At 45.3% G+C, this 72,089-nt stretch overlaps 2 protein-coding genes and 1 pseudogene across 4 annotated transcripts; 2 read left to right on the forward strand and 1 right to left on the reverse strand.

The window, feature by feature from the left end:
• Positions 1-21,119: 21,119 nt before the first annotated feature.
• Positions 21,120-27,951, reverse strand: LOC118476154 (uncharacterized). Its single transcript, XM_035964298.1, has one exon. It carries the CDS (start codon positions 26,026-26,028, stop codon positions 24,598-24,600), a length of 1,431 nt encoding a protein of 476 aa, XP_035820191.1. The 5' UTR covers positions 26,029-27,951; the 3' UTR covers positions 21,120-24,597.
• Positions 21,646-22,262, forward strand: LOC100274764 (uncharacterized). Its single transcript, NM_001149052.1, has one exon. It carries the CDS (start codon positions 21,791-21,793, stop codon positions 22,136-22,138), a length of 348 nt encoding a protein of 115 aa, NP_001142524.1. The 5' UTR covers positions 21,646-21,790; the 3' UTR covers positions 22,139-22,262.
• On the forward strand, positions 26,320-50,919 carry LOC100194396 (uncharacterized; annotated as a pseudogene). 2 transcript variants are annotated; one of them, NR_157181.2, is made up of 5 exons: positions 26,465-26,744; positions 27,920-27,951; positions 29,413-29,467; positions 49,555-49,609; positions 50,640-50,919. The product of NR_157181.2 is annotated as an uncharacterized protein, transcript variant 2 (transcript). The 2 variants fall into 2 exon arrangements; NR_148481.2 differs by having other exon boundaries at positions 26,320-27,951; positions 50,640-50,906.
• Positions 50,920-72,089: the final 21,170 nt, after the last annotated feature.

The raw sequence follows: 72,089 nt of genomic DNA on the forward strand, positions 1-72,089 counted from the left end.
GACTGAATGCTATAGCTCTTGTATTGAATGTGAACTTCTAAAGAATTGGATGCCAATGAATGAGGTGGTTGGGGTATTTATAGCCCCCAACCACTTCCTAGCCGTTGGCAAAGGCTATTGGCGATGGACGCACCGGACAGTTTGGTGCGCCACCGGACAGGTACTGTTCACTGTCCGATGTGTGCCACGTCAGCGCGTCCGTTAGGGTTTGGAGCAGTTGACCGTTGGAGGAGTTTGTCTTTTTGCTGCACCGGATAGTCCGGTGCCACACCGGACTTCTGCGCTTTGACTTCTGTCGCGGCACTGTTCCGCAATGTAGCGTTTTGCAGTCGACCGTTGGCGCGCAGGGAGCCATCGCTCCGCTGGCTCACCTGACAGTCCGGTGGCACACCGGACAGTTCGGTGAATTATAGCGGAGGGCGCCTCTGAATTCTCGAGAGTGGCTTGTTCAAAGGGCGCCTGGTCTGGTGCGCCAAAAAATCAGCACACTCTAAGTCCTTTGCTCCATTTTCGATTGTGTCCCTAACTGATTTTCTTTCTAGGTTTGTGTTGAACCTTATGCACCTGTGATAAATGATATCTAGACAAACTAGTTAGTCCACGTGGTTTGTGTTGTACATCAACCACCAAAATCAATTTATAGGAAATGATTTGGTCCATTTCCCTTTCACTTTGGCTATCGGCCAAGCTTCAACCTATGCCATGACGAAGCAGCCTGTGAAGGGGTACAAATGGGACATGGATGAGACACTTATTTTGCTCAAGTCACTTCTTGTTGGCTCATATGCTAGGGATTTTGAAGGCCTCAAGGATCGTGAGAAAAGTACTCAAACAAGGAAGCGATGGGAGAACCTCATTCTAGAACTCTGTGATGAGTACTTCTTTTATGAGGAGGTTAGTTAGTGCCTAAACTCAGAACTCAAATACTGTTGCTAGATGTTCCTTGTTTGATTTGCTGGTTTTTTCAATTCTGATTTCGCAACGGAGTGCCAGTCCAAGAGGGATTCACCAAGCCTTTTTAGTCATGCCAGGAGCATCATGTACGCCCTCAAGGAGAAGGGGATCGACATGGTGATTGCTTCTCGCTCCCCACCTCGGACATAGCCAAGGTGTTCCAAGACAAGTTGGAGCTCCAGCCCATGTTTGTCGCCCAAGTAAGAATCCTTCCTCAGCCGGTCGTAATCTTCGTGTATGTTGTTGTTTCCCTTTCTGCATATAAGAATTCCTTGATACGCCATAGTTCAAGCAAATTATTCTTAGAAAACAGGGCCATCGATAGCATATGAAACTGAAAATGGCCCTTTATGTGGCTATATCGCTATATGCAAGCAAAGAGCGATGCGATGCGAACAGACAATGTGTCGTGCAGTTTTTTAAGGGTTGATAAGGGTTACTGTTAATTTCATCGAGCACATTGGTAGTGGACACTTTATATTAAAATATTTTTTTGTTATTTGGTCACAAAGAAATAAAATCTCAGCCCAAATTAAAGAATTTGCAAATCTCAGTTCGTTCTAGCTTAGTACTACTATACCACAGTACTATCTTCCTCAAAAAAGTACACATATTGCCTTAATATACTATAAGATAGTGGCGTTAGGTACATTAATTCGGTTATGTAACCATCAAACAATTCCATGCCTAATAATATGTTCATTTAATGATCCTGCACACCCACAGACTTTAGTGTTCCTTTGCTTTGTTGGTTATTATGATCCATGGAGGATTCATCATAACAAAGGTCGAGCCTCTCTATTTTCTTATTGAAACAGTTCAAGATTATATGTACCTGATGTTCCAAGGATAACTAACAGAAAGCATACCAGCCTGGTGGATTTGGGGTTATTGGGTATCTCCTTTGATTATATGTACGCCGAGCTGGAGGAAGAGCAGAACGTCGCGACCATCGCGACCAACTAGACGATGGCGATGATCAATCGGCTGCAGGAAGAGATGGCGGCGATCCAAATTAAAACACTGCAGTACCAGCGGATGGAGGAGCAGTCAGAGTACGACCAGGGGTCGCTACAGCTACTGATCCAACTGGTCAGCAAGTGGGCGAGGGACGAGCAGGAGCTGGAGAGGGACCTCGAGCTGTATAGGCAGAAGGTGCAGCACTACGAGGACAAGGAGAGGAGGACAATGAGCTTCAAGGCCAATGGGGTAAGCCCCAGTGGCAGTGGCACTTTCGTGTCCTCCAGCGGCGAGGACAGCGATGGGCACTCCGACGACTACTACAAGCTCAGCGATTCTCGTGACGGCGGCAACGTTTGGAGCTCATCGGATGCTGCTCTTAGCTCCATGAGGGACCAGGACGGCACGAAGCACTTAGCTGCTCTGGATGATTCCTTGACGTACTTTGAGGTGGAGAGACTCTATCCTGGAGGAACTCGAGACGTTTGAGGAGAGGCTCTTCACACTAGAAGACGACGATATCAACACCAGCAAAGAAGTTACTGGCCATTCCTCAAGTGACTTCGATCTCTCAGTCGATGGATTTGTTCGATGTGTAAGGCTTTTAATGTATGTAAAAATTCTGAACTTTTAAAAAGATGCTAACAAGAACATAAAATGGGAATTAGTAGTTTTGAATTTCAATACATCTTACCATAACATGTTCACTCCGTAGCAACGCATGGGCGTTCACCTAGTCATATAATAAATTTGATAGGTGAAACCACAAAGATAATAACAAAGGCAGTGATCAGAGAGAGAACTGAGAGCACCTAGAGGGGGTGAATAGGTGATCCTGCAAAATAGACTCAAAACAGAAAGCATCTAGGTCCCTGGTAGGTTTTAGTGATTAATGACAACGTAAGGTTACTTGTGACTGACGTGTGTTTTGTAGAGCAATTGGTAAGTTATGTCACAATGCAGGAAATTGCACTACAACCGTGAAAACAATCCCTCAGAGGAGAGCAGTGGAGACGGACGCAACGGTCATGGTGAAGTGTTATGGCCCCTAGCCACTAGCTCGGGTTGTCGGGGCATGAGCAATTGCGCCAACTTTAGAGATGACACCTTCAGGTTTGCGAGGTGAGTTTCAGTTTGTATTGTCTTTCCGAATCAGTTCATCTCTATTACAGACTTTATAAGCCAACTACCTAGGCCGGATAAACCTAGGACCATACTACCAGATTAAGGACTAATGGCCCAACTAAGCAAAACCAAACAGAAAATACTCCCAAGTTGTTGTTTATTGTGGAATGTTACTCCACTGAACAAGCACCTGAGAAACTGCTTTGTTACCCTTTTTGACCAGTCTTCGGTCTAAAATCTCTAAAGGAACCCCACCTTGCTTATCCAAGTCTTCATATTTGGGCAAAGTAGAAAATACAAGTGTATGGTTTGGAGTGAATGCATTGAGCTGAGAGATATGAAACATTGGATGCACTTGTGCGTCCGTTGGCAATTCCAATTTATAACCCACTTCCCCAATTAGCTCGAGCACCTTGTAAGGACCATAAAACTTGAAATCTAGTTTAGGACAAGGCCTGTTCACCACCGAATATTGAGCATTAGGTTGCAATTTCAGCAAAACCATCTCCTCAACCTAGAACTGCCTTTCAGAACGCAATTTATCAGCCTGCAACTTCATCCGGTTGCGAGCCTCAGCCAATCTTTCCTTCAACATATTAGTGAATCCTGCCCTTTCAGCTAACAGAACTGATACATCCACACAAGTATCCACTGAAATCATGGGAGCAACAGCAAATGGTGGATCATACCCATAAAGCACCTTAAACTGAGAACAACCCAAAACTGAGTGATCCGATGTATTATACCAGAACTCCGCGAGAGATAACCAGACCTTCCATCTGTGATGTTGAGTGTGGACAGCACATCAAAGATACATCTCAACACATTGATTAACCCTTTCACTTTGTCCATCCGTCTGTGGATGATAGGTAGTACTCAGATTTAGCTGTGTGCCCAATAACTTGAAAAGTTGAGTCCAAAAAGAACTAGTGAATACTTTGTCTTTGTCACTCTCAATAGACTTGGGAAGACCAAGTAATTTGACCACTTGATCCAAGAACACTTGGGCAACACATGGAGCTAAAAAGGATGCTTCAAGGCTACAAAGTGTGCATATTTTGAAAAAAAAGATCTACCACCACCATGATCGTGTCATAACCTTCAGACTTGGGCAATTTCTCAATGAAGTCCATAGTGAGGTCTTGCCAAACTCCTTGAGGTACGGGTAAGGGTTGTAGCAACCCGGCTGGATGAATTTGTTCACATTTAGCCAATTGACAGGTTAAACACTGTTGAATAAGGCCTTATTCGTTTCTGCCGGATTGGTGGGTCGGAACGATTCCTGACCGGATTGCTTCTCTAATTTATATAAACTTTGATTAGCTGGAACGATTCTGGGTGCAATCCGACAGAAACGAACAAGGCCTAAAGGACTTCACATCCACCTTCATTCCTTTCCAAATGAATAACTTTTTCAATCGATGACAAGTAGCATGCACCCCCTGAGTAACTCCCCAACACACTATCATGCATGGCTGCCACTAACTTGGCCCTGAGAGCCGAGTTATTACCCACCGAGATCAAGTTGCCCTTTCGGATCAGTCCTCTTTATAAGTTGTACCCCAATTCATCAGGACTCTGAAGGCTTAATCTTGCCAGCCAATCTTGTGCCTCAGAGTCTATGGTATAAGAATTTAATACTTCTTGGATCCACAATGACTGCACTTCACTCACCGAAGTCATAGCCATCAGATGTACCCTTCTAGACAAGGCATCATCCACCATGTTGTCTTTGCCTTACTTATAGACCACCCGAAATTGCAGTCCCATCATTTTTGTCATTTCTTTCCTCCACAATTCAGAGTGTAGTTTCTGATACCCCAAGAAACTAAGAGCCTTGTGATCAGTCCGAATCTCAAACTCAGTCCTTTGTAAAAACGATCTCCACTTATCCACATCCATTATGAGAGCAAGAAATTCCTTCTCGTATATTAATAGTTGTTTGTTTTTCACCCTAAGAGCCTTGCTTAGAAAAGCAATGGGTCGCCCCTGCTTCATCAACACTGCCCCTAATCCTTGATCACATGCATCAGTCTCCACAACAAACGGTAGATTGAAACCTGGCAGTGCCAAAACTGGAGTATTGACCATGGTTGTTTTCAAAGCAACAAACGTTGTAGTAGCTTCAGTTGTCCAGTGTAACTCCCCCTTTTTCAGTAGGTTGGTTAAAGACCTTGCAATGATTCCATAATTTCTTACAAACCTCCTATAGTAACTTGTTAACCCCAGAAAACCTTGGAGTTCAGTCACATTGGTAGGTTGTAGCCACTCTCTCATTGTTGTTGTTTGTAAAGGGTCTGTAGCCACTCCAGTTGATGATATAATGTGCCCTAAATAGGTTAACCCATTTTCCCCAAAAACACACTTTTTCATTTTCAGATAGAATTGTTGCTCCCTCAAAGTTGTGAACACCAATCTGAGATGCTCAAAGTGTGCCTGCCAACTGGGACTATACACCAATATATCATCTAGAAAGACCATCACAAACTTGCGTAGAAAAGGTGCTAACACCAAATTCATAACACATTGGAATGCTGTAGGTGCATTTGTAAAACCAAAAGGCATTACCCTAAATTGGTAATGTCCTTGATGGGTCTTAAATGCAGTTTTATACTCTTCCTTATCCCCCATTCTCACCTGATCGTAGCCTACAGTCATATCCATACTAGAGAAATATTGAGTACCTGCTAACTCATCCAAGATCTCCTCTACCACGGGCATCGGGAACCTGTTCTTTATAGTCATGTTGTTCAACTTTCTATTGTCAACACAGAATCGCCACGACCCATCCTTCTTTTGTACCAGTAACATGGGTGAAGCAAAGGGACTGAGTGACAGACACTGGGAACTATCAATCCACTCTTTAAGAGTTCAGCTATTTGCTTCTCAATTTCAGTTTTGTGAAATGGTGAGTAGCGATAGGGTTTGGAGTTCACTGGTACAACATCAGACAGTAAGGGAATGTGATGGTCAAATGGCCTCGGTGGAGGTAAAGAGACTGGAGTAGCAAACACATCTTTGTACTCGTCCAACAGAGACTACAATTCAATTTCCTCTCTTGATTTTTTCAGATTCAGTGACTGTCTCCACTAGAGCAAAAGCCCAGATATCATTCCCCTTCATCATCTTCTCCAAATGCACAGTAGAAATCCCTATCACTTCTCCCCGTTGTCCATTGGTTCCCAGCAATTGGACAATCTCTCCATTATCTTCAAAGCTTATGACCTTTCCTTCCCAGTCACATTGCATGGGGCTATGTCTCTTCAACCAGTCATAATATTGCGTCATAAGCTCCTAACTCCAACACCCGCATGTCATTCCTATAGGTGTGGCCATTAGCCCACCACTCCATGGCCTTAACCATCTTATCACTCTTCAAGATCTCCCCATTGGCCACTTTTACTTTCGCTAATGAACACCTCTGTGGGTAACCCTACCTGATCCACGATGGCCTGGCTAACGAAACTAGCAGAACTTCCAGAGTCTACTCATATGAGCAACACTTGATTTTGCAAAAGAGCTCTGACTCCCATACAATTTTCAGCAGTAGTGCCACTGGTAGCGTGCAATGACAACTGGTAACAGTCTTCTGTGACTTGTTCCTCTTGTTCCAGTTATCCAAGAACTTCATCTGTCAGGGTCATATTCAAATCTTCAGTTGACAGAACATTTAGTTGCTGTTGACTAATTAGACAAATTCCAAATTAAATTCCGAATATAAATCATGACCAAATCAGAAGAACTGAAATAAAAGCCAAATCAGATGATGCGTACTGATTAGACTTACTGATTGTTGGCGCGCGCCGGAATCATCAGGGTCGACGATGTCGAAGTAGCGAATCAACAGGATCGACGAGGTCAGAAAATCACGAGCAGTCGCGTGAAGACGCTTCCCAAAAACCTTATTCGCCCTCTCCCGGTGCAGGATCTAGAAGACGAAGGGTTCCGGAGACCTACTCTCCTGATCGCAGATGCACCTCTGCGGTCGGGACGAAGGGAACTAAAAGGCGGCTCAGCTATGAAGAGAGGCGAAAGCTAAACTGGGGATTATCTGGAGGCTGGCTGCCGGGCTCCTTTTATAGGGCCGAGTCCACGACCCCCCGTGCTTATCCGCCCACGAAAATCTCGCAATCAGTTGAGATTTTATAGCGATCAGTTAGGATAAGTGTAACTGAAAGGGAATTAGGCTTACACCTAGTTCCTAAATAATTTTGGTGGTTGAATCGCCCAACACAAACAATTGGACTAACTAGTTTGCTCTAGATTATATGTTCTACAGGTGCCAAAGGTTCATCTATAACTATACTAAATCGACTGTCCGGAATACCGTAGATTATTCCGGACAGGAGAAGCTTTTTGGAAAAACAGGCCAAGCGCGGACCGTCCGGGCCCCTACGGCGGACCGTCCGCGACACCAGGATACCCTTCGGACAGAACCAATGAAAAAATACAAGTCTCCATTACGGACCGTCCGGAGGAAAAGCAAGGACCGTCCAAGCCCTCGCGCGGACCATCCGGCCTCGGGCGCGGACCGTCCGGTAGGTGAGAAACCGAAAAACCTGAAGGTGACGGGTTCGGAGAAATGAATTATAGCGGCCTCGCGGACCGTCCGGGCCAGGCGGGCGGACCGTCCGCGACTGGCTTTATCTGACATCTGACGACGCATTAAATGCGATATAGCCGTTGATATAGTCGTTACTGCTGACCGTTGCGTTTTCAGCCGTTGATCTACAGGGGCGGACCGTCCGGACCAGGCGAGCGGACCGTCCGCGCTCAGCAGAATGGAGCAACGGCTAGGAAGTGGTTGGTGGCTATAAATACAACCCCAACCACCTCCATTCACATCAACCAAGCATTCCAACCTTCAACATTCAATACAAGAGCTAGCAATTCATTCCAAGACACATTCAAAGCCTCCATCTCTCCAAGTTTCACAATTGAGAAAAGAGATCATTAGTGATTAGTGACTTGAGAGAGAAAGTGATCCGTGTGTTATTTGTCGCTCTTGTCGCTTGGCTTTTGCAATCGTGCTTTCTTTCAATCTTTCTTACGTTCAACTCAATTGTAACCAAGGCAAGAGACACCATTTGTGTGGTGGTCCTTGCGGGGAAGTTTGTTCCCGTTTGATTGAGAAGAGAAAGCTCATTCGGTCCGAGGGACCGTTTGAGAGAGGGAAGGGTTCAAAGAGACCCGGCCTTTGTGGCCTCCTCAACGGGGAGTAGGTTTACGAGAACCGAACCTCGGTAAAACAAATCCGCGTGTCACACTTTTCATTTGCTTGCAATTTGTTTTGCGCCCTCTCTCGCGGACTCGTTTATATTTCTAAGGCTAACCCGGCTTGTAGTTGTGTTTATATTTGTAAATTTCAGTTTCGCCCTATTCACCCCCCCCCCCTCTAGGCGACTATCAATTGGTATCAGATCCCGGTGCTTCATTAGAGCCTAACCGCTCGAAGTGATGTCGGGAGATCACGCCAAGAAGGAGATCGAGACCGGCGAAAAGACCACTACAAGCCATGGGAGCACTTCATCGGAAGAGTCCCGCACCAAGAGGAAGGAGAAGAAGAACTCCTCCAAAGGGAAGGAGAAGAAGTCTTCTTCACACCAAAAGGAGAAGAAGGAGAAATCCTCTTCTCACAAGATGTGTCGGAGTAGGGACAAGAAAAAGAGGATGAGGAAAGTGGTCTACTACGAGACTGATTCTTCATCGCCATCCACCTCCGGCTCCGACGCGGCGTCCATCACTTCTAAGCGCCAAGAGCGTAAGAAGTATAGTAAGATTCCCCTACGCTATCCTCGCATTTCTAAACATACACCTTTACTTTCCGTCCCATTAGGCAAACCACCAACTTTTGATGGTGAAGATTACGCTAGGTGGAGTGATTTAATGCGATTTCATCTAACCTCACTCCACAAAAGCATATGGGATGTTGTTGAGTTTGGTGCACAGGTACCGTCCGTAGGGGATGAAGACTATGATGAGGATGAGGTGGCCCAAATCGAGCACTTCAACTCTCAAGCGACAACAATACTCCTCGCCTCTCTAAGTAGAGAGGAGTATAACAAAGTGCAAGGGTTGAAGAGCGCCAAGGAGGTTTGGGATGTGCTCAAAACCGCTCACGAAGGAGATGAGCTCACAAAGATCACCAAGCGGGAGACAATCGAGGGGGAGCTCGGTCGATTCCGGCTTCGCAAAGGGGAGGAGCCACAAAACATGTACAACCGGCTCAAGACCTTGGTGAATCAAGTGCGCAACCTCGGGAGCAAAAAGTGGGATGACCACGAGGTGGTTAAGGTTATTCTAAGATCTCTTATTTTTCTTAACCCTACTCAAGTTCAATTAATCTGTGGCAACCCAAGATATACACTAATGACCCCCGAGGAAGTAATCGGGAATTTTGTAAGTTTTGAGTGCATGATCGAAGGCTCGAGGAAGATCAACGAGCTTGATGATCCCTCCACGTCCGAAGCTCAACCCGTCGCATTCAAGGCGACGGAAGAAAAGAAGGAGGAGTCTACACCAAGTCGACAACCAATCGACGCCTCCAAGCTTGACAATGAGGAAATGGCGCTCGTCATCAAGAGCTTCCGCCAAATCCTCAAACAAAGGAGAGGGAAAGATTACAAGTCCCGCTCCAAGAAGGTTTGCTACAAGTGTGGTAAGCCCGGTCACTTTATAGCTAAATGTCCATTATCAAGTGACAGTGACAGGGGCGACGACAAGAAGGGGAGAAGAAAAGAGAAGAAGAGGTACTACAAGAAGAAGGGCGGCGATGCCCATGTTTGTCGGGAGTGGGACTCCGACGAAAGCTCTAGCGACTCCTCCGACGACGAGGACGCCGCCAACATCGCCGTCACCAAAGGACTTCTCTTCCCCAACGTCGGCCACAAGTGCCTCATGGCAAAGGACGGCAAAAAGAAGGTTAAATCTAAATCCTCCACTAAATATGAATCTTCTAGTGATAAAAATGTTAGTGATGAGGAAGATAACTTGCGCGTTCTTTTTGACAACCTTAACATGGAACAAAAGGAAAAACTAAATGAGCTAATTAGTGCCATCCATGAAAAGGATGACCTCTTGGACTCCCAAAAGGACTTCCTTATTAAAGAAAATAAGAAGCATGTTAAGGTTAAAAATGCTTATGCTCTAGAAATTGAGAAATGTGAAAAACTATCTAGTGAGCTAAGCACTTGCCATGAGACAATAGACAACCTTAGAAATGAAAATGCTAATTTGTTAGCTAAGGTTGATTCTAATGTTTGTAATGTTTCAACTTCCAATCCTAGAGATGTTAATGATAATTTGCTTGCTAGGATTGAAGAATTAAACATTACTCTTGCTAGCCTTAGAAATGAAAATGAAAAATTGCTTGCTAAGGCTAAAGATCTTGATGTTTGCAATGCTACAATTTCCGACCTTAGAACTAAGAATGATATGTTACATGCTAAGGTTGTTGATTTAAAATCTTGCAAACCCTCTACATCTATTGTTGAGCATGTATCTATTTGTACTAGATGTAGAGATGTTAACATTGATGCTATACATGATCACATGACTTTAATTAAACAACAAAATGATCATATAGCAAAACTAGATGCTAAAATTGCCGAGCACAACTTAGAAAATGAGAAATTCAAATTTGCTCGTAGCATGCTCTATAATGGGAGACGCCCTGGCATCAAGGATGGCATCGGCTTCCAAAGGAGAGACAATGTCAAACTTAATGCCCCTCCTAAAAGATTGTCTAATTTTGTAAAGGGCAAGGCTCCCATGCCTCAGGATAACGAGGGTTACATTTTGTACCCTGTCGGTTATCCCGAGAGCAAGATTAGGAGAATTCATTCTAGGAAGTCTCACTCTGGCCCTAATCATGCATTTATGTATAAGGGTGAGACATCTAGCTCTAGGCAACCAACCCGTGCTAAGTTGCCTAAGAAGAAAACTCCTAGTGCATCAAATGATCATGACATTTCATTTAAAACTTTTGATGCATCTTATGTGTTGACTAACAAATCCGGCAAAGTAGTTGCCAAGTTTGTTGGGGGCAAACACAAGGGCTCCAAGACTTGTGTTTGGGTACCCAAAGTTCTTGTGTCTAATGCCAAAGGACCCAAAACCGTTTGGGTACCTAAAGTCAAGAACTAAAATTGTTTTGTAGGTTTATGCATCCGGGGGCTCAAGCTGGATACTCGACAGCGGATGCACAAACCACATGACAGGGGAGAAGAAGATGTTCTCCTCATATGAGAAAAACCAAGATCCCCAACGAGCTATCACATTCGGGGATGGAAATCAAGGTTTGGTCAAAGGTCTTGGTAAAATAGCTATATCTCCTGACCATTCAATTTCTAATGTTTTTCTTGTAGATTCTTTAGATTACAACTTGCTTTCTGTATCTCAATTATGTCAAATGGGCTACAACTGTCTTTTTACTGATATCGGCGTCACTGTCTTTAGAAGAAGTGATGATTCAATAGCATTTAAGGGAGTGTTAGAGGGTCAGCTATACTTGGTAGATTTTGATAGAGCTGAACTCGACACTTGCTTAATTGCTAAGACTAACATGGGTTGGCTCTGGCACCGCCGACTAGCTCATGTTGGGATGAAGAATCTTCATAAGCTTCTAAAGGGAGAACACATTTTAGGATTAACAAATGTTCATTTTGAGAAAGACAGGATTTGTAGCGCATGCCAGGCAGGGAAGCAAGTTGGAGCCCATCATCCACACAAGAACATCATGACGACCGACAGGCCACTAGAGCTCCTACACATGGACCTATTCGGCCCGATTGCTTACATAAGCATCAGCGGGAGTAAGTACTGTCTAGTTATTGTGGATGATTATTCTCGCTTCACTTGGGTATTCTTTTTACAGGAAAAATCTCAAACCCAAGAGACCTTAAAGGGATTCTTGAGACGGGCTCAAAATGAGTTCGGCTCAAGGATCAAGAAAATAAGAAGCGACAACGGGACGGAGTTCAAGAACTCTCAAATTGAAGGCTTCCTTGAGGAGGAGGGCATCAAGCATGAGTTCTCTTCTCCCTACACCCCTCAACAAAATGGCGTAGTGGAGAGGAAGAATCGAACTCTACTGGACATGGCAAGAACCATGCTTGATGAGTACAAGACTTCGGATCGGTTTTGGGCCGAGGCGGTCAACACCGCCTGCTACGCCATCAACCGGTTGTATCTACACCGAATCCTCAAGAAAACATCATACGAACTCCTAACCGGTAAAAAGCCCAATATTTCATATTTTAGAGTCTTTGGTAGCAAATGTTTTATTCTTGTTAAGAGAGGTAGAAAATCTAAATTTGCTCCTAAGCCTGCAGAAGGCTTTTTACTAGGATATGATTCAAACACAAGGGCATATAGAGTCTTTAACAAGTCCACTGGACAAGTTGAAGTTTCTTGTGACGTTGTGTTTGATGAGACTAACGACTCTCAAGTAGAGCAAGTTGATCTTGATGAGATAGGTGAAGAAGAGGCCCCATGCATCGCGCTAAGGAACATGTCCATTGGGGATGTGTGTCCTAAGGAATCCGAAGAGCCTCCAAATGCACAAGATCAACCATCCTCCTCCACGCAAGCATCTCTACCAAATGAGGATGAGGCTCAAATTGATGAAGTAGAAGATCAAACAAATGAGCCACCTCAAGACGATGGAAATGATCAAGGGGGAGATGCAAATGAGGAAGACAAGGAGGATGAGGAACAAAGGTCGCCACACCCAAGAGTCCACCAAGCAATCCAACGAGATCACCCTGTCGACACCATCCTCGGCGACATTCATAAGGGGGTAACCACTAGATCTCGTGTTGCACATTTTTGTGAACATTACTCGTTTGTTTCCTCTATTGAGCCACACAGGGTAGAGGTAGCACTACAAGATTCGGATTGGGTGGTGGCGATGCAAGAGGAGCTCAACAACTTCACTAGGAATGAGGTATGGCATTTAGTTCCACGTCCTAATCAAAATGTTGTAGGAACCAAATGGGTCTTCCGCAACAAGCAAGATGAGCATGGTGTGGTGACAAGGAACAAAGCTCGACTTGTGGCCAAGGGATACTCTCAAGTCGAAGGTTTGGATTTCGGTGAAACCTATGCACCCGTAGCTAGGCTTGAGTCAATTCGTATATTATTAGCCTATGCTACTTACCATGGCTTCAAGCTTTATCAAATGGACGTGAAGAGTGCCTTCCTCAATGGACCGATCAAGGAAGAGGTCTATGTTGAGCAACCTCCCGGCTTTGAAGACAGTGAGTACCCTAACCATGTCTATAAGCTCTCTAAGGCGCTTTATGGGCTCAAGCAAGCCCCAAGAGCATGGTATGAATGCCTTAGAGATTTCCTTATCGCTAATGGCTTCAAAGTCGGAAAGGCCGATCCTACGCTCTTTACCAAAACACTTGGGAATGATTTGTTTGTATGCCAAATTTATGTTGATGATATTATATTTGGGTCTACTAACGAATCTACATGTGAAGAGTTTAGTAGGATCATGACACAAAAGTTCGAGATGTCTATGATGGGGGAGTTGAAGTATTTCTTAGGATTTCAAGTGAAGCAACTCCAAGAAGGCACCTTCATTAGCCAAACGAAGTATACACAAGACATTCTCAACAAGTTTGGGATGAAGGATGCCAAGCCCATCAAGACACCCATGGGAACTAATGGGCATCTCGACCTCGACACGGGAGGTAAGTCCGTGGATCAAAAGGTATACCGGTCGATGATAGGTTCCTTACTCTACTTATGTGCATCTCGACCGGACATTATGCTTTCTGTATGCATGTGTGCAAGATTCCAAGCCGACCCTAAGGAAGCTCACCTTACGGCCGTAAAACGAATCTTGAGATATTTGGCTTATACTCCTAAGTTTGGGCTTTGGTATCCTAGGGGATCCACATTTGATTTAATTGGTTATTCGGATGCCGATTGGGCGGGGTGCAAAATCAATAGGAAGAGCACATCGGGGACTTGCCAGTTCTTGGGAAGATCCTTGGTGTCTTGGGCTTCAAAGAAGCAAAATTCGGTTGCTCTTTCCACCGCCGAAGCCGAGTACATTGCCGCAGGCCATTGTTGCGCGCAATTGCTTTGGATGAGGCAAACCCTGCGGGACTACGGTTACAAATTAACCAAAGTCCCTTTGCTATGTGATAATGAGAGTGCAATCAAAATGGCCGACAATCCCGTCGAGCATAGCCGCACTAAGCACATAGCCATTCGGTATCATTTTCTTAGGGATCACCAACAAAAGGGAGATATCGAGATTTCTTACATTAACACTAAAGATCAATTAGCCGATATCTTTACCAAGCCTCTTGATGAACAAACTTTTAACAAACTTAGGCATGAGCTAAATATTCTTGATTCTAGGAACTTCTTTTGTTGATTTGCACACATAGCTCATTTTGTATACCTTTGATCATGTCTCTTTCATATGCTATGACTAATGTGTTTTCAAGTCTATTTCAAACCAAGTCATAGGTGTATTGAAAGGGAATTGGAGTCTTCGGCGAAGACAAAGGCTTCCACTACGTAACTCATCCTTCGTCGTCACTCCAAGCAACTCTCCATTCTTGGGGGAGAAAAGCATGAGCATCAAGGAAAAGGACTTCGTCTTTGGTATAATCTTAACTCATTTATTTATGACCAAAGGGGAAGAAAGCACTTCGAGGGCTCTAATGATTCCGTTTTTGGCGATTCATGCCAAAGGGGGAGAGAGCATGAGCCCAAAGCAAAAGGACCGCACCACCACCAATTTCAAAAACTTAGTTTTTTCAAAGAGTATTTTCAATTGGTATCCTATTGTGATCAAAAGGGGGAGAAAGTAGTATTTCAAAACCCTCTTGAACACTAAGAGGAGGATCTCATTTAGGGGGAGTTTTGTTTAGTCAAAGGAAAAGCATTTGAAACAGGGGGAGAAAATTTCAAATCTTGAAAATGCTTTGCAAAATCTTATTCAATTACCTTTGACTATTTGCAAAAGAACTTTGAAAAGGATTTACAAAATAGTTTGCAAAAACAAAACATGTGGTGCAAGCGAGGTCCAAAATGTTAACAAGAGAAGAAACAATCCATGAAAATCTAGTAAGTATTTATATCGGCTCAATTTCTAAGCAACCTTTGCACTTACATTATGCAAACTAGTTCAATTATGCACTTCTATATTTGCTTTGGTTTGTGTTGGCATCAATCACCAAAAAGGGGGAGATTGAAAGGGAATTAGGCTTACACCTAGTTCCTAAATAATTTTGGTGGTTGAATCGCCCAACACAAACAATTGGACTAACTAGTTTGCTCTAGATTATATGTTCTACAGGTGCCAAAGGTTCATCTATAACTATACTAAATCGACTGTCCGGAATACCGTAGATTATTCCGGACAGGAGAAGCTTTTTGGAAAAACAGGCCAAGCGCGGACCGTCCGGGCCCCAACGGCGGACCGTCCGCGACACCAGGATACCCTTCGGACAGAACCAATGCAAAAATACAAGTCTCCATTACGGACCGTCCGGAGGAAAAGCAAGGACCGTCCGAGCCCTCGCGCGGACCGTCCGGCCTCGAGCGCGGACCGTCTGGTAGGTGAGAAACCGAAAAACCCGAAGGTGACGGGTTCGGAGAAATGAATTATAGCGGCCTCGCGGACCGTCCGGGCCAGGCGGGCGGACCGTCCGCGACTGGCTTTATCTGACATCTGACGACGCATTAAATGCGATATAGCCGTTGATATAGCCGTTACTGCTGACCGTTGCGTTTCCAGCCGTTGATCTACAGGGGCGGACCGTCCGGAACAGGCGAGCGAACCGTCCGCGCTCAGCAGAATGGAGCAACGGCTAGGAAGTGGTTGGTGGCTATAAATACAACCCCAACCACCTCCATTCACATCAACCAAGCATTCCAACCTTCAACATTCAATACAAGAGCTAGCAATTCATTCCAAGACACATTCAAAGCCTCCATCTCTCCAAGTTTCACAATTGAGAAAAGAGATCATTAGTGATTAGTGACTTGAGAGAGAAAGTGATCCGTGTGTTATTTGTCGCTCTTGTCGCTTGGCTTTTGCAATCGTGCTTTCTTTCAATCTTTCTTACGTTCAACTCAATTGTAACCAAGGCAAGAGACACCAATTGTGTGGTGGTCCTTGCGGGGAAGTTTGTAACCAAGGCAAGAGACACCAATCGTGCTTTCTTTCAATCTTTCCAATGTCATGAAGTATCTCTTACCACCTTTTGTCAACACACCATTCATCTCACAAAGATCAGAATGTATGAGTTCTAGTGGTGCCAGGTGTCTCTCCTCAGCAGCCTTATGAGGCTTTCGAGGTTGCTTCGACTGCACACAACTATGGCACTTAGAACCTTTGACTATGGTGATATTCGGAATTAAACTCATGGTTGCAAGCCGAGACATAGAGCCAAAATTAATATGACACAAACGAGAATGCCAAATACTCGCAAGATCATCAACATTAGCACAAATATGATTCACAGACTTATTATTGAAATCTAACAAAGAAAAGCGGAACAAACCTCCGCAATCATAGCCTTTACCAATAAATTGTCCAGACTTGGACACAACTAATTTATTGGACTCCAAAACCACCTTGAACCCATCTCTACACAGAAGGGTTCCGCTAACGAGATTCTTGTGTATAGAAGGGACATGATGCACGTTCTTCAGCTGCACGATCTTTCCCGAAGTAAACTTCAGATCCACCGTGCCAGTGCCATGAACAGAAGCATGTGACCCATTCCCCATTAGCACGGAGGAATCCTGGGCGCCCTGATAAGAAGAGAACAAGTTAATGTTAGAACACACATGAACATTAGCACCAGTATCAAGCCACCAGCTAGGTGATTGAAATACTGAGAAGATAAAAGGTAAATTATCATACCCTTTGTCTTCCTCATTGCTAGCGACCACTGTGTTGACATTGCCCTTTTTGCCACGGCGATCCGCTCGATCGGGACAATCCTTGGCAAAATGACCCGCCTCGCCACATGCAAAACATGTCAATTCAACCTTGTTCTTCTTCTTCTTGAAGTTGGTAGTTTTGTTGGGCTTGTTAGATTTTGGCTTTCCTTTCCCCTTATTGTGGTTCCTTTGAACCATGTTGGCGCTGGAGTTGCCCTCGCCTCCTTTAGATCCCGTGTCCTTAGCCCGAGCTTTCTCCTCAACATCCAGAGACGCTATCAGATTTTCAACTGATATCTCCTGTCTCTTATGTTTCAGAGTTGTGACGAAGTTCCTCCATGTAGAAGGCAACTTTGCAATAATGCACCCAGCCACAAATCGGTCAGGAAGGACTATCTTAAGGTGGTCGAGCTCCTTGGCTATACACTGTATTTCATGAGTTTGCTCTACAATAGAGCGATTATCAACCATCTTATAATCATGAAAGCTCTCCATGATATACAGGTCACTGCCAGCATCTGATGCACCATACTTAGTAGTAAGTGCATCCCACAACTCTTTCCCGTCTGTGTACTGCATATTCGCATCAACCAGACGGTCAACAAGGGCGCTAAGAACGGCTCCCATGAACATGGTATTGGCATGGTCGTACTCTTTCTCCTGTTCAGGAGTTAGTGGACCCTCAGGTCTGCCTTTACTAACATGGAAGACATTCATAGCAGTAAGCCAGAGCGTGGCCTTGACTTGTCATCTCTTAAAGTGCATACCATTAAACTTTTCTGGCTTCAGCGCGTCGACAAAAGCAGCCATAGAAAAACTAGAAAATTGTCTACAATAAGGTTTTTGGATTGTTGACTAATTAGACAAATTCCAAATTAAATTCCGAATATAAATCATGACCAAATCAGAAGAACTGAAATAAAAAGCCAAATCAGATGATGCGTACTGATTAGACTTACTGATTGTTGGCGCGCGCCGGAATCAGAAGGGTCGACGATGTCGAAGTAGAGAATCAACAGGATCGACGATGTCAGAAGATCACGAGCAGTCGCGTGAAGACGCTTCCCAAAAACCTTATTCGCCCTCTCCCGGTGCAGGATCTAGAAGACGAAGGGTTCTGGAAACCTGCTCTCCTGATCGCAGATGCACCTCTGCGGTCGGGACGAAGGGAACTAAAAGGCGGCTCAGCTATGAAGAGAGGCGAAAGCTAAACTGGGGATTATCTGGAGGCTGGTTGCCGGGCTCCTTTTATAGGGCCGTGTCCGCGACCTCCGTGCTTATCCGCCCACGAAAATCTCGCAATCAGTTGAGATTTTATAGCGATCGGTTAGGATAAGCGTAACAGCGAAGAAACCAAAAAAATCAAACGGCAAAAGGTAGCCGCGCCCCCGCAAGGCGAGGGGCCGGATTTCGACGGACCATTCACGCGCATGTCGTGCGCCCGCGCCCTTCGCCCCGCCTCGGATGCACCTCTGCGGTCGGGACGAAGGGAACTAAAAGGCGGCTCAGCTATGAAGAGAGGCGAAAGCTAAACTGAGGATTATCTGGAGGCTGGTTGCCGGGCTCCTTTTATAGGGCCGTGTCCGCGACCTCCGTGCTTATCCGCCCACGAAAATCTCGCAATCAGTTGAGATTTTATAGCGATCGGTTAGGATAAGCGTAACAGCGAAGAAACCAAAAAAATCAAACGGCAAAAGGTAGCCGCGCCCCCGCAAGGCGAGGGGCCGGATTTCGACGGACCATTCACGCGCATGTCGTGCGCCCGCGCCCTTCGCCCCGCCCCGCCAGGCCAGGCGAGCGAGCGCGTGTGGCTCTCTACACTCTCTCCTCTCATTCATAACTTGGTGAGTGAGTGTGGCTTCCATATTTAATTTAGCTCTACTCCACAAGAGCTAGCAATATGGTGCTATTGGTTCCACCTATCCATTAGCCATCCACTTATATGGGCTTTTGAGATTTTCCTGGGATTTATTATAATTTTTTAATTGGGCCAAGCCCATAAATCCTAACAGTTGCATCTATATTCTTTTTGGACATCGGTTCTGGTGCCCGAGCTCGAATTTGTCTCCACAAGTGAAACACAACTCGTTCTGTCTTCGGTATTCTCTAACCAATTTCTCTTTGGACAGATCTTGACCTGCAGTGACTGCCTTGTTCTCTGGTCTAGGAACATGGTTATTGGCCCTACCCTGTCTCCCAACTTGAGGTACTTCTGCCTTTGTTTCTCCAAAACATTTTGTTGGATACGAGCCAAGAACGCCGCCCTATCCACTGTAGCCAGTACATGGGACTGCACATGTCCTTGTTGTTCTTGTTTCAGCCCTTTAATGAAATGTGCTACAAACATGGTCTCATCGAGTTGTGGGTTGTGGATGGCTGCAGCATACCTGATCTCCTCGAACTCCTTCTGCAGCACCGCCTGCGCAAACTCTTCCCAGGAGCTCAATCCATTCCGAAGAGTATACACCCGAAACCATCATGCTGCGTTTTCCTACATCTGTAACGGTGCTAACATGACCCACACCATTTCATGGACATGGTAGAGATGAAAATAATCCACACACTTCTTCAGCCAAATCTTGGGTTCCCCTCCTTCAAACCTCGGGAACCCCATCCTTGGTAATGGAGCTTGCTAGAAATCCCTCTCCTCCATCCTCCGATTCATCTCCATTCTAGGATGTTGCTGAAATTGGTCACGGTACCGGTGACTTGATTCCGCCCGGTCTTGTTACACAGTACCCTTTTGGTTCTGTCCAACACCATACTGCTCCATCTCTCATGCCTGCGTTCTAGCCGCAACCCGGCTACCTCCTTCTCGGTCTGCTCCAGTTGCTGCGCGAGTCGCACCCTCTCTTTCTTTGCCATCGTAGCAGACAGCTCTGACTGCATCATCAGCCGCTCCTGCACCTCTTCGAACTTCCTGACCTACTTCGTGAGCTGGTCGATCTTCGTCATCACCATCTCCCAACGATCCATGTCCTCCTTCCCTCTACAGCTCTACTCGTCATCGCCTCTAGGATGAAGCGTGTCTGCGCCGACGGCTTGACCGTGGGCGCCGTCGTGTACCGGTCTTCCACGCCGAGGATGAGGCTTTGATACCACTGTTACGGCTCCTGGCCACCGGCTCGGGTGCCGGGATGTGAGCACCTGTGCCGACTTTGGAGACGACGCCTTATGGTTTGCGAGGTGAGTTTCAGTTTGTATTTTCTTTCTGAATTAGTTCATCTCTATTACAGACTTTATAAGCCAACTACCTGAGCCGAATAAACCTAGGCCCATACCACCAGATTAAGGACTAATGACCCAACTAAGCAAAACCAAACAGAAAATATGAATACAATGTTTGAACCACCCACTGTTCTACTTCTGGCACAGCTGGCCGATCTCTTCTTCATTCACTATCTTCAGTGGTCGTAACATGAAGGTGACGAATTTTTCCCACCTCGTCAGAATCACATCTTGGCTCTTAGTTTCTTGGTCTATCTCGGCGAGTTAGTTCGTGATAATGTCATACAAGAATTGCTTCGAAGGGTCGAGGATGTCATGTTGCTTACGCAGGTATCTGACCATAGTTTGCTCTATTTAGTTCTGCAACGAGTCCGTGCTTTGTGACGGTGATGTAAGGTTAATGGCACAAACACGAAACTGAAAGTAAAACGGAAGTAGAACAAATTAATGGGAGACGATTATCTTATAGCAATCTGCACCAGATTGGTCTCTGTAAATTGTTCAAGTTGAAATGTAGCTCATTTACTATGTTTTCATGTCACAAACCATACTGCTTTTTACTTGCTATTCCTTCTGTTGTCAAAGTGGGACACTCGTATGTGATCTAATTAGTGACAAGCATGTCTAGAAGTGACCTATTAGCATGACCAGGTCGTAAAATATTTCTGACAAATTACTTTTCGTTCTTGATTTTCTGTAAATCATGAATGCATGGAGTCGTATACTGGCAACCTCCTGAGTCAGCTCTGGATAAGATCGAAAAAATCTTTAGGGAACCAACTCTCAGTAGATATGGTTCTGATGATGGTCTTCCCAAGCTTCGAGAAGCGCTTCTTGACAAGGTAACCAAACAGGCCATGCTCTCGAGTCTTACCACATTTCCATTGCTATTAGGGGCTAAAGATCCTGCTTCTGACCCACTACATTGTCACCAAGTCTTAATAGAGATATTTGATCCCAACTCTAAGAGTCGCATCAACAATCTCAAGTGATTGATGCAAAGTTTCAGAATTATTTTTTGAGATTCCTAGGAAGCATCTAATTTTCTGAATAGGCAGAGTGTGTCATAAAACTCTTTATTCACCAGCTTAGAAATGGGAACAATATTCAGTTTTGTGACTCCTAGAATTTGTGTTAAGAGTTGTAAAGTCTCTCTACCTATTGTTTGTGTATGTGATTTTACACAATTTAGTAAAAGATGACAAGGTGCACTATTTATTTATTTTAGTTATTTTACTGATCCATTCGCTGGCTGTTTGAAGCCACATGGGTTTTGGCACTGGCCTACTTCATAGCATACCTGGAGACCCTAGCCATTGCAAATGGATGTTCTCTCCCAATGGCGGATCCAGGATCCATGGAGGGGGTAGAAGCTAATTATCTTCTTTTTTCATATTCTTCCTCTTTTTTCCTCTTCACCTTCTTCTTATTTCCTCTCCCTTTCCCCTATTCTTCCTCTCCCTTCAACGCTTCCCCCTCCTCTTCCCCCTTCCTCCGCTACAACCATCCCCTATCACCTGCAACGCCTTCCTCTACCTTGCCCTCTATCCAAGGGGAACCGTTTCTCTCCCCCTCGATCTGGAGCTCCCCAACATCAATTCCCATGACTGGTGTTGGTCAGCCAGCGTCCACGCCTTCGTTTCCCACTCCCATGGCCACCACCACGGTGCTCCCCTTCCCGGCGTCGACCAGGCACAAGTCCGGTGATGGAGCCCTCACGGGGAACATCACGACGACGCTAATCACGAACTGTGCATCCGCAAGACGAGCCTATGAGCTCCATGGCACGACAGAGTGCGTCCTACCCAGTCTACCGGTCCTGAGGTGGAGGTCCAGTCGGGCAGATCTACTCTATGCTCGTCATCGAGATGCAACACCTCCGCCTCACACACGCAGAAGTCGATGCGCTCGCGGTCATGGCCAGCTCGGAGCCTGTCTAGGCCCTAGCTAGCCTACCAGCCATCCTCGTCCTCCCCTCCCTCATCCCTCTCAAGATGAACATCCAGATTACTGAATCAACCTTGTCAGTTCTATTTGCAAAGTTTCTCAAATAAAGCTGAAGATCTTTTATTGTACTTTGCATTTGGGTGAGGTTAAGGGGGTGTTTGATTTCTAGGGACTATTTTTTAGTCCCTCCATTTTATTATATTTTAGTCTCTAAATTGCCAAATACAAAAACTAAAATTATATTTTAGTATCCATATTTGGTAATTTAGGGACTAAAATAGAATAAAATAGAGGGACTAAAAATTAGTCCCTACAAACCAAACACCCCTAAGTTATATGTATCCTATTTATTCACTTGGGTAAAAGTATCCACTGACCACTGCAAGTGAAATGTACTTGGGGACATGGAAACTAGCCCGAATACGTGAAATGGAGTGCTGACAAAGGGCGATGATGCTCAACCTTTTTTGGAATTGCATGCCATTGAGCGATCATGTCTGGAAGACTGTTTAATCATCTCTTTTTGTTTGTGGTTGTGCCTAGGATTGTCACTTGGATATATGACAACAGTCATAGTTCCACTCAAAATAGGATGAGTAAATTGGGCACCAAAAGAAGAAAGGAGGGCATGATTTATATGATTGACCGAAGGTGATGCTGAGCCCTTGTAGAATGGTTTATGCAGCGATATTTAATGAGGTCATATGTTTTTGTTTCATACTACACTTGATAATATGTTATCATATTCACATAAACTACAATGCTTCATATACATAAGTTCTTTTTTGGTTCATATTGATTTATGGTGACTATTCGTTATGTTTTAGCAATTGGGTAATGAGCTTCCAAAGCATGTGTGTTTCATGTTGTGCTTCTTGGTGGTGGCTAAAATCATGTAACTGGGCTGTTTAAATGGCATACTAGGTACTTGTTACTTAGTCTATTTTTCTAGAGTTTATGAATTACTGAACACACACTCATTTAAACCTGCATCTCCCTTTCTTTTATTGTCAAACTATACTGTGTCAGATAACTGACCATACTATGACAGTTTGATTTTGAGTATAAGTAGCACACATCATTTTTACATTGTGTAATTTTAGAAAATTTTGAGCATGTGAAAGCAGCAAGAGTCTCATGGATGGCTGCAACTTTTGGAAAACAAAGAAGTAGATGATTACATTTTTGTTTACGTTTCAGTGTTTTTATTATGTCTTATAGAGGTTGTAGAATATGGCCATTGTTTTTCTTATGTTTTATTGATTTATATTGATACAACTTACTCTTGCGTGGTGGCTGCCCTCTTTTGCATGAATCAAACTATACTTTGATGAATTGGTTATTATGTTTCATAATATTTCTCCCATATATGGGCTTGAACCAAGCCATAGGGTTTCATAATATTTCATCATGTGTCTTTGATGAATTGCATGTGACTGAGGCCCTATTTGTTTCCCTATATTATATAAGTTAGATTTTTATGGAAGTATAAGAAGGTATAATATCACTTTGGGATCACAAATAAGCTGAAATAAGCTACCCAATGCCAACTTATTTTAGCTTATCCGTAGTCTCAAAGTGATATTTTACCCTTCTACCCTTCCACCATAATCCAACTTATATAATTTAGGAGGAAAACAAATACATGCTGATGTTAGGTTCTAAAGTATGTTTAAATTTTATGATTTTTAACCAGTAGCCATAGTTGAGATTGAGATCCAATAATAAATAACATGATCATTTTGTGGTACAACAATGGATGTGTCTAGACTTGTTCTAGTTTGTTCCATATCTGTATTGTACGATTACAACTGACTGAAATTTACAGGAACACCTTTTTTGGTCATGCTGGTTCAATGATTTGGGTTGTTGACAAAGTCATTGATCATTCTCGGCTGAAGACAACTAACTAGAAATTTATCATTCCTCGTTTATACTAAAATTACCGAAATGACGATGTGCTGCTAAATATTTAGAAAAGAGATTTTTATTTAGCTCACTTTGTTATCTACACTAGTATTAGTTTGATCGATTATTATTGAAGTGCAGGGCGGAGACGTCAAGCATAACCATGGTGGTGCTCGTCTTCGCCTGCGTCCCAGTGGCACTTGTCTATGCATTCGCTGGTTGGATCCTCTCCTACTTCGGAGGGGACTAGCCAGGCCACCACGACATCGTTGTGTCGTCGTGCCTGCAGGCTCGGGCACCACAGTAATCGATCAACTCCAGTTTCTAGGCAGATGTGCCTTCGTCCTTGCCTAGTTTGATTATCACGCCTCATGTTACTTAGGTATAAATGAAAAATGGTGGTATTTTTAAGTTATAACAAACGATGGCATCTTTTCATGTTTATATGAAACTTTCGTGAAAACGTGACAAATGCACGCATATGCAACATGCTATTGAATATATACGCAGTTAAAGATGTATGAAGCAAAATACATAGAAACACCTTCTGTATATCTACTTGCACAATGATAGGCCTATACGCCTTGGATTTGGAACTAACCACACTGGGGCTGGCCAGTTGGACCAAAGCTGAGGAGATACTATTTTCTCGCTGCAATTACGTTCCAAGTCAAATACACCAATATCACGTCGTTTATTCTTGAAATATGTATATGGTTCGTCATCAGCGAAGTAGATATGGTTTGCTTTCAGCTGTGGATGTTCTTCCGCACGGAGGCAAAGTGATAGGTTGTGCCCAAGAAACAACACATTCGCACCCAGGCTACTTATCTCAACAAGTTTTTTTGAAGTTGGTTCCACTTTATGAACTTTGATCATGGAGGTACTATGCCAAGGCAAGTCAGGTCCAAAATCTGGATCATATTCCTCTTCGTCATCCCCTTCTTCTATAGTATTGTCGGACCTCCATATTTGCAGCAGCTGACCACATGAAGCTTGAACGATGTAAATCCTCTCGTCATAGACATCTTTAACACGACCCAAAAATATCTTGTGCGTGATTGCTGGGGTACCAAGATCAAATTCATGGATTTCTCCTAGTTGAGTGCAGGCATACAACAATTGACCATTAAATAAGCAATCCTCATAGCAATCACCTTGTGGCAACCAAGTCCATTTATCATCCCCTGCCCTTGCAAAGGAAAGCTGGTAGTGTGGGTTATGGATGAGCACCATAAAGTAGTCTCCTGTAGATGGATCCGAAGAGAGGAAGACCTTGTGGAAGAGGTAGTCGCGTAGTTCACCGAGGTCAAATATGGACGGTATGTTTGAAGCCATCCACACCCCAGAGTACCCTGAGTGCTCATAACCGCAAACGACTCCAGTATCACTAAAGATTGGCTTCACCTGATCAATGGTGGTGACAGATGGCAAGGCAATCTGGTCGCCGGTGATGGGGTTTACAATATGCAACTCAGACCTCTCATCAGCGGTGACAATCCAACCATATGACGAGCCAAAGATGTACCTGCTACGGAGAGGAGGGTCCGGCAGAGTTAACGTGTAGGTCTTCTTCTCTGCAAGGCTATACAGGCAAGCTGCCCTTGCGCCGGCAGACTCAGAGGTGTAGAGAAGGCATGGTGTGTGCTGAGGATTGTAAGATCCACTGTTGCATAGGCTCGTGTATATGTCACGCCATATGGAACAGACTGATCCAGCACGCACAAGGTCAGGTAACTCCAGATTAGCAAAGATAAGCCACAGAACATCGAACGACAGGTCCTCCGCCGTCTTCTCCATCGTATTCGGATCAAATAGAGTGTTGAACTCGGATGCTTCAAATCGTGACTTATCCATCAGCTTGGGATGAGATAGATTACTATTGAACTTGGACAATATAAATCGCAGCTTCTCCATCAGCTTCATATTAAACATGGTACTACTGAACTTGTATACTATAAATCGAAAACCACCAACAGTATACATCCTCAATACTCAGATTAGACCCGTGGAACTAGCGACTAGGAACTAACGATCCTGGAGGGTGAACTTACAGGCTAGATGGCTGGTAAGGGGTGGACAACAGGTTTGGTTGTGTTGAACGGGAAGAAAAGGTATGGGACCTGGTATGTGCGTCTTGAGGTAGTAATTTATAAGGGCGTGGAGGGAGTTTGTTGAATTCTGTTACCGTCGGAGTCGGACTCTATCTCTATCTCCAAAAGTCCGTTCTAATCTAATCTCTTCGTGCGTCGTCCTAATCAGCGCGAGCCGCAGCCCCCGCTGACGCGAATCGCGACCTCCGCGCGACCCTCCGCCACCGCACCCTCCGCTGACCCGGTCTCCCTGCCGCCTGGAGCGATGAAACCGCACCCTCGCGCCCAAGCCCAGACTCAAAACTCAGCCAAACCCCTCGCATCTTCCTGTGGTGGCGTCCTCCTCCAACGTTGGTCCGTGTTTGTCTCTATGGCGCTCTCGAATGCCTAAGCCAAGGCCGACCGCCTCGAGCTGGTGCTCGACGAAACGCCCCGCAGGACCGAGTTCTCGTAGACCATGCTCGTCGATTCGCTGGCGAGGGCCGGCCGACAGCACGACGCATTCTGCCTCTCTGCGGAGATGCGGGCCTCCAGCGTGGCCTGCGACTCCCACGTCTGCGTATGTCACTATGGGAAGAGCTACATCTTCATCGTAAATTATGTGCAAAGGTTAGTCTGTTAATCATCTTGCAGATATCTGCAAGGATTCTATATGATTCCAAAGTAGATGTAATAGGTATTCAGGTAAATACAAATGAAGTTATATTGCATTGTTTTTGTCAATTGTGTGTATAGATTTATATTGGTAAGACATTTATGTACGTTGCAAATACATGCTTTCTGTTCCCTATATCATAATATAAACAATTATGTACCTTCCTCTCTGCAAGTCTGTACAGCAGTACAGACAAGCTGAAGACTCAGAGGTGTAGAGACGACATGGTGTTTGCTGAGGGTTGCAAGACCCACTGTTGCATAGGCTGATCTATGCGTCACACCATGAGGAGTAGACTGATCCAGCACGCACAAGGTCTGGTACCTCTAGATTAGCAAAGCCACAGAACATTGAACGGCACGGCAGGTCCTGCGGTGACTTCTCCATCAAATTCGGATCAAATAGAGTGATGAACTTGGATGCTTCAAATCGTGGCTTATCCATCAGCTTCGAATCGGATAGAGTACTACTGAACATGGACAATATAAATCACAGTTTCTCCATCATCTTCATATCAAACAGGATACTACTGAACTTGGATACTATAAATCGAAAACCATCTAGGGTATACATCCTTAATACTCAGATCAGACCTTGAGCGATTGTAATCTAACCTATTTGATTGTGAGGGGCAGGCAACAGGTTCGATTGTGCTGCTCGGTTTCGCAGAACGCGAAGAAAAGGTACAAGAAGGGCCTGGCCTGGTATGTGCGCTGAGTTGGTAATTTATGGGGCGTCGAGGAGCGCATCCCGTTTATTTGTATTCTATTAAGATATTCTAAACCGAACGGCACGGTCAGACCTGTTCCAACCCGAGGGGCCAGCACTGCTCCAACTCGGGATCACACGTCTGTATTCTATATCTTTTGTAGAAAAACTTATTAAACTTTTGGTCTTCACTTTTCTTCTTGTCAGGCTGAACTGATTTATCTCATAGTCGGAGGTGATTTTTTTCTTATGATTATGATCCTAAAGGGGATTCAGTTGGACCGTGCTGTTTTGCTATAACTGTAAAGTTAGGGTGCCAAATAGTTGATGCACCTGCTTCATCATCTAGAAAAAAGAAATAAAGGAGATTTCTGATGAGTTTCATTTTTTCTTTTTATGGAACCTTCGTTGGTGGCTCGAGCAACATATAAAGGTGATCATCACTTCCGACGAGTTGAGTTTTATTACTTACTATTTCCTTCCTTGCGATTCTTAGCTGCTAGGAGCTTTCAAGTCGTTCCCTCCCATCATCTAGAGTAATTTCAGATCTCTACAGGTTATATAAGTAACTTCCCTTATGCAAACCTGTATGTTAGTTGTGTATATAGAATTTTGAAGAGAAAAAGTATTTTTTCGAATACAGACTTTGTTCTGCCCTTGAATCCTCCATTTTAAATAGCAGCTTGATGTACTAGTTCTCAGGTCATGCTGCTATAAAATAATTGGAAGGCCATAGTTTATTTGATTGAATTGAGGATCTTAAATATCCCATTCTTAGCTAGAGAAGGAACTTTTTGCTTTTTTCTAGGTTCATATTAAGATACAACTGCATCATACCAAATAGAGCCATACTTTTGGGAGGAAACTAATCATAACTGCAGAGAGCAACAAATAGAAGAGGAGCTCAAAGTGTGGAACTGATTTTAGGATGTTTCATTTAGAGTTTGATGTCAACTCCCTCCACATATTGGGTTATTGTTGTAGAAAAGGTTCTTTTTGCGTTCACATATTTCATTTTTTATTGTTTTTTACAAATGCTTTGTTGGATACTGCTTTTCAGTGTAGAAGCAGTATTGAATAGCATCCTCAGTTTGGAAAGCTAGATGCTTAGCATCATATACTAACAAATTACTTTTACAAGAATACAAAAGTAATAATTGATTTTCATATGGCAATATCAAGTAGTACTGTATGTACCATATTTATGCAGTACTTTCGGGGATGGCATGTTGTTTAAATCTTTATGCGTGTGATATTATCTTTGTGTGGTATGTTCATGCACATCTTTTGATTTCTTATCTTCTACCGTCACCTTCCATCTATCAAGGATAGTGACTACTGCACGTAAAATTGTGCAAAGGCCACCTTACTTCGCAACAGCACCTAGGGCACTTATTCATGATAGTTAACGTTAGCCTTATTTTTTGGGTTGTATGAATCAAGAGCTGCACATTAGTCTATTTCTTTTTTTTCTTTTATTCAATCTCTGCTATGCGGTGTGACAATTTGTATTTTCAATTGAAAACTTCGTGTGGGCAATAAATGCCATTAGTTGTTCAGCATGGACTCTTGTGTACATAATGCTACAATTTTGGTATATTTATAAGGGAGTACATTTTGCTTCTACCTCCTATTCAAGTTAGTTGTATCCATAACAACATGATAGCTTTTAGTATTCTATCATAAAGTTGTTCACTGGTTCCCATAGAGTTTTTGTTTGCTTGCATTTCTATTAGATAGAAATAAATCATGGTATCGTGCGATTTATCTGACTATATGCTGAGTTGTATGGATGTTTTCTTTTCAAGGTGAACTGTTGGAAATAATATTGATCTTGGTTCTCCGTTGCTTATGATTCATGGTACTTGAGAACTCCTGGTCATGTGAGATACTAATATTTTTATTTTGATACAGTTAAAGTACCAGTGTGCAGAGGAGGCATGTAGGTGATGCTTTTCAAAATAACAAGGTACGACTATGTCAAATAATGACCTTAATGCAGAGTAAATAGGATAAACAGTCTTGATGTTTGGTACGCTGGAATTTTTTTGTAAGAGAAATCATTAAACATAAATGTTCGGACTTTGTGAAGTCTCACATTTAACAAAATCTGGGAAGGCACACACCCATATACATTATTGTCATAGCCCAAACAAGAAAGCATCTAGATTCACTTGCATTGCCATGGCCAAGTGATGAATTTTCATGATGCTCCTATGGCATAAAACAAATTAAAAAGGTTGTCATTAATCATTGTTGGAGTTGTGGTAAAACATATACCAAATTATTTGGTTCATGTGAACTGATCTAGAAACCATATTCTGTATCAGCAACTCAGCGCACCAGCTGACTAGAGAGCAAATGTAAGCTTACCACAAACACTAAAAGCCTTCTTCCAACTGGTATGGCAGTTCCAGTTGGCTTCTCCCTATGTGTGTTTCAAATCAAAATGTGCAAGAGACACATACTCAATTGAAGACCCATTCTTGGTGCCTAAAACATTAATAAACGCTTATGTAGTTCCAAACCTCATGACATAACATAGCAAGTTGATTGCAGTTAGCTTACCACTAAGAGGGCATTTTTTGTAACAGTCGATGGTGCCTGGCGCGATTTCACCAATTCAGGACCCGCTTTCATCATTTGTGTATGGAGTCCTGAATGATGGATGATTACTACCCAGCCATGTACCAGCAGTTGACACTGGATTCGTTCAAAAAGATCTTGTGAATTCTACAATAAACTACAAACTTATAATTTCCTAAACCTGTATTTGACTATTTGTTAGCATACTGCACAGTAGTGAAAGCAGAGACATTCAGTAGTTAGATGGGTAGAAACTTTTTTTTTTCTGGAATACGCAGGAGAGCTGCGCATCTTTGTATTAATAGAAGAAAAGAAAAAAGGGGGGGGGGGAGAAACCCCAATACAACACACACACCACTAGAGACTAACTACGGATCACCGACTAAAACATGGAAGAAACACGACCCACACCGCTGTATTAAACCAGCAACTCATCGACTTGGAGGAAGGACAAGGCCTTGGCACCAGTCATGGACCAGAGCACCGCCTCTTCCCTAGCCATCCTAATGGCCATGACCAAGTTGGGATTACAACCATCAAAAACACACCTATTCCTATGCTTCCAAATGGTCCAAGCACCTAGAATCACTAAAGAATTGAAACCATCTCTCACAAGATCCGATGCCCGGGAGCTGCTAGACTTCCACCACGACTCAAAGGATTCCTCATGAACTGGATACAGATCCCGCAGCCCCACTGAATTAAGAAAATCAAACCAGAACTGCTTAGCAAAAACACACTTGACCAGCAAATGATTTATGGTTTCAGCCTCTTGGTCGCACAAGGGGCACTGTTCTGGTCGGTCTAGCCCTCTTTTTCTGAGCCTGTCAGCAGTCCAGCACCTATTATGTTCCACAAGCCAAATAAAGAACTTGCACTTCCCAGGAGCCCAAGATTTCCACACCCGCTCTGCTGGTTCGAACTGAACTGAACCAAGGAATAGAGCATTATAAGCAGAACTAGAAGAATAATCACCTGAAGCGCTGAATTTCCATAAATGACGATCCCTTATTCCAGGCTGGAGCACAACAGCATCAAGTACTTCACAAAGTTCCAGGAATTCAGCGATGACTCTGACTGAGATTGCCCCTTGCACATCGGAGTGCCAAAGGAAATTAGGGAGAGCATCTTTGACCAATCGACCATTGGCAAGACGCAAAGGCACCAACTCAAACAAAGCAGGAGCTATGTCCTTAATACATCTCCCCTCCAACCATCTATCCTTCCAGAAAAGGGTATTAGCTCCATCACCGAGCTTAGTAATAATGGCTGCAGCAATCAGATTTTTAACCACCTTACAAACATGAATGGGGAAGTCTGCCCAAGGCCTACTGGGGTCTGTTTTCTGCAGCCACGGCCAGCGAGCTCTCAAAGCCCAACAGAGGTTCTTTAACTCACTAATCCCCAGACCACCCAACTCCTTGGGACGGGTAACCTTAGGCCAAGCCAAGAGGCAGTGACCACCACAGAACTCTTTCCTACCCCTCCAGAGGAAACCCTTCCTCAGCTTATCGATTGCTTTGATGGCCCAAACAGGAAGGTCAAGTGCCAGAGCTGCATAAATCATCTTAGACGTCATGACAAACTGCACATGAATAGCTCTACCAGCCCTGGTCATAAGTTCAGCTTTCCATCCTGGCAAAAGGCTGGCCACTCTATCAACAATAGCCTGAACCTGGTCCCTTGTGAGTTTCTTGGGAGACAGAGGCAAACCGAGGTACTTACAGGGAAAAACTGAAATATTGCATGGCAGCAAGTCCTGTAAACAATTCACCTCTTCTTCCCCACAACAGATTGGAAACACACTGCTCTTCTGGACATTAGTCCTTAGACCTGAAGCTGAACCAAATAACTGAAGAATATCCATAACCATACTGATATCTGGGGTAGTAGGACATAGAAATAACACTGCATCATCCGCATACAACGAGAAACGGTGCTGCATACTCCTAGAAGAAAGAGGCTGAAGAAACCCTTCCTCAGAGGCTCGCTGCACAAGCAGATTCAAGACATCCATTACAAGAATAAACAACATAGGCGATAGAGGATCACCCTGCCTCAGTCCACGTTGATGCCCAATACAATCCCCTGGCAGACCATTTAATAAAATTTTGGTAGAAGATGAAGCTAACAGCCCGCATATAATATCACACCAGAGCTGTCCAAAACCCAGTTTTTTCAAGACCTCGAGAAGAAAGGCCCACGATACCGAGTCAAAAGCCTTTGAAATGTCAAGTTTGAGAAGGATACGAGCCTGCTTCTGACAATGTAAGAATCTGGTCGTCTGCTGGACTAGCATGAAGTTGTCAAGAATAAACCGTTTTTTTATAAAAGCGGTTTGATTGGGGGAAACCATACGTTGCAGCCGGTCTGCTAATCTGTTAGCCAACAATTTAGTTACCACTTTCGCGAAACTATGAACCAGACTTATTGGGCGGAAGTCTCTCACACTATTGGCCCCCTCCACCTTGGGCAGAAGAGTGATGAATGCTGAATTCAGCGAACCCAAGTTTCTGAAATTTCTGGCCCAAATGCAGCGAATGGCTGCCATAAAATCAGCCATGATGACCGACCAACAACACTTGTAAAATCTACCAGTGAACCCATCAGGACCCGGGGATTTGTCCGAAGGGAGGGCCTTAATTGTATCCCAGACCTCCTCCACCGAGACAGGCGCATCCAGGGCAACGAGGTCAAAGGATGGCATCCCAAGAGCATCCAGATCAACTGTAACATCCCTTACTTCTGCAGTTCCAAGTAACCCTTGATAAAAATTAAAGAAGGCTGCTGCCTTTCCTTCATGGGCAGTCCAGATTTGCCCATCCTCTGAGTGTATTGCTGCAATGAAATTCTTTTTCTTCCTGAACCTTGTTTGTGCATGAAAGAGAGATGTATTGGCATCCCCATCTTTGAGCCACCCAATCCGCGATTTCAACCTTGCCACGGTACGAGAAATAGAAGACAGGGCAAGGGAGTGCTTCTTGAGCATGTTCCGGAGCCACAATTCAGCAGGAGATAAAGAGCGGTTGTCCTGCGCAACCTCTAATTGATGAAGGAGCTCCCTAGCCATCTCCAACTGCAGCTTAATCTTCCCAACTTTTTTGTCGTTCCAGCCCTGCAAACACCTAGCTGTTGCCTTTAACTTCTTAGCGAAGGTAAGTAGAGGGCACGACCCTGCAGGAACAGACGCCCAAGAATGGGCTACCACATCAATAAATCCCTCCATCTTAGGCCAAAATGCTTGGAAATGAAATCTCCCTTTTCCTCTGCTGAAATCATGAAACCCAAGCAGCAAAGGGCAATGGTCGGAGTCATCCGTGGCTGAACTCTGGAGAAGAGAATCTGGGAATTGTTCCTCCCAATCTGTTGTGCAGAAAACCCTATCCAATTTGACCAGGGTAGGATTAGAGTGACCATTCGACCATGTATATTTCCGGCCAACCAACGGAATTTCATTAAGGGCCAAATCATTTGCCCATCTCCTGAACCTGCCCATCATGGCACGGTCTAAGTTATTATTATTCTTCTCTTCCTCCCTTAAGATCAGATTAAAATCCCCCAGCACAAGCCATGGCCCAGTACAAAGAGCCCTAATTTCTCTAAGAGATTGTAGAAATTGAATCTTCTCTTGATTCCCTTGCGGACCGTACACACATGTAAGCCACCAAGGAGGGCTGGTGCTTGAATGAAAGTTCACAGAGACGCTATGACCGTCCACCCTGCTACTAGCACAAATACCAATGCTATTTTTCCAAGCCACCAAGATGCCACCACTAGCACCAACAGATGGTAGGAAAACAAAATTGTCAAAAGCAGGACCAAGCATCCGCAATACAAGGAACCGAGAAATATCCACCATTTTAGTCTCTTGAAGACAAACCACATCAACTCGAGCAGAATCCACCAAAGTACGAACAGCATCCTGTCTAGCAGACCCATTAAGACCTCGCACGTTCCAAATAAGAAATTTTGAAGGATCCATAAGAGATGAAAAGAGAAACGACTACCAGGGAGGGACCCAACAAATCAGCAGATTGGTCCGCCCTGCAGCACCTCCAAAGGCCTAGACCAGCCGAATAACGCTGCCATGGCCGTGACCTGTACCTCAGAAAGCCCTTTGCTGAAAACTCTGGCATACTCATCAAGGTCTTCTGGCCTAATAGTCACAGCCTCATCAGCCTTCACAATACCAAGTTCCTTCAAAATACGTTTCTTGCCCTGTGTGGCCGGTGGAGGAGTAGGCAGCCTCTCCACACCTGCACCAGCGACCCTTCTACTGCGTCGGGGGATCACCTCAGTGACTGAAGCCTTGCCCTGTCGCGGCCTTCTGACTGGCGCCCTCAGAATCCCACCAGCTGGTCTGGTCAGCTTATCGATAAAATCTTTTGCACCCGAAGGGGGGGGGGAGGGGACGGGGACGCGCCAAGCAACTGACTGGGTTGGCTATCCTTCTTCCTCCTCTGTCGAAAGTAAGTAATGATGGGGCCTCTCCGAGATAGGCGACTCGACGTTCGCGCATCCACCAAGGCTGACATCTGCCCTCCCATGTCGAGAGTGGCCCGAGACGGAGATCCCAGGGGTGACCCCTGAATTGCCTGCTCCTTCTCACAACCACCCAAAGAGCAACAAACTGCCGGAGCCCTCAAGGGTGAAGAGGGGGAAGATGGAACTGGCAGGGGGGAGTGAACTGGGCAACCACCGGACAGCCCCGACGCCCCAGCCTCCACCATGCAGGCCTGCTCATGACTCCTGCCGAAACCGTCCACATTATCTTCAGACGCCTCAATCAAAGCCTCAATATTTAATTCCTTGACAGCAGGGACAAGCTCCTCTAAATTAGAAGAACCAGAAAAAGATGTCTCCTTTGAAACCTCCTGTTCCAGCACTTCCTGTGAAATAGCCACGTGGCGGGGACAGACTGGCAGCGGACCTAGTCTCTCATGCACGGGGCGCCGAACGGCCAACGCTTCGGCAGGGCCTCCCTGCCCTGCCGGAGGAGCTTGCTGCAGGCGACGTCGACGAGACCTAGTGTCTCGATCATCATCAGACGCCGGCGGCGACGGGGGAGGGGAAACCTCGCCCGCCGGCGGAGAGATCAGAGACACCGAGGCCGTCACCTGATAAGCCAGAAGATTCTTCACAGTGGCCTCCACTTCAAAACTCTGAACCGGCTCCGGAATCAATAGATCAACAGCAACCGGAATGAGCTCTGGATGCCGGCACCAACCAAGAACCCTGAAGGAGGATAAGTTCAGACGAGCAGCAGTGTCGGGATGAAGCTCCAATGCCGTGCAGTGCGCTCGCAACAAACTTCTAGCAGTTTCCACACTCCATGCATGCAACGGGACTCCCTCGAAGCTCACAGACACGAAGGAAGGCAGGGAAACCGCTTCAGCGTGTGCAAGCCTTGACCACTTGATGAACTTGAAAGACCCAGAAGGTGAGTTGAGAACAGCTCCGTTGTTGAATATACGCAATGCTGCTTGCTCATTTTGCAAGATAATAACGAAATCTTCAGGCGCCGAACGGTGGACTGAAAAACTTGCAGGATCAAGCTCATACTCCGCTGTAATTTCTGCCGCCAAAAGCTCAGCAGTCACCGGCGGCCGTGAACCAATGACCACGGCGAACAGAGCACAACGCCGAAGATTGTTCTCCACCAAAGTTAAATCCCTTGCACGCTCAAGGACGCAAACCGGCCGTGCCGCCAAGCCTGCAGTCTTCACCACAGCCGACTGATGAGAGGGTAGCCGAACGGAGCTGTCATCATCCACTGGTGGCAAGTTAGCAGCGCTCCTAGAACGGGGCCTTCTCCCCCTGGTACGATGTCGACCCTTCCTGGAGTGAATCATCGACTGACCAGGCCCGTCCTCAGCAGCAGCTTGCCTTCCATGATCCATGGGAGGGGAGACCCTCCGCCAAACCAGCCTCCGCTTAGAGAACGGAACTGAAACCTCCACTGGTTGACTGCCTAAGCGCTCCCACACAGGACGGCGGGCGACGAGTGGAAGCAGGACTGGACCGCCAGACGGAACCTTGGTCACGTCGTGCCCACGATCGGCGCCAGGACAATCAGCAGCACGGTGGCCCGGCCGTCGGCAACGCAAGCAGCAGGACGGACGTCGGCATGCAGCCGCACGATGGGACGTCGCCAAGCAGTTGAAACACCTCCCCCGGAGATCCTGCGGGACCGGTCGACGGGGAAGGGGAAGGCGGGGGCGCTCAGCCAGACGACGACGACGACGGGACCACCTAGTCTCCACTTGAATCCAGCCCTCTGCGTCTGAAGGCGGCGAGATCCCTTGCAGACGACGGTCACCAGGGCAGTCCTTCAACCTCACGATCGGGACGGACCACGCCGAAGAGACGCGAGAAGAGGTCGCCGGCCTAGCACGAGCTGCCGGCCGAACACGAACCGCCGGCTGGGAGAGCAGAGCTGCACAGAAGGTCTTTGCAGCGGACGTCCCACCAAGCCCACAAGCCGGTGAGAGAGGGCCGGAGTCCGCCCATCGCTGTGCCTTGGATCGCCCGGCCGGGAGAGACGGCACAACAGCAGCGGACGACGAAGAAAAAGGGGGAGGCGCGCAGGGAGAAGGTGAGAAGGCCGCCGGGAAGGAAGCAGCGGCCGGGAAGGTGGTCGCCGAGCCCGGGGTGGACGTCAACGAGAGGCTGTGGGGAGGGCAGGGGACGGCGCCGGCGAAGGAGGGGAGGGTGGAAGACGAGGCGCGAGGGGAGGGGGACGAGGCGACCCGGGCGGGAGCCGAGGCGGCCAGGGCGGGAGCCGAGGCGGCCATGTTCAGATGGGTAGAAACTTAAGAGCATACTTCTTGACTTATCAGGTCCACACACAAAAACGAAAAATTATCTAACATTTGTTCTAACAAATGAAACCTCGTCCAGCCACTAGACCACATTCACACGCGCAGACGTATCCATGCAGATCCTATTTTTATGGTAGATCCCATAATTATGGTAGATCGTGAGAGTTTCTATTGCATGTGCGTTAATTTTGAATGACATTTTCGTTTCCACTGCATGCCACTGGTTTGATTTGAATGTTTTATTTTCTCTATAAATATAGGATCTCTCCAACAGCCATGCAGCTAGCCTCGTTATAATCAATTTATGGTATATACTGATACTAATTATGATACACAGTCTAGGTATTTATGCAATGTGATAGGCTGCATAAAAATTTGTTTTCTATTGCATGCGTACAAATTTAGGATAACAAGGATGTGCGTGGAAGGAAATGGATTTGTATGCATGAAAATAAAAAAATCTGACTTAAATGCTTTATTTCCTCTATAGATATATGATCTCTCCAACGGCCAAACCGCTAGGCTCGTTAGAACCAGTTTATGATATATATTGATACTAATTATAATACACGGTGTACAATGGCATAGCTAGGATATTTTCATGAGATATGCCATAAGAAAATTTTTAGAAATAATTTACTATAATCCATAATAATTTAATATACGAATATGAATATAAAGATAAAAATAGCATATGAAACTATAGTTTTAACATTTAAGTCTATTATGCATACATTATAATGCAAATTAATATGAAATAGCCCAAACATCAAGAACAAAATATACTAATGAACGTCAGATTTACATAATTAAAATGTCCAATCACTGTATTTTACAAGTAAATTGATAGAACACAATCTCAAAATCATTTCATTACTAATGAACTTTAGATTTACATAATTAAAATTGTAAAGATAAAAAATAGAGTTTATTAAAAAATTTAACCTCTCTTGTTGCGGCCTATGGGGCGATGCTCGGGCTTGGCCGCCTCGGCCGGAGAACTGAGATGGCGGGACACAGGAGCAGGTGGCCTGGTGCAGTATCCACATGTTTGGTTTCTGTATTTGGAGAGTCAGGCCAACTTGGCCCGTACGCGCAGAGCCTGCATGCGCAGCGCAACTACCCTAGTGGGTATGGCCGTAGCTTGGTTCAAGGCCACCTTTTGCATGAGCTAATGCACGCCATGTCAACAACCCAGTCAACCAAACAAGAAAAAAAATAAAAAAATCATGTATCCCATGACACAGATCAAACAAATGCAGAAACCAATCACACGTATGTGGCTCCACACACGCTCTGAAGTTATGAGCATAAATTATCAATCCAACCTGAAAGTTGTTTGCAAACCTCTTGATTTGGCATAGATATACATACAAAGTGACATAAAAATATGTATGAGATTGTATGTCATCCCTACACCACGAACATGCATTCAGGCGCATCCCCACCAGACGCATGCATGTAGTCCTATTTATTTGGCACTTCTGAACAATATGGCAACCACTAGGCACATGCACGTGGTTTTTATTTTTATACAAATCCAAAAATTATGACAGCTCATAAAAGTTTTCATTGCATTCACATAAATTTTCATTGCATGTGCACATAGCATCCCCTCATGCCGAACCACGCGTATGCATGCGCACGTGCACCATCGAGTGACTCTTTCCCCCGAAAAAATTGAAAACTGATTTTACTATTGTGCTTGTCGCGATAAAAACTTTAAAACTGATCTCACTTGACATATGTATCTCAAGTTTTATTAGGGTCAGTCATTCTATCTTTTAACTTCAGTATTTCATAGGGATTATTAGGATAACGGTAACGGTAAGTGAGTCAGTCACTCTACAAAAAATATGCATTACGAGGAAGGAATTTATCGAACTCGGTCATTCTCTGAATACTCAATCATTCCATCTTTTTAGTCTTAGTCATTTATGAGAATAATTGAGATAGAAGTCATTTAGTGAGTCAGTCATTGTACAAAAAACAGTCATTACAAGAAAGAAAGTGAAACTCAGTCATTCCATGAATGCTCAGTCCTTCCATATTTTTAGCCTCAGTCAATAATTGAGAAAGAAGCATGTCGGTATCCTAAATCAGGGGTACCCCTTACTAGAGTATGAAGACACGGTGCCCGCGCGGCTATCTCTAGTCGCGTGGTGAACAACAGACGACCCCACCACGTGGACAGATCCAGGGCCGCCACGTGGCCGGATAAGACGATATATTCCAGCATATCGGCAGAGGGTCCGGACCCCCATGGGAAAGTGTCGGACCCCTATACGTACGGACCGGACCTCCGGGCAAGGTCCAGAACCTCCACGGGCGTGCCCGGGCCCCCTGTGCAGGGTCCGGGCCACTCACAGCAAGGTCCGGGATTCCGGGGCAAAGAATACCCAGGCCTTGACCAAGGCTAGGCAGGGGTCCGGAGCTGACACGTGTCTGGACCATACCGCGTAGGCTTCCGCTCCCCGCTCAGGCGGAGTCCCGATCTGCCGCGTGGCCGACCGCCCGTGACGTAAGCCAACGGGTGGAGCCTGAATTAAGGCCTCTGGGCCGCGCGTCCTCTGCATTTATTGCGGATGAGTCGCGCCGCCTGCCAGCATTAAATGCGTCATGTCTACTCCACTGACAAGCGATGTGCCGCCTCAGCATTAAATGAGCCATGTCCACTCTGCTGACGGGCGGCGACCAGGCCATCCTGCAGGAGGCGTGCCTGTCCATTCCGGTGGCAGACAGTACGCCTGTGCTGCGGCATACGTTGTGCTCATCATCACTCATACGTCCCCAGGGAAGCTTCCGCGGCACGCCAATGCTACGTAGACCGCGGATATCAGAGCGCAAGGAGATTGCACTGGCAACCAGCATTAGTTGTTCCAAGTATTACATCTGTTATGTCCCTGGGCCCCAATGATTTCAAGTCGCCTGGTCGCCTGGTCGATCCCTGGGACCGACCAGACGACTAGTCGCGATTAGGCGACGACTAGGGCGATTAGTCGACTCCTAGTCGGTCCTAGTCGTTCCCTGGTCGTCCTAGTTTAGTAGTTATACTTATATAGCTATATATATAAATGTACATGTATACAACTACATTATATAAATTAGAAAGTCACTACTTAGCACAGCCTTAGGATTAGGGCAGCCAACAACCATCCACTAATTTGGCAGAACTGCAGAGAAGGGGGAGATGGGGGGAGAGCAGGAGGAACCTTGAGATAACGAGCTCATCTCCTCAATGGTGCAGGTCTGCTGGAGCTTGGGAAGGGACAGGGTGGAGACTGCAGCTAGTGAACCTTAAGACAGTTGCCGCAGGTGGAGACTGCAGCAGGCGAGCAGGGGAAGGGCAGGGTGGTGTAGCCGCTGATGATGTAGCCGCCGGTGAGCTGTAGGTCTGTAGGGGCAGCCACCAGCGACCAAGTGTGAATAAGGGCTGGAACAGTCGAGCTAGCAAGAGAGGAGAGTAGGAGACGCAGTGCACTGTTTGGCGGCTAGGTATTACAGAGGAGACGAGAGGAGAGGGTAGTCTAAAGTATACTGTAGATGGCTGAAAATGGCCCAATAACAAAACCTAGCCAGGACGACCAGGAAACAGTAATCGGGCGATTAGTCGCCCTAATCGGCGATTAGTCGGACGACCAGGACGACCAGCCTATCTAGTCGAGTCGTCCAGCTAATTGAGCCCAAATAGCCGACCAGCCCGACTAATCGCGACTAATCGCGATTAGTCGGACAACTTGAAATCATTGTTGGGCCCGCATGTCGGGGCTCAGCACCCATGTACGTGCCCCCTTGAGCTATAAAAGGGGAGGCACGCAATGCTCACTAAGACTCAGATACACTTAGACCCAGCTCAGGCTCACAAGTTCATACAAGCTGCCTTTGGGTTGTCTTTTGCTCTTTTATTTGAACCCTTCCTTGGACTTTTATTGATTTGTGTTGAACCTTTGGCACCTGTAGAACTCATAATCTAGAGCAAACTAGTTAGTCCAATTAATTTGTGTTGGGCAATTCAACCACCAAAATTTATATAGCAAAAGGTGTAAGCCTATTTCCCTTTCAGGTGCTGTCGCTCAGGACGACAAAAAGAAGAAGAAGAAGAACCACAGCTCCGAGAGGCCACCGTCTGCCGCTCCGATCGTCGCAGCTGCGATTGGGGGCCGAAACGAGCACAACAAGCGCCCACGGCCGCAGAGGGGTAACAGCGGCTCATGCCCTGTACACCCCAACTGTCGCCATAGTGCCACGGAGTGTCGCGAGATCATCGAACTCGCGAAGCGCGTCAGCGAACGGTGCGAGCAGACCTCCAAGGATGGCTCCCCTCCTCGCCGTCGGCCTGGCGAGGAAAGGGTCAACAGCGGCAAGGTAGCTGTGGGAGAACCGGACCTCTGGTATCAGTCACCCGAGGAGGTCCTGAAGGATGTTTTCACCGGAGACTCCGACCCTGGCGATGACAACTAGTCGGGCCACCGGGGAGACCCCGTCCTTCCTAGTCTATGGGGCTGAAGTCTGCCTTCCCCCAGAAACCTTTATGGGCTCCTCACGGGTCTAGTATTTTAACGAGTCTATGCAGGAATAGTCGCGGTGTAAGGACGTGGACTTGACCAATGAACACAGATGGCAAGCGGCAACCTAAAATGCACGATACAACCAAGCACTTAGGCGCCACCGCCAGCGGATCGTGCATGGTAAGGGACCCCGGGGTCCGGGACCTAGTCCTACGACGAGTACTGAACCGAGAAGGGCTCCACAAACTCTCCCCCAGTTGGGAAGGACCCTTCAAGGTGACGGAAGCATGCCGACCCGGGAGTGCCCGCCTCGCCACAACTGAGGGAGTGCCTCTTCCCAATCCCTGGAACATAGAGCATTCCTGTAAGTCCTACCCACAGAAGCAAGTCCGAGGGGTTATGATTCCTTCTTGTAACTAGGTTGTGCATACGTGTACGCCAGCCCGGTGAGGTCCGCCCTCATAAGCCCGGCCTGTTGGTCTGCACTCATGCATGTCAAGTTATAAGGAAAAAAATACCCCCCTCAGATGTGCCCCTGTGATGGTTTTATTCTGCCACAGATTCCAGATATTGTCATTTTTTATCTAACCCACCCATACGGTTCCCATCCCTGCTGACATGATGACATCCGAATTGAGTAGTCAGGCTTGCAGTTTAGGACCCCTCTGCGAAAGCAGGAGGGTCTGGCAGCCTGGGGGCCGGCTCTGGAGAACGGGAGCTCGTTCCATGGAGTGGTCCAGAGCTGCGTAGCCGCTTAGCCCGGTTCCGTACCCTAGGCCTACGCAATCCACCACTCTGTGACGGGTACCCTAGTATTTGGAGCTATAGTCCTGTGGGTCCGGTAACCTAGGGTCCGGTTCTAGAGAATGGACGCTTGTCTCCTGGGGTGGTCCGGAGCCGTGTAGCCGCTTAGCATGGTCCCATACCGTAAGCCTGCACACTCCACCACTCTGCGACGGGTGTCCTAGTATCTAGAACCGCGGTCCAGGGGGTACGGACACACAACTTGGCTTCCCATACTAAATCCTGTAGGTCCCGTGCCTATATCAAAGGATGGCTAGTATCAAGCGGTGGGTCCTATGATGTGCAACTAACGCTCCCTAGCCGAAGCTGTGCTCAAGTCCAGGTCCTAGTCGAGGCTGCCTCCTGGGAGCCGTTGCCAACTCTTTTAGGTATGCTGGTATCCAGCCTCGACATGTTGAGCCTACATCCCAGGGGGGCCAAGTACCAGGGAGGAGTCGGCAACGCCACACACAACAGGGACAAATAGTATGCAGATAAGTGCTAATACTGCTCGATAAGTAGTACTCAAAAGTACCTTACAAAAACAAAGTGATTACATCCGCCTTCAAGCGGGGCCCTAGCCTTATGTCTACAGGTATGACCTACTCGACATCAGTAGGGTCGCGATGGAAGTGCGCGACCGCCATCTCCTTGAGGCTGATGAACATCCTTGAAAGAGATGGGCCAGCGGTCACCGTTGGAGGCGGCACCGATGCCATCAAAGCCAAAGAGATGGAGCCGCAGCTCAGCTCGCTTCCCACCTCATGGAGTTGGAGCTAGACCAGTTCATGGTGGTGTACCATGGGATGCTGGTGAAGCTCACGCGAAAGATGGAGCCGCAGCTCAGCTAGCCTTCCGCCTCCGGAAGGTCGCTGCGCAACACCCATTCCTCCGAATGCTGGAGGAAGAAGCGTCGCCCCCACGGACATCTTGCAGTGGTAGGCGATGATGGCCGCCTGAAGGATGAAGCAGGGCGTAAAGTGCTGAGGTTGGAGGCCAAGCTCCTCCAGCAGCAGCACGAAGAAAGACGAGATCGGCAGCACCAACCCGCAGGAGAGGTTGGAGACGAAGAGCACAAACTCCCCGGCGGCGAGATCGTCATGAGGAGAAGCGCCGACACGGATCCTTCCGGCGAACGCCGGCGCACCCCATCCGAGCAGGTTGCGCACCAAGTCGAGTGCCACCTCGGACTGGAAGCACTCGGGAGGGTCTAGCAAGGCCATGGCGGCTACAGCGGCAGAAGAGCGCGGAGAACTCGAGGGCGAAAGGGCGTTGCGAGTGATGAGAATGGCTACCACGCTCGGGAGAATCCCTTTTTAAAGAAATATTCCCCCACTGACGCCCCGAGACGCCGCAGAAGATCTCGCCCGACGAGCGCCAAGGTGACCCAGCCTCTGGCACAGGGGCCCGGGCCCACGAGTCATCCTCCTTGGGCGTCGGTCTCCGTGTGCGAAGAAGGCTAACCGCCACGCGAGGAGCGAACCGCCGCGCCTCTTCATCTCCGCCGAAAGCAGCGGGCCAGCCTCTGACACGGGGGCCCGGGCCCACGAGTCATCCTCCTTCGGAATCGGTCTCCGTGTGCGAAGAAGGCGAACCGCCACGCGAGGAGCGAACCACCGCGCCTCTTCATCTCCGCTGAAAGTAGCGGGCCAGCCTCTGACACGGGGGCCTGGGCCCATGAGTCATACTCCTTGAGTGTCGGCCTCCGAGTGCGAAGAAGGCGAATCGCCGCGGAGGGGCAGGCCGCCGCCCGTGGTAGTACGTCTCTTCACCTTCGCCGAAACCAACAACCCAGTCTCTGACACGGGGGCCCGGGCCCACGAGTCATCCTCTCTGGGCACCGGTTCCTGGGTGCAGAGAAGTCGAACCACCGCTCGCGCCAGTACCGCGTCTTATCGAGGCACCCCGCACGTGGCCCAGCAAAACCATAAAGTGCGAAGGCCACGTGTCAGTCAGCCGCGGGGACATGCGTGACAGTTGGCGTGACCGAAGGCGAACTGGCAGTAATTATGTCAGCAAGCGCAGAGAAGCAGCGTGCCAATCGCCAATCAAGCTTTGGCCCCACCTGCAGGCTCGTTTCCTCCCCTGATGCGGGCCCGGGGGCCACTGTCGGTACCCTGAATCAGGGGTACCCCTTACTACAGTATGAAGACATGGTGCCCGCTCGGCTATCTCTAGTCGCGTGGTGAACAACAGCCAACCCCACAACATGGACAGATCTAGGGCCGCCACGTGGCCAGATAAGACAATATATTCCAGGATATCGGCAGACAGTCCGGACCCCATGGGAAAGTGTCGGACCCCTGTACGTACGGACCGGACCTCCGGGCAAGGTCCAGAACCTCCACGGGCGTGCCCGGACCCCTGGGACGGGTCCTGGACCCCCTGTGCAGGGTCCGGGCCACTCACAGCAAGGTCCCGAGATTCTAGGGCAAAGAATACCCAGGCCTTGACCAAGGCCAGGCGGGGGTCCGGAGCTGACACGTGTCCGGACCATATCGCGTACACTTCCGCTCCCCGCTCAGGCGGAGTCCCGATGCTGCCGCGTGGCCGACCGCCCGTGACGTAAGCCAACGGGCAGAGCCTGACGTAAGGCCTCTGGGCCGCGTGTCCTCCGCATTTATTGCGGATGAGGCGCGCCGCCTGTCAAACTGGCAGGCGATGTGTCGCCTCAGCATTAAATGCGTCCTGTCTACTCCACTGACAAGTGATGTGCCGCCTCAGCATTAAATGAGCCCTGTCCACTCTGCTGACGGGCGGTGACCAGACCATCCTGCAGGAGGCGTGCCTGTCCATTCCGGTGGCAGGCAGTACGCCCGTGCTGCGGCATACGTTGTGCTCATCATCACTCGTACGTCGCCAGGGAAGCTTCCGCGGCGCGCCAATGCTACGCAGACCGCGGATATCAAAGCGCAAAGAGATTGCACTGGCAACCAGCATTAGTTGCTCCAAGTATTACATCCGTTATGTCCTTAGGCCCGCATGTCGGGGCTCAGCACCCTTGCACGTGCCCCCCTTGAGCTATAAAAGGGGAGGCACACAATGCTCACTAAGACTCAGATACACTTAGACCCAGCTCAGGCTCACAAGTTCATACAAGCTCTCAAGCTCAATATATCACACAGTGGAGTAGGGTATTACGCTCCGGCGGCCCAAACCACTCTAAACCCTTATGTGTTCTTGTGTTCGTTCATCACTTAGTAGACATGCAAAACGCTTAGGCCCCTCCTCATCTTAGGATTTAGGGCGGGTGCGTTCCGCCACCTGACCGGAGAATTTCCTCTCCGACAAAGCCATTTGGTGAGTCCGTCATTCTAAAAAACAAGCATTACAAGAAATAAAGTGAACAAACTCAGTCGTTATATGAATACTCAGTCATTTCATCTTTTAGCCTCAGACGTTCATGAGAATAATTGAGATAGAAGTTATTTAGTGAGTCAGTTATTCTAAAAACCATACATTACATGAAAGCAGGTGGCAAACTCAGTCATTTTATAAATACTCAGTCATTCTATCTTTTAGCCTCAGACATTCATGAGAAATACTAAGAGATAAGTCATTTTATAAGGTGAGTTATTCTAAAAACAGACATTACAAGAAAGGAAGTGGACAAACACAATTATTCTAGTTAGTTGTCCGTTTATTGCTATGGTTTCTAGTTATCATTGTCTTGTATGGTCACAATTAGCGAGAGGATCTATGGAAAACCTTGGCTTGCCTCAGTATGAATTAAGTGGTTGGTAAACCACCAAACATCTAGATGAAAATCGTCATGTCAACTTGTTTTTCCGTTGCCTTGTAATTCTCTTACACAAACTTGTATTAACTTGTTTATATATTTGTGCTTATGTTGTTATTCTTGTGTATCCAATTTACTTGTGTGTTTGGTTCGTGGCTAACTAGCCACACTTTAACTAAGGTTAGTCATTTGAATTGAATAACTAACCTTAGGCAGAAAAGTTAGGCAAAGTGTGGTAAGTTAGGCAGTGGAGCAAACAGGTCGTAAATTAGTTGCTCTCTTATGGTAATTATCTGGCGCAGACGCGTAGCTAAGTATAGTTGTACTAAAGTAGTTACTCTTTTAAAATGAAAATTGCGGATAAAAAGATTGATGACGTTAGCTAGCTTGGTAATTAATCCATGATTTCGAGTATGTACCAGCTGAATACGTGTGTCATTCGGCCTTCACAGTATTTCCTTTATATTAAAGCCGGTTCAAAACGGTAACAATGAAGCTATCCACGTTATCAAGAAATCATGCACCGTTTGATCAGTGGATGCGTGCCATCCTAATCCTCCAATCTGCATGCTCCACACAAATAAATAAATTTCCTTTATATTAAAGCCGATTCAACAATGAAGCTATCCATATCATCAAGAAATCATGCACTGTTTGATCAGTGGATGCGTGCCAACCTAATCCTCCAATCTGCATGTTCCACACAAATAAATAAATTTCCTTTATATTAAAGCCGGTTCAAAACGGTAACAATGAAGCTATCCACGTCATCAAGAAATCATGCACCGTTCGATCATTGGATGTGTGCCATGCTAATCCTCCAATCTGCATGCTCCACACAAATAAATAAATTTCATTTATATTAAAGTCGGTTCAACAATGAAGCTATCCACATCATCAAGAAATCATGCACCGTTCGATCAGTGGATGTGTGCCATCCTAATCCTCCAATCTGCATGCTCCACACAAATAAATAAATCCTATGCATCTCCACAGTGTTGGAGACTTCCAGGCGCTTCTTCTCCTCGCGCTCTCCCTCGCCGCCATGTTCGCCTTTCTCTGCAGTGGCTCCTGTCGTCCCTCATCGTCGTCCCACACCTCCCTCGTCTGCAAGCGCTGTCGCCTCCTCGTCTCCAACCCCATCTGCCGCTTCCATGTTCACCATAGGGCGCCTCTCCTCCTCAGCTTCTTCGTCGACGAAGATGGAGACATCGAGTTCGTGCCCACACTGCACCAGTTCGATCGCATCACCAGCGCGCGAGAGATGCTCGATATTATGTCCCAACAAAATGTGGTGTCCTGTACGATGGTAGCCGTGGGAGTAAGCGCACATAAGGCGTCCAAAAGAGGCAATTGAGGTATTTTGATGGGTGCATGTTGAAGGCCTCGAGCCTTGTAGATTTCCATTACCGTCAGTCCTTTCGGCCTATGCAAATCTACTTACTGTTGATCTAGGACAGGGATGCGGGAATCTTCTTGACCTGATGGAATCTGCTTACTCAGTGCTAGTGGAGGTATTTGAGGATATGAAGAATAATGTCTGAATTGGACCACACTAATTGTTGTTGACATGTTCTGCCATATGGAGATGGAGAATAGGTCACCAAGTGATGCCACATTTCTTTGCAACCTTATCAGCGTCTATCCATATTTGACTATCTAATCTTAACGACATGATGTTTATTCTTCTCGGATTCTCAAAGGGGAACACTCACATTCCAAGTGCCTCTCTCAAGGTGCCCAAGACATACTAAGCAAAAATCATGTATCCTAACTTGATTACATGCATAGATGCGGATGGAATAGGGGCATATGATTGGTTCAATCAAGGCCATGCTCCTATTGTGCCATTTTAATGCTAAAGAATAAGATATCAGCATCGCTGAAAACAACCTGAACATAACCCAGGTAACCTATGTCAATTGTACTTACATTTTCCATATCCATGGTTTTAGGCTTCTACGAGACTGATAAAGACTGAAATTTGTCTATGTTTTTTAAAGCATACTAACATTCAAGACAAGATAGCAATAAACCAAATCAATACTCCTAGCTCATTGGAATGTCCTCCTGCCTTAATTTATCCAGATTCTTTGAGAAAGAGGTAAGCTCAATGTTTGTTTCAGTCTAATTTTTTAGTATTTTTTAATTTCTTCGCATCTACTAAAGAATTTAAATTTGAACTATGTCTCAGGAGAAGCATTTGAATGATTACAGAACAAGATGGTTTTACAAATACTTTTGATCTCACCCAACTGTGTGGTATTTATAGTTTGCTCATTTGTATACAATCGTCGGCTTTACAACCTTGTTTGCTCAACCCAAAAAAAGGTGGACAGAGACTGTCTGTTTCATCACTCACCAAGCACACCCAACTTAAATTTAAGGAGAACAACACAAGAAGACATGAAGCACCTAAACGGAAGTGAATAATTAATTAACCATATAAAACCATGTCCTCACACGTTAAAGTTGTTTACATTTCCTCATAAATGAATTTGTACAAATTCGAACAAGCTTGTCAGCATGTACGAGTAGTATTTGTGTTAGAAAATACAAGAAAAAAAGATCTCTTAAGTTCTCAACTTTTGCTTGATCTTGTGTGTTGGACTGTTAGTGTTCATATGGCGCAGCCCAAATATTCTTGTCCTGTAATTGAACACAAGAATCTGTTGAGTTGATGTGCAGCCTCCTGTAATTGAACACAAGAATCTGTTTAGTTGGTGGTCTGGTCATGGAGCTCAAATTTGATCCAATATGAATTATGATACGTATTGCGTACTCTAAATATTTATGTTTAATTTTTGCAAAAAAAAACTATATAAGCCTTAGCTGCAGCTATAGCTGCTACAGAACCCATTCGCTAAAATACCTAGACTGAGATTTTGAACATTGATGGCAGTGAAAGGAATCAGGCTCCAAAAACAGGGAGCGAGAATATGTGTGTTGTCTTGCAAGTCCTCCTTCATGAACGAGTTGCTTCTTTTATTTTTTTAAACCTCTAAATATCTATTCAAAATCATACACAGTACTTCACTTTGTTCTTCATGATATACAATTCTCTAAGTCAAAGGAACCTTGTGCCTCCTGTGTTTCCATGCTTTACTATTGAATAATGAACATAACTGATTCGCAATTATTTAGAGAATGTTGTAGGATTTTCCTATTCTACCTAAACTAAAGTCACCCCATCCTTCACCTGTTCAATTACTCCATATGCACAATTTTTATAACAGATATATGCACATTTTTATAACAAATAATTTTGGCATCATCAAGTGTAAAAACTTGCAGTGTCGTACTGTCTGCTAACAAATTGTAATACAGTTAGTTGTTGTGGGAAATGGTAATATTTGTTGTTGTTTGAGCTGTCTTCTTTAAATAATGAACATTGCATTGAAGTTTTGTAGCTCAGTAGGATGCCATTGCTTTATTTCTTCTTGCCAATCTTTTGAGTGTCTATAACTGATTGACGCAGCCATCCTGAATTTTGAGATGCATCTGTTACAATGGAATCCTATGTCATGTACTCCTGCAATACTTTTATTTACAAATAACAAATCACTACACGCTTTCCACTTCTTTACAAGTAACTTCTTTATGTATATTTTTTTTGCAGTACTTAATGAGAAATGGAAAGGTCCAACCGATACAATTGAATAGTTACCCAAAAGGTTATATTCTGCAACATAATCTCTCAATCTGTTACGCATCTACACATATACAATTTCTTTTAGTGTACATTCGTTCATATGAATTATTTCGTAGCTGCCATGATGTCGTGCTTCCATTTTTCTGTTTAATTACTGAAACCATAGTTCCTTATATACGAAATCTAGTTCAAAACAGCCGCTCTCGCGGTGTCCACGTCGCCCAGATGTTTTCAGGTGTACGATTTCCAATCAATGGTGAAGGCAAGGTCTTTCTCTCATGGTCAATGCATATTCTACTTATCCAGTTCGGCGCCATCGTTTTGTTCAGTGTTTGCTCGGCTTCGTGGTTTTGGGGTTCGTATTCTTCGTTTGTGAGATTCATCCGAAACTAAATACCCTTTTTTCCCTTATATTTTCTACCTGTTGCTGCGTATTAAAGAACCTTATCAAGTTCGACGTCAGTGCCTCCAAGCGTTTTCTCTAGAAACTCTTTCCCTAGCCCCTCACCCTTTTCTCCTCCTCTGTTAGCAGAATCAACAATGAGTGTAGTTTGTTTCGTTTTCTAATTTCTCTACTATTCGTTCCCCAAATATTTTATTTTTAAATCAGGAAAAAAGGGGTTACTTACCTCTTTTTGGTTTTCGATTTTTGTTGTTCAGATTCTAATCCTCTTTTCCTTTTTAATCTAGAAAAGGAGGGGTTGTCTACCTCTTTTGGTTTTTGATTTTTGTTGTCTAGATTCTAATCATGTTTTCCTGCAAAGAAAGTACGTGGTTGGGCAGCGAGCAAGTGGCGTTTCTATACGCGGAAGTAAGTCCTATCATAGTGTCTGCTTGAAAGTGCCTTGCGATTTGTTGCTTCGCTTAATGACATGCAACAAAACAACAAGGGGATTAACATTTTACTTTCAATACTTTAGACCGGCACTCATGTCCGTTTTTGTATTCAATATTGAAGGCCAATTTCTGGCTTCTCTTTGCAATGTGCTTTGTTGGGATTGAATCTAGAATCATTGTTCTTAATAATCTAGCACAAATATGAACTACTGCAGGTGCTGCCGACACCACCATCTTGCTCTTTATCTTCAGTATCTGCAACTTTTTTGGCTGACTGGGGGAGGTGTTCTTATTCCTGAGTCCCTTAGCTGAGGGTGAAAGGGCTATAAAGCCAAGAAGAGGAAGAAGGGGTGAAGAATTCAGGTTTTCGGAAGCAATACTGAAGACTATTTTTTGGTTTCTCTTTGCAATATGCTCTATTGGGATTGGATTTTCAATCACTGTTATTAATAATCTAACACAAATATGAGTTGTTGCATGTCATGTCGACACAACCATCTCACTCTCTGCCTTCAGTTTTTGCAATTTTTGGCTGCCTGGGAGGTGTTGTTGTTCCTGAGTATCTTGTCAGGTAACAGGATATTTCATATTTACTCTTGGAAATAATTGCTTTTGTATGGTGAACCATGCACAATTAAACATAGAAAAATCATGTTCCTTTGGTGTGATTGGGTGGAATCCAACGATAAGATGTATGTTACTGTCAAACTTTGTATGAATGATTTAGTCTACATTTTGGAAGTGTCATTCATAGTTGATGTTAGAAAGTGTACCACGACTATCGTCTGGCAGATATGTCGGCCGACCTGTATGGAAGTGTTGTCTCTGATATAGATAGAGAGGATTAGGGGGATCTCAATCCCTCTGATTGAGGATCTAATTCTAGTCTCAATCCCTATGATTGAGGATCTGATTCTAGTCTAGGATCTTTCCTTAGGTGTAGAAGTTTTCCTTTTACCTCTCACCTTCCTCCCCTATATATACTTGTACATGTAATGTCTATTATCATCAATACAAACACACGCTTTCAACTCACTCACATGGTATTAGCCGCCTAGGTCCTGATTCCTGCCCTCCACCCCAGCGCGCCTCCTCTACGACACTGCTTCTCCCCATGGCCGACCTCCAGCCCACCTCTCCGGTCATTGTTGATCCTGACACCGACGTCTCTGCTGATTCTGAGCGTGCGGCCCTGGCTGCCCGTGAGGCGGCTTTGGCTCGCATCGCTGCTGCAGAGCAGGACGCCGCCCTCGCCCAACGCGAGCGTGACGCCGCCGACACCCGGATCCGCGTGGCTCTCGCCCGTGTAGCCCACGAGCGCACAACGGTGGCCCTCTCTCCTCTAGTCAACGACGTCATCCTCGACGGCACTGGTGCTGACTCCACTGCTTAGTTTTCTGCCGCCCTTCTCTAACACGAAGCGGTTGCTCTTCTCAACCTGCACGCTCAAGCCATCGCCGTGCAGAACATTCGGGCTGAAAGTCACCTAGAGGGGGGGTGTATAGGCGAAACCTGAAAATTATAACTCTAAACACAAACTAGATCCCTTGATTAGTGATTGGAACAAGGTGCACAATTATTGGAGTGTAAAACTAAGTCCCTTGCTTGTAAAGAGTGTTGCTTTCAAAGAATGCGGAATTAGCAAATCAATACAACTAATAAGTTTATGGAATATAGAGCAAGAGGGCTTAGGTAAAAGGAGGAATAACGCAAGTTCTTTCTTGCAAGGCGTTGCTTATCTAAATGAGAATTTAACTTGAAGCAACACAAAATAATATTATCAAGAAATAGTGCAAGAGAACTTAGAGAGGAAGAAAACAAACAAATCAAAAGCAATAAGCACAAGAGACACGGGTGATTTGTTTTACCGAGGTTCGGTTCTCGAGAACCTAATCCCCGTTGAGGAGTCCACTAAGGATGGGTCTTTTTCAACCCTTTCCCTCTCTCCACCGATCACCAAGACCGGCGAGCTCTTCTTCTTCTTTGCCAACAAGAGACCGAAGTCTCTGCAAGGCCAACCACAAAGATAAGGGGCTCTTGCTAGCTTTACAATGAATGGAAGTCAAAACTCCATGCTCAAATGATCACAAGAGGTAGCACACACTTTATCTCAATGATTCTCACAAGGCACTATCACTAAACGCACATGAGTAGCTCTTTCTTGCTTGATCTCTCTTTTGTGGCACTTGTGAGGCTTTGATGTGTATAGAAGTGTTGTTCTAGTAGATAGGAGTGAATACCCAACTCTTGTGTATGAAATGGATCAATGAATACTTGTGAATGGGCTGGTTGGGGTGGCTTTTATAGCCCTCAACCACCCATATAGCCGTTGGGGCGCATCTGCCAGAAATTGCACTAGCGGACGGTCCGCGGCTAGGGCCTGGACGATCCGTGACCCTCCAACGGTCGATTATGACATCTTCAACGGACACGCCTGACAGATCAACGGCTAGATCAACGGTTATCTGCCTCGGTGACACCATGCGGACGATCCACCCTTGGTCCCGGACGGTCCGCGCCAGCTCTATAATTCCTTTGGATCAACTTGTCACCTTCAGGCTAAACCAGGTCTTCACATGCGGACGGTCCGTGAATTATAGTCGGACGGTACGCACTGTATAATCGGATAGTCCGCGGTTTGATCGGACTATCCACAATTTTCAGTTCCTGGCCGAAGTCAAAACAGTGTCGCGGACGGTCCGCCAAAAGGGGCCGGACGGTCCGCGCTAGGCAATTTCAGAACTTGAGTTTCTGACTTCCCGTTGATCTTTGAACAATCTTCTCCAAGTTGCTTTGGATAAACTTGAGAGAGATCCTATGACTTAGAAAAATATCTCAAGTGGCTTTTCATCTGTTCTAAGTCATGGATCATGAACATTTTGATTCTTTCATTCATATTTCTTCTTTTGCTCAAACTAGCTCCAAAATAGTGATATGTTGATTTTGAGCTTTACAACCTTTCTAGAAGTGTTGAATACGTTCCTCGGGGTAGTTTGAACTTATCCAAAGAGTAGAACTATTGGTAGTTCATCTATCTCATGTTTTACCCCTATTTGGTTGAATCTGAGCTGATTCTTTCTTAGAAACTGAACTGTTGAATCTTATGAACCTGTGAATCAAAGACTAGGCAAAGTAGTTAGTTCGAATGGTTGTTATGGTCATCAAGCACCAAAATATAAGAAATGGTTTAAGGCCATTTCCCTTTCAATCTCCCCCTTTTTGGTGGTTGATGCCAACACATACCAAAGCAAATATGAAGTATAAAATTGTAACTAGTTTGCAATTGGTCAAGTGTTCATAAGCTACTGAAATGAAAGTGGTTCTAAGTGCATATGAGTGATATTGATATGATTGTAGCTTTGCACCACTTTTGCACCACATGTGATGGTTTTTGCAATTTTTTGATAAATTCTTTTACAAAGTTATTTGCATATGACCTAAGGTACAAGAATGAAATTTTAAGAGCATTTCTAAGATTTAAAGATTTTCCCTTTTTCAAAATGTTTTCCTTTGGCCATTTCCAAAACTCTTCCTCAATAAGTTCTCCCCTTTGTTATAAAATAGTTTAAAACGTTTTCAGAAAATAGGGTGGTGGTGCGGTCCTTTTGCTTTGGCCTAATACTTTCTCCCCCTTTGGCATTAAGCACCAAAAATGAAGAAATTATGAGGCCTTTTCAATAAATATGGAATAGAAGTACATGAGTTTGAGCAAGGGTGGTTGATACCGAATGAATATGAAGTGGAAGCGCTCCCTTTGCTCAAAACTCCATTTCCCTTTCAATTTGAGACTAAGCACAACATATACTTGAAGAGTGGTTAGTCTCAAGGATTAAATGTGTAGAGAATTGCTCCCCCTAAACTTGTGCATACAAGTGATGAATAATTGTAGATCAATGCACCTTAGGACTTGTGAGGTCCGAGGATGCAAGTTCTACACATTGAACTTTGGTATAAGCAAAAACATATGAATGAAGAGCAAGTACCAACTGAAAGAGAAATATAATATCAAAAGATATGTCAATGAAGCTTTATTATAGTTCTATATAATATAGATTGCTCCCCCTAAATATGTGCCTTGAGAAGAATACATATTTTGGCCTTAAATGCCAAATGCACATAATGAGGTTAATGAGAACATATCTATATCATAGACAATGTGAAGTGCATTGTGTCATAATATAAGTGTGATGCTCACGACAGACTATGCACTTATGAAAGCATGTTATAAACATTTTAAGCATTTACCCTTAAGGATTTCAAAGAGGCTTAAGGAACTTCCACCTTTGGAACAAAGGTAGCTTATTCTCGTTACAAGGTTAAGCTTTAAGCTCTTTGACAATAAAATTACTTCACCTAGTTTTAACAAAAATGCATTTAATGCAGGGAAAAATTAGAGGTTAAACTAGGTATGAAGCAGGGATAATGCATAGACATGCTTTCTCTTCCTTTTATACAAGATATGCAAAGAATGTATAGGAAGATTTAGGTACATGTGTAAATGGGAGAAAGTAGTTTACCCTTATGTACCTTCATATAGAGATGCTCTCTTCATTGTGTTTTTGTCCTTAGTCTTGGTTAATTAAGACCTATATTCAAGACAATGTATGGAAATATTTTGCATAAGAGAGAGTTCTACAACTAGTGATCCTTTTGTAAGATATAGCTATTATATATCAAGTAGATCACAAATTACATAAATTTATCCTGAATTCTCCTTTTAACTTAGTGCATGTCAAGAGAGACATTAATTGATAGTATATGAGGCACTAAGCAACATAAGTGTCAATTGAAGTTATTCAATGATCAAACAAATAACAGATGCGATCAAAATAACAACATAAGAATATCAAATAAGCTTAAAATAGGAGAATCCAGTAAATATGCTACTTTAACAATAAAAGCTACAATCCTTGATAAAAGTGATATTACTTTACCAAATTGGATTGAATTGAAGCAGCATACTTCATGAGAAACTTATTCTCATACTTGAGACTTTATGAGATTACTAAGAGAAAATGTTAGTCTCAATATGATCAAGATATAGAAATGGAGCTCCCCCTAAAGGTATGCATCAAGAATTTGAATGCACTTCTCTTTTAACGAAAAATAGGGGAATTCTATGAACATCTTGATCAAGGCATGTAGTATTTCCAATAATCAACTTATGCCTGGTATTCTCGAAAATCAAAAGGTTTAGAATACTTACAACCACACCATTGACCATTTGAAGATCTTACTATCCACGTAGGTGTAGTTGTTCTTGATATCTTCCTTTTGAGTGTCCTCCCTTTGTAGTTGTCTCTTTTTCTTTTCAAACTTATTGAAAATACTCAAGAAAGATATTAGCAGCACAGAGGAATATATGATGAATGATGATTTCTTTTAGATAAGAGATATAAACAATTCATCATCCACAAATCACACAGACATGAAGTAAAATCCTTAATATTAGTGCACATCATTAGAAAGGAGGAATATGCACCTTTTAACATTTCTAATCAATCATAGGAAATTTACTTCTTCATATTGAATTTATTAACATAACTTAGGAGCATATCAATATGAGAATACATATAGCAAAGATATGAGTTAGATTCTAATAGGCTAGTGCACATATGAAAGCAAGATTGTATGCACTTTTAGCCATCTTGAGTTAAGAGCAACTCCAATAGTTATGTAAATTTTAGCTCTCTAAATCATAGATTTAATAAGTTGCTAAATGACTTTTGGAGTAAAAAATGTGAGTTCTCCAATAGTTCTCTAAATATAGGTTGTAATTTTGTTTTGTATTTATCCACATAAAAAATAAGTCACAAAAACTATATAATGCAGTCAACATTTTTGTTTAGGGAGTTGTTAAATGGTTGCCAAATGTAGAGAGAAAATGAGGTTAGATGACAAGTTGTTAAATTTAGAAAGTTTATTTAGAGAACTATTGGAGAATAGTTTTCATATTAACTACCTAAATTATTGATTTAGGAAGTCTTTAAGAGAACCACTGGAGTTGCTCTAACTAATGAATCTAATCTTCACACTGGTAGATTGTGATTTAGAATAAATATCAATTGAATGGGAACTATTATTGATTGAGAAGATGAGTTCCTATACCTTTGCTTTTACCTTTCTTCCTTTAGGTGAAGCGGAACCCTTGAGGCTTGTGTCTTTTAATAAGTTGAACATGCACTTACTCTCTTGTAGATTTTCACAAATATGCTCAAGGGATATGTCATTAGTAACACAAGCACTAGTTTCCCTTTTTGTAATCATTTTTTAGAAGAAATGAAAAGTGGATTACCAAAGCATGGAAACTTCATAGCATGAACTAGATTATACCATAGATGATGTTATGCTCAGTTTAACTCATAAAATAAGCATGATCAATTTCTTAAGATTATGGGAATAAGTCTAATTCATAACATGGAGAGCGATGAATGTAGAAGAATCATATCCAATTTAAGCAAAAAGAAATACATCATAAACCATTGGATTGATTTTTCCTTTCACGTTAGATTACGTATTTCCATAGAGAAACTTATTCTCTATATGTGAGACTACTTAGGTCAAATAGACAAAAGCATTAGTCTCACGATTCTAGTCATAAAGAGATATTCCCTTTATAAGTGTCCTAAGGATTTGAATTCCCTATATGACACCTAACTCTTTTAAGAACTTGGAATATGTCTCTATGTCTAGACTATGGTAATGATGGGATGTTTTAGTGTAAAACATGTCATATGGTATTTATAATAAATTAAAGCATGTAGATTGCCATAATGTTGAAATGATGAAAACTCAATCTACCATATGAGAGGAACTTTCTCCAAAGAACGGTGACATAATTTGATAATATTCTTAAGTGCTTCCTTTTTCTAAGTGACTACACAAGACACAAGAGAAATGGTAATGGAAGATACTTGCACTTAAAGACATAAGTGTTACCATCCTTTGGCTTTCCTCCATGTTGTAGGCTTTGGTTTTTTCACACAGGATAATCCTTTAATTCCTACAACTTCAATATCCTGCTCGAGATGATATGAGTAGATACACTAACTCAAAATAACTTCGGGTCAATCTTATAAATCATTGTAAGATTGATAGCTTGAGTTAATATGAATTGAATTGATCCTCTCAAGCACATCCAAAGCTTCATAACATCTCCTTTCCCTGCAAAGCTTGTCATGCATATTTTGGTCCCAATCTCTTGATGGTCCATCAAAGTTAGTCAACAAAGATCTAGGAACCCAGATGTCCTTTGTGCTAGCACTTGGTAAACTTATTACCTTTCTAGCACAAGTTGCAATTTTGGATTGCCTAGTTACATATGAATCAATTGACAAGTTGGGGGCGGGATAGTTACCAATAGGACAATCCTTACATTGATGTCCTTTCTTTCGGCATATGTAGCAAAGGCGATCTTCTTGTCTTGAAGATTTCTTCTTTCCTTGTTTCTTGCTTGCTACATGGTTAGTAAATATTTTCTTTTCTAAAATTATGCCTTTTTGTTTTACATAGGGATATGACTTAACTATATGTCCCTTCTTAGAGCATCTAAAACAATGTTTACCATCCTTATTAATAATCAAGCCATTCTCTTTAATATAGGGACATGACCTAATCAAGTGCCCATTTTCAAAGCATTCACTTACTTTTCTTAGTGTGAAGTGTGGCTTGATCATTACCTTGGATGTTACCTTGCATGGAGGCATGGTTGTGGCTTTTGGCAGAGGTAGTGATTTTCTTCTTTTGTTCCTTCCTCTTGACAATCCTCAAGTCCTTGACTTTTTATTCAAGGGATTTTGTGCATGCCACGGTTGTTCCCGTCTCAAGCTTTTTCACCATGTAATCACGGTTATCTTGAGAAGGTTGGTTAGTGCACTTCCCTTTTAGTTGTGTCAAGCTCATTCTTAGCCTCTCATTTTCTTTCTTGAGCTTTTGACATGTATCATCTTTTGTTCCTAGAAATTCTAGCTCAAAGGAGGAATTACTTGTTAACGAGCAACAAGCATTAGCACATGGTGATATAGTTTCAATTTGAATACATGTGCATGAGTGAGGTTGTTGGGATTTTAAGTTTTCTATCACAACCTCATGAGCAATGTTTAACATGATATGATCATCCATAAGATTTTTATGAGAGCATAGAAGCATATCATGTTTTTCTTGAAAGGCTAGATTTTCAATTTTTAGCCTTTCTACTTGGTCCTTAAGCAAGGCATTCCTATTTACTAATTGAGCGACACAAAATAAAATGGATTCATACCTTTGGACCAAATCAACATGAGAGCACTTTGGCTCCTTATGTTCTTTAGTCAACTCTTCAAAGCATTGCATTTTTATGGAGAGAATATCTTCTAGCATGTGAAGAGCTTCGCTTTGCTCTCTCGCTCTTTTTAGAAGTTTGAGCATGATCGCCTTATCTTCTTGGCTTAGATGAGCGTAGAGTTGTGTAAAGCTTCTTTCATCCTCCTCATCCTCATTTGTGCTTCCACTATCATTTTCATTAGCAACACAACATGTGTGGGAATTGAAATGGGAAGACAAACCTTTTGGAGAGGTGGATTCATCGTTTTGTCTCCAACATTCATTTTCTTCTTCTTCCTTCAAAGGGTTAGTTTCATAAGGACTAAAGGAAGTAGAAGCTTCATATGAACTAAAATGTTTGGACTCATTAAATTTACTTTTAATTCTAGTCCAAATATCATGTGCATCATGAATATGTTCATCATATCTAATTATGAAGGCATGATAATCTTCTTTGCTAAGAGAATTACCTAGGATGTCAAAAGCAAGATAGTTTAAGCGTATACATCTTTGATCTTCCTCGGAAGCATTTTCCTTATCATAATTAGAAGGTATAATACTCTTATCTAAAATTTGTTCCAATCGTGAGTCTATGGTTCTAAAAGCATTTACTACTCTAGTAGACCATGAAGCATAATTAGAACAATCGGAAAGTAATATCTCAAGAGTTACCTTATTGTTTTCCTTCAGAGGTGTCTTCTTGTTCTTTTGGGATCTTCTTCGAGCCATCACTTCGAGTGGTTAGACTCAATATGAAGTGCCTAGCTCCGATACCAATTGAAAGTCGCCTAGAGGGGGGTGAATAGGCGAAACCTGGAAATTATAACTCTAAACACAAACTAGATCCCTTGATTAGTGATTGGAACAAGATGCACAATTATTGGAGTGTAAAACTAAGTCCCTTGCTTGTAAAGAGTGTTGCTTTCAAAGAATGCGGAATTAGCAAATCAATACAACTAATAAGTTTATGGAAGATAGAGCAAGAGGGCTTAGGTAAAAGGAGGACTAACGCAAGTTCTTTCTTGCAAGGCGTTGCTTCTCTAAATGAGAATTTAACTTGAAGCAACATAAAATAATATTATCAAGAAATAGTGCAAGAGAACTTAGAGAGGAAGAAAACAAACAAATCAAAAGCAATAAGCACAAGAGACACGGGTGATTTGTTTTACCGAGGTTCGGTTCTCGAGAACCTAATCCCCGTTGTGGACTCCACTAAGGACGGGTCTTTTTCAACCCTTTCCCTCTCTCCACCGATCACCAAGACCGGCGAGCTCTTCTTCTTCTTTGTCAACAAGAGACCGAAGTCTCCGCAAGGCCAACCACAAAGATAAGGGGCTCTTGCTAGCTTTACAATGAATGGGAGTCAAAACTCCACGCTCAAATGATCACAAGAGGTAGCACACACTTTCTCTCAATGATTCTCACAAGGCACTATCACTAAACGCACACAAGTAGCTCTTTCTTGCTTGATCTCTCTTTTGTGTCACTTGTGAGGCTTTGATGTGTATAGAAGTGTTGTTCTAGTAGATAGGAGGGAATACCCAACTCTTGTGTATGAAATGGATCAATGAATACTTGTGAATGGGCTGGTTGGGTGGCTTTTATAGCCCTCAACCACCCATATAGCCGTTGGGGCGCATATGCCAGAAATTGCACTGGCGGACGGTCCACGGCTAGGGCCCGGACGGTCCGCGACCCTCCAACGGTCGATTCTGACATCTTCAACGGTCGATTCTAACATCTTCAACGGATACGCCTGACAGATCAACGGCTAGATCAACGGCTATCTGCCCCGGTGACACCATGCGGACGATCTGCCCTTGGTCCCGGACGGTCCGCGCTAGCTCTATAATTTCTTTGGATCAACTTGTCACCTTTGGGCTGAAGCAGGTCTTCACATGCGGATGGTCCGTGAATTATAGCCGGACGGTCTGCACTGTATAGTCGGATAGTCCGCGGTTTGGTCGGACTATCCACGATTTTCAGTTCCTGGCCAGAGTCGAAACGATGTCGTGGACGGTCCGCCAGAAGGGGTCGGACGGTCTGCGCTAGGCAATTTCAGAACTTGAGTTTCTGACTTCCCGTTGATCTTTGAACAATCTTTTCCAAGTTGCTTTGGATAAACTTGAGGGAGATCCTATGACTTAGAAAAATATCTCAAGTGGCTTTTCATCTAGTCTAAGTCATGGATCATGAACATTTTGATTCTTTCATTCATATTTCTTCTTTTGCTCAAACTAGATCCAAAATAGTGATATGTTGATTTTGAGCTTTCCAACCTTTATAGAAGTGTTGAATACATTCCTCGGGGTAGTTTGAACTTATCCAAAGAGTAGAACTATTGGTAGTTCATCTATCTCATGTTTTACCCCTATTTGGTTGAATCTGAGCTGATTCTTTCTTAGAAACTGAACGGTTGAATCTTATGAACCTGTGAATCAAAGACTAGGCAAACTAGTTAGTTCGAATGGTTGTGATGGTCATCAAGCACCAAAATATAAGAAATGGTTTAAGGCCATTTCCCTTTCATGGGCCCTTGTACCACTCATCCTCGACATCAACTCCACCTTCTATTCTCGGTGGTGTAAGTCCTTCCTTCTAACTCTCACCAAATTCTCATTGGACTGACACGTGCTTTCTGATGTTGTCCACCGCTCGCCCGACTGGATTCGCATGAACGTCGTTATTCTGACTTGGATCAACGGCACCATCACCGACAACCTCGCCGATACGATCTCCGAGCGTGGCGCCTCTACTCACGTCCTGTGGCTTGCCATCGAGTCCCAATTTCTCGGGAACCGCACGACGCGCACCCTCTACGCCGACCAAGCCTTCCGCTCCTTCACTCATGGCGATCTTTCTGCTGCTGAGTACTATCGTCGCTACAAAAAGCTTGCCGAAGATTTTCGCGACCTTGGCGAGCCGGTCTCCAACAAGACTCTTGTCCTCAACATCATCCACGGCCTCAACGAACGCTTTCAAGCGCTCGGTCTTCACCTCCATCGCACCTCTCCTCTCCCCACTTTTTTGTAGGTCTGTGATGATCTTACTCTCGAGGAACTCACCCTGACCAACGCTGCTCCAATAGCAGCCCTCGCTGCTATTACTACACCACCTGGCGAGGTTGGTGGCTCCAAGCCACCTACATCCACTGCTCCCGTCGGGCGCTCTTCACATCAGCCACCTCACCGCCCTCCCTCCCAACATTCCGAGGGCGATTCTGATCATGGCTCCTCCTTCGGACAACACGGAGAGCGAGGCAAGTGCGGTGGTAGAACCTCCGGCAACAACAGCAGCGACATCATTGGCCCTACACCATCCTCCAACTACAACTACTACAACCCTTGGACGGGGCCATCTACATGTGGCCTGGCCAACGTCCACCTTCGACTCCTCGCCCACCTGCTGCCTTGCCCCCACCACTGCACGCCCTCGTCGCCGGAGCTCCTGGCTAGTGGGCAGTTCCTGCTGCGGCATATGGGGCGCCCCCTGCCTACGCTGATCCTTCTAAGCCTGCACCCGTCTTGGATCAACACACCCTCGCTGCCAACTTCCAAATTGTCACTCTCAGCAGTCGCCTCAACAAGAGTGGCATTTTGATACTGGTGCCTCCAGTCACATGACATCCGGCGCTGGTATAATATCTCATCCCTCTTCTTCCCAGCATCTTCCTACCCATATTATCGTTGGCAATGGTCATCTCATCCCTGTCACCTCCACTGGCACCACCCACCTTCCCTATAATCTTTCTCTTCACAATGTTTTAGTTCCCCCTCCCTCATTAAGGATCTGATTTATGTCCGTCAATTTACCACTGATAATAATTGCTCTGTTGAATTTGATCCTTTTGGTTATTCTGTGAATGATCTACCCACTCGGCGCGAGATCTTCAGATGTAACAGCTCTGGTCCGTTGTACCCCCTGCGATTCCCGGCTTCTGCTCTCCTTGCATCTACCTTATGGCACCAATGACTTGGACATCCCGGTCATGTCGTTTTATCTCATTTAGCGCAGTCATCTGCAATTTCTTGTAATAAAAATACTAGTACTCATCCATGTCATGCTTGTCAACTCGGACGCCATGTTCGTATACCATTTCCTACCTCTTCCTCCCGCGCCACATGTAACTTTCAATTAATTCACTGCGATCTCTGGACATCACCCATCACCAGTGTATCTGGCCACAAATACTACCTTGTTATTTTGGATGACTGCTCCCAATATTTATGGATATTTCCTTTACGCCTCAAATCTGACACCCTCTCCACCCTAACCAATTTCTTTGCCTACGTTCGTACGCAGTTCGGTGTCACTATCCAGAGCATCCAGTGCGACAATGGTCGCGAATTTGACAACCTTCAAGCCCGCACCTTCTTCTCCTCCCATGGAGTCCATCTGCGTATGTCTTGCCCCTATACTTCACCTCAAAATGGTAAGGCTGGACATGTTATCCACTCCATCAACAATATCATTCGCACCCTCCTCATTCAATCTAGTGTTCCCCCAATTTTTGGGATGCGGCTCTTGGCACTGCAACCTATCTCCTCAACATATTACCCACCAAAACACTTGCACTCTCTACACCACACTTTGCTCTCTTCGGCCACAACCCATCCTATGAGCACCTTCGTGTTTTTGGCTGCAAATGCTACCCCAATCTTTCTGCCACCACTCCACATAAATTATCTCCTCGCTCAACCCCTTATGTCTTCCTTGGCTATTCTCCCCACCACAAAGGCTACCTATGCTTTGATCGCCAATCCAATCGTACCATCATTTCCTGTCATGTGTTTTTTGATGAAACCTCATTTCCCTTTTCTGAGGATTCCAATCCACCCACACCAGCGGCCTTTGACTTCCTCGATGATCACTCTAACCAGGTTACAGCTCCTTTTGGACTGTCGCCTGTGTCTTCTTTTTAGGTACTCGTATGGCGCTACCACCCCCCCCCCCCACCGGTGGCTTCCTCACCGGTTGTGCCACCCGCTCCATCAGAGGCGGCGCTTCAGCCACCTGCCGTGTTGGCTGGCCCTATCGCCCCATCATCAGGGCTGGTACCGCCATCTGCCCCAATGATCCAGTCTCCTGACTGGATGGTTGGTCTCCCAGGCGCATCGTCACCAGCAACACTGCCACCTGGGTCACCTGCAGTTCCTGACGTCCATGGAACGACAGCCCCTGCTGATCGTTTCTACGGACGGGTGTACTCCAGTCGCCCGCCCACTACTACTGCTCCAGCACCTCCTCCGACAACCACCACTACACCCCTCATTCCTATCGGTGCAGTTCCTATCGATCCAGTGGTCAACCACCATAGAATGACGACTCGTAGCAAGAGTGGTCTTCGATTTCTCGCTCTTTTTGAAGCCTCTGCATTGTGCCCCATTCTGAGGACATATCGAGCAGCCCGTACTGATCCCAATTGGCGCTCCGCCATGGAACAAGAATATTCTGCTCTTATTGGTAACCACACTTGGGACCTTCTGCCTCGTCCGCCGCATTGCAATGTTGTGACTGGCAAGTGGGTCTTCAAACATAAGTTCAAAGGTGATGGTTCTCTTGAGCGCTACAAGGGAAGATGGGTTCTTCGGGGTTTCACTCAGCGCCCTAGTATTGATTTTTCAGAAACTTTTAGTCCAGTGGTCAAGCCAGCTACAGTTCGAACCGTTCTTTCCCTGGCTGTCACACCCGGTTTCAGAAGGCAAACCGAATGCGAACTATGTATGTGCCAGGATCAGAACTCACGTACACAGCGATTACATAAATGAACATCATCGCACAGTGCTCGAATAATAACATAAAAGAGTATTATCTTATTACATCACAGAGTCATAGACATCCACATAGTCATCAACTTAACTGATAAATCAAAGTGCTAAGCAAAACGCAGTAAAGATAAGGCCTTCACAGGCAGCTGACTGGGGGTTGCCGCCAACCCACACCTAAAACTCGTCGTAGTCTTGGAATTCCTGGAAGTCTCCTTCCACAGCTTCATCTTCTCCTGAGCAGTGGTTAAAATGTGGACAACCTGGTGTTTTGTGGTAAAGCAAGGATGAGTACACATCAACGTACTCAGCAAATGCCCCGTTTGGCTGAAGTGGACTAGCTTTTATGTGAGGTTAGGCTCAAGCAGTTGCTTTTAGTTGGTCAGGTATTTATTGTTAGTAGAAGCCAGATTTTATCATCAAGCCCAAGTTATAGACCCAAAAATACCTCCTCAGAGAGGAAATACTAAAATACATAATTAAAGTCACCAACATTAACCATCATCATTAGAGTCATCATCTGAAGTGTATCCGGAGTATCTCTAGTCAAGGAGGATCCCAAGGCTGCTCTTAACCGTGAGCATGGCTGATATATCAGTTTCACTACACTCTACAGAGGTCGCACACTTTACCCATGAGCCGTGATTCCCTTTCTGCCCGGGGAGAGCTAATCCCCATTGACCACTACCTAGGTGGTCCGGCAGGGTATCACTACGTAGCTTTTACAAAGATTCCCTAGAGATCATAGCTGCCCGTTAGGTTTCTCCAGTTTGATAAACACAGTACCCCTCCCCGCAGGAGAGTGACTAACAAAAAGCAAAACGAAAGAACCTCGGCACTCAGCCTCGGCAGAGCAAGCACTGTGCCTGGACCCCATTGACGGCACGACGGCGAAGCAACTAGACCTCTAGTTCCTCTAATTAATTAGCTAAGGGCATCCCATTTCACCCTCATGGTTGCACTGTTATCCCGGGTGGTCTCTCAACGAACAGGTCCTTACGGAGAGGTACTCAGGAAACAGCCTGAGCCCCCTAGAGTATCACAAGATCATCAATATAATCAGGATAACAGTATCGTATCATAAATAGTCACATCATGTTCATTGATTAAGTTAAGGCAATAGCAACATGCTAACCATTATAACCCAAAAGGTCATCAAGGATAAGGTAAATATAAAGCTAGTCAATCCTTAGGTTTCATTTAAGTAATGCGGGATAGTGAATTATAAGTGAATAGGACATAATGGGTCAGAGGACACTTGCCTTCACCAAACTGCTGCTCAGGGACCTCTTCTGCAACTTCCTCGGGAAACACAGACTGCCCGTTGTCTACGTAAAGTAATCATTCATTCTATGCACTTAGGAAATAACAAACAAAAGCAATATACCAAACATGTGCAACAGAGAGATCACAGGTTCACAATGGAAAAGGATTGACAATCTGGTGTTCCCTAGGTCTAGGGTAGATGACTATACAAAGTGATTCATTATCCACTAACTAGGTCTATGTCAGTGGTGGGGTTAAATCATTACATGGTGTTAAGTCCATAAACTTAGGTGCTCCAACTTTTATTAAAGTCTACTATCTTTACTTTATCTCAAATAGGGTTCCAATAACATTACTTTTACACTACTGATCAACTATTAATTGGAACATAAAAACAGCACGGAAACATTGTTTAAATAGGTAGATAAAAATATTATGAACATTTTGCAATTTGAAGCACCTAATTTGGAGTTCATATGACAAAGTTATGAATTTTACAAGATTAGGGATTAAAAATACTCTTTAAATACTTATTCTGGATTAAATAAAAGGTCTGAGGACCTAACTGCGAAGTTCCAGGGACGGCGGGTTAATTTGCAGAAAACCGGGGGTCTCTTTAAGAAGTTACGCGGGCGAAGGGGTATCGGGCTTCTACGGCCGTTGGATCTCAGATCAACGCCCGAGATTAGATCGGCGGGCAGGCGCGCGAGCGCGCGGTGGCATGAGCGGCTGACAGGCGGGGCCGGGCGGGCAGAGCGGGCGCGTGCGGCTGACAGGCGGGGCCCGGTTGACAGAAAGGCGGGGTGTGGGGGAAGCGGCCCTGAGCCGTCGGATTCCAGGTGGACGGCCAGGATTAGGCTCGGGCTATTTAAAATAGGGTCGTCCGATCTAAGATGGACAACGGAGATTGGGCGGCTGGCTTCTGTCCCCTTCTCCAGCCAGCAGAGACGGCGGCGGCCGCACCCGCGGCGGGGAAGCTCGCTGGAGACGAGGGGCGCGGGGGCTCCGGGGGGCCTTAGGGTGACCGGGATGGCCGGGGAGGTTGGGGAAGGCGCGGGGAATCTACTGGCGGGGGCTAGGTCGGGATAGGGGCACCGGAGGGGGGCGGTCCACGGCGAAATGGCTCGGCGGCGGCGCTAATCGACTCCGGCGAGGAATTAAGCGCAGCAGGGAGCAATAGAAGGGAATGGAGAGGGCAGAGGAGGTTCCTTACCTCAAGGCGAACCCCAGGGACCTCTCGGTGACGGCAATGGCGCGGCGACGGCCCGGGTCGACGGTGGCGGACCTCTGCGGCTGCACGGAGGACGGCGGATGAGCGCGGGCAGAGGAAATTAGGGAGGGAGAGGAGAAATTGGGGCGCGTCCCGGGTTGCGGATGTCGAGGCGAAGCTCACCGTGGCAGAGGGTGCGGCGGGGCTCCGACGCCGACGGAGAAACGGGCTCGGGGCGGCGGTGGTTAATGGCGGCGGCGCTCTAGCGTGCGCGCAGCGTGGGGGAGATGGAAGAGGGGTCTGCAGGTGCGCAAATGAGGGAGGGAGAGAGGGTGGGCTAGGCTCTGGGCTCAAGTGGCCGAGGGTGGTGTGGTTGCGAGCTTCACGCGCGACGTGTGCGCGGAGACCGCGGCACGCGCAGCTCGGGCGGCGGTTACACGGGGACGAGGGAGCTGACAGCCCGGGCCCGCGAGCAGAGAGAGCGAGGGAGCGGGCGCACGCGCGGGGAAAGCGGCTGCACTGACGGGTGGGCCCGCCAGGGCAGAGAGAGGAAGGGGGGGAGGCGTGCGCGCGGGATGGGCCGGTTGGGCCGAAAGGCCGAGGGGGGCAGGGATATGGGCCTCTTTCCTTTTTCTTTTATTCTAGCCTTTGTTTTCCCTTTTCTTTTTATTTACTCTATTTGATTCAATTCTAAATGTGTCCCAAATTCAAACTAGCACTCCCAAGTATTATGTATCAAACAAAAGTGAAATTTAGGGTTTAACAAGATGCCACATTTCATACTCCCTTGGAGTTTAGCCTATTAGACTATAATTACACAAAGAAAAAAAGCCACTCTTCTTCTATAGAAAAGAGAAAGAGGAGATTGGGAAAGGTGTGAAGAGAGGAGTAACACCTGAATTTGTGAATATGAGCAAAGAAATTTTATACCCCCAAATTCAGGGTGTTACAAACCTATCCCCCTTAAAAGAATCTCGCCCCGAGATTCAGGGTTGGTCAGCAAAGAGATCCGGGTATTTGGCTTTCAGATCATCTTCTCGTTCCCAGGTTGCTTCTTCCTCAGAGTGGTGACCCCATCTGACTTTGCACATTCTGATGGTGTTCCTCCGGGTGACTCTGTCTGCAAACTCCAGAATCTGCGTTGGCTTCTCTATGTAAGTCAGATCCTCTTGGACTTCCAAGTCCTCCACTGGCAACTGTTCTTCTGGTACTCGCAGACACTTCTTCAATTGCGACACGTGGAACACATTGTGCACTGCCGACAAATTTTCTGGTAGGTTGAGCTGGTAGGCCACTTCTCCGCGCTTTGCTTGAATCTGATATGGTCCAACGTACCGGGGTGCTAACTTGCCTTTGACTCCGAACCTTCTAACTCCTCTGATAGGTGACACCTTCAGATAGACGTAATCTCCCACTTCAAAACTCAGTTCTCTTCTCCTTCTGTCAGCATAGCTTTGCTGCCTTGATTGTGCTATCTTCAGATTCTCCCGAACCATTTTGATATTCTCTTCGGCTTCAAGCAAAATGTCGGGGCCAAACACCTGTCTCTCTCCAGGCTGGTCCCAATGCAGCGGAGTCCTACAACTTCGTCCATAGAGCGCATGAAACGGTGACATCTTCAAGCTGGCCTGGTAACTATTGTTGTAGGAAAATTCTACGTAAGGTAACCTTTTGTCCCATCCTGACTTGTCTTGCAACGCACAGGCTCTCAACATATCTTCTAGGATCTGATTGGTTCTTTCAGTCTGACCGTATGTCTGCGGGTGATAAGCCGAGCTGAAGTTCAAATGCGTGCCCAAAGCTTCTTGTAGCTGCTACCAAAAATGAGAGGTGAACTATGTTCCTCGGTCTGACACTATCTTCTTCGACAAACCATGAAGGCAGACTATCCGAGACATGTATAACTCAGCTAATGTTGCTCCGGTGTATGTTGTCTTCACGGGTATGAAATGAGCTACCTTTGTTAAGCGGTCCACAACCACCCAGATGGAATCATAGCCGGCCCGGGTACGAGGTAGGCCAACTATAAAATCCATCCTGATCTCATCCCACTTCCACTGAGGAATCCGCAATGGCTGCAACAATCCGGCGGGCCTCTGATGCTCTGCTTTGGTTCTTTGACAGCTATCACAGATGACGACATATTCTGCGATCTCTCTTTTCATGCCATACCACCAAAACCTCCTTTTTAAATCCTGATACATCTTCTCACTTCTAGGGTGTATGGAGTAGGCTGTCTCATGAGCTTCCTTGAGGATCAGTTCCCGAATAGGTTTGATGTCGGGAACACACAATCGGTCCTTGAACCATATTACTCCCTCTTCATCCTCTCGAAAGTCTTTGCCTCTTCCTTCTAAGATCAGCTGCCGGATCTTGTTGATGTTTTCATCATCCTTCTGCCCTTCTTTGATCTCCCGCTCTAGGGTGGGCTCTAATTCCACTGTTACTCCTTGTGTACTGTTCAGAAAACCGAGACTCAGTCTGTCGAACTCCTTGGCTAACTCATATGGCATTGGGTACGTGGCCATCATATTGACTTGACTCTTCCTGCTCAGAGCATCTGCAACAACATTGGCTTTGCCTGGATGGTAATGTATCTCCAACTCGTAGTCTTTGATCAATTCCAACCATCTTCGTTGCCTCATGTTTAACTCTGACTGGGTGAATATGTATTTCAAACTTTTATGATCTGTGTAGATGTCGCACTTCTGCCCATATAGGTAATGTCTCCATGTCTTTAAAGCATGAACCACTGCTGCCAACTCTAGGTCGTGTGTGGGGTAATTTTTCTCATGAATCTTCAGCTGTCGAGATGAGTATGCTACAACTCTTCCTTCTTGCATTAGCACACATCCCAATCCGGTGTAAGAAGCATCGCAATACACCGAGAATGGCTTGTGAACATCAGGCAGAACTAACACAGGTGCTGTAGTCAATCTATTCTTCAGTTCTTCAAATGCCTCTTGGCACTTTTGGGTCCACTTAAACTCAACTTTCTTCGCTAGCAACGCTGTCATTGCCCTAGCAATCTTTGAAAAGCCTTCAATGAAACGCCGATAGTATCCGGCCATTCCAATGAAGCTCTTGATTCCCCGAATATCCTTCGGTGCTTTCCAGTTCAGGATGTCTGTTACTTTCTTTGGATCCACAGCTAACCCATCTTGGTTTATGATGTGACCCAGAAACAAGACTTCATGAATCCAGAACTCGCATTTACTCAGCTTGGCATACAACTGATGCTCTCGTAGCCTTTGCAATACCATCTTCAAATGCTCCACATGTTCTTCCTCACTTTTGGAATATATGAGAATATCATCGATGAACACTACCACAAACTTGTCTAGGTAGTCCATGAACACACTGTTCATCAGATACATAAAGAAGGCTAGCGCATTTGTCAAACCAAAGGACATAACTGTGAACTCATATAACCCATACTTGGTGATGAATGTTGTCTTCGGTATGTCCGAGGGTCAGATTCTGAGTTGATGGTAACCTGATCTCAGATCTATCTTCGAGAATACGTTGGCACCTCTGAGCTGGTCAAACAGATCTTCTATTCTTGGCAGGGGGTACTTGTTCTTAACAGTGACTTCATTCAGGGCTCTGTAATCTATGCACATCCTTTTGGTACCATCTTTCTTCTCTACAAACAATACTGGAGCGGCCCAAGGCGAGGTACTGGGTCTGATGTAACCCTTCTCTAACATCTCATCTATCTGCTTCTTGAGTTCTACCAATTCTGGTCCAGACACTCGATAGGCTCTTTTGGAAATGGGGGCAGTACCAGGGATAAGCTCTATGGCAAATTCAACCTTTCTCTCGGGTGGCATGCCCGTTAATTCTTCGGGAAACACATCTGGAAAGTCTGACACAACCCTGATAGCCTCAAGCGGGTTGGCCTCCTTACTATCAACCGAAATCTGGTGACAATCTCCCTCCGCTGTTTTAGGCATCCTTAGCTCAGCCACTACCTCCACTCCGGACGGGGACTTCAATGTTATGGTCCTCTTGTCACAGCTAACATTTGCTTCATACTTCATTAACCAATTCATCCCTAGGATGACATCTACCCCAGGGGTGTCTATTACTATCAGGTCACTGGGGAACCCTATCCCCCTTATTTCCACCCTTATATTTGAGCATATTTTATCTGCTTGCACTTTGCCACCAACCGAATTAATCCTCATGGGCGGCATCATTGCCTCTACTGAGATGTTATGCATTTCTACCCATGTTGCAGTGACAAATGAATGAGTTGCACCAGTATCAAATAGCACTTTTGCTGAATAAGATTCGACTGAGAACATACCTACTGCCACATCTGGTGCATCCTGGATCGCTTCGGCCTCCAAGTGGTTCACCTTTCCACGGTTGTACGCTTGGCCACGATTACCTGCTGCCTGTTGAGGTACACCTTGCCTTGTTGGAGCATTGGGGTGGGTCTGTTGCTGCGCCATCTTCTTTGGACAATGCATTGCCCAGTGGCCTTGTTCTCCACAGTGGAAACATCCTCTGCCTCCTCCTTGTTGTGCTGGGGCTGCTTGGTTGTTTTGATTCGCTGCTGGGGCAGGAAGGCGAGGTGCCTGGTTGTTCTGCCTCTGATACTGGTTACCTCCCTGCTGGTTGTTCTGACGATACTGCTGCTGCTGTGGGTACTGCCTCTGAGACTGCTACTGGTACGGACGCTGACTCTGATGCTGATATCCCTGTGGGTGACCAGGCTTGCCTTGCTGAGATGAACTGCCTGAGAAGCGGGGGCGGCTGATGCTTCCGGACTGTGGTCCACTCATCTTGCGCTTCCGATCTTCCATATCCTTGCGCTTCTTCTCGGTCATGACTGCCCTATCGATCATATGCTGGAAGGTGGGGAAGGTGTGGTTCATCAGCTGGTAGTGCAGGGGATCCACCAAACCCCTCATGAACCTGTACTGCCTTTTAGCATCCGTGTTGACGTCTTCAGGTGCATAACGAGATAGCTGCAGAAACTTGTCCCTGTATTCACTAACAGACAGGGGTCCCTGCTTCAGAGCCAGAAACTCCTCCTTCTTCACGATCATCAGTCCCTCTGGAACATGGTACCTGCGGAAACTCTCGCTGAATTCCTCCCAAGTGATGGCTTC

This window comes from Zea mays, chromosome 1 (assembly GCF_902167145.1).
Source record: "Zea mays cultivar B73 chromosome 1, Zm-B73-REFERENCE-NAM-5.0, whole genome shotgun sequence".
NCBI classification, from domain to species: domain Eukaryota; kingdom Viridiplantae; phylum Streptophyta; class Magnoliopsida; order Poales; family Poaceae; genus Zea; species Zea mays.

Excerpts from the sequence above, each read along its gene's own strand:
- LOC100274764 (NM_001149052.1), top strand. The coding sequence starts at position 21,791 with ATGACTGGTGTTGGTCAGCCAGCGTCCACGCCTTCGTTTCCCACTCCC.
- LOC118476154 (XM_035964298.1), bottom strand. The coding sequence starts at position 26,028 with ATGTATACTGTTGGTGGTTTTCGATTTATAGTATACAAGTTCAGTAGT.